Genomic DNA, 72,089 nt, shown 5'->3' with positions numbered 1-72,089 from the left:
ATATAGGAGGTGGGGAAAAGGGCACACCGGGTCTATCCCACTCCTTACTAATAATTTCTGTAAGCCTTTTAGGTATTGGAAAAACATCAGTACTCACCGGCACTGCATAGTATTTATCCAGCCTACACAATTTCTCTGTCACTGCAATTGTGTCACAGTCATTCAGAGCAGCTAATACGTCCCCAAGTAACACACGGAGGTTCTCAAGCTTAAATTTAAAATTAGAAATCTCTGAATCAGGTCTCCCCGATTCAGAGACGTCACCCACAGACTGAAGCTCTCCGTCCTCAGGTTCTGCATATTGTGACACAGTATCAGACATGGCTCTTACAGCATCTACGCGCTCTGTATCTCGTCTAACCCCAGAGCTATCGCGCTTGCCTCTCAATTCAGGCAATCTGGCTAATACCTGTGACAGGGTATTATTCATGATTGCAGCCATGTCCTGCAAAGTAATCGCTATGGGCATCCCTGATGTACTTTGCGCCATATTAGCGTGCGTCCCTCGAGCGGGAGGCGAAGGGTCCGACACGTGGGGAGAGTTAGTCGGCATAACTTCCCCCTCGACAGACCCCTCTGGTGACAATTCTTTTATAGATAAAGACTGATTTTTACTGTTTAAGGTGAAATCAATACATTTAGTACACATTCTCCTATGGGGCTCCACAATGGCTTTTAAACATAATGAACAAGTAGTTTCCTCTGTGTCAGACATGTTTGTACAGACTAGCAATGAGACTAGCAAGCTTGGAAAACACTTTAAACAAAGTTAACAAGCAATATAAAAAACGTTACTGTGCCTTTAAGAGAAACAAATTTTGGCAAAATTTGAAATAACAGTGAAAAAAGGCAGTTACACTAACAAAGTTTTTACAGTGTATGTAACAAGTTAGCAGAGCATTGCACCCACTTGCAAATGGATGATTAACCCCTTAATACAAAAAACAGATTAACAAAATGAAAAATATGTTTTTTAAACAGTCATAACAACTGCCACAGCTCCTACTTTGAAGCCTTTTGAGCCCATCAGAGATGTCCTATAGCATGCAGGGGACTGCTGAGGGAAGCTGAATGTCACAGTTTGTAATTTTAACTGCACCAACTGTAACTTTTATACTATAACAGTGGAAAGCCTCTTTTTCTAGGCAAAAATAAAGCCAGCCATGTGGAAAAAAACTAGGCCCCAATAAGTTTTATCACCAAAGCATATATAAAAACGATTAAACATGCCAGCAAACGTTTTATATTACACTTTTATAAGAGTATGTATCTCTGTTAATAAGCTTGATACCAGTCGCTATTAAATCACTGCATTTAGGCTTAACTTACATTAATCCGGTATCAGCAGCATTTTTCTAGCAAGTTCCATCCCTAGAAATATGTTTACTGCACATACCTTATTGCAGGAAAACCTGCACACCATTCCCTCTCTGAAGTTACCTCACTCCTCAGAATATGTGAGAACGGCAATGGATCTTAGTTACTTCTGCTAAGATCATAGAAATCACTGGCAGATTCTTCTTCTAATGCTGCCTTTGATAAAACAGTACACTCCGGTACCATTTAAAAATAACAAACTTTTGATTGAAGTTAAGAAACTAACTATAATACACCACTCTCCTCTTACTACGTCCATCTTTGTTGAGACTTGCAAGAGAATGACTGGATATGGCAGTTAGGGGAGGAGCTATATAGCAGCTCTGCTGTGGGTGATCCTCTTGCAACTTCCTGTTGGGAAGGAGAATATCCCACAAGTAATGGATGATCCGTGGACTGGACTTGGGAATTATTATTTCAGATTATTTAAAATGTAGTAATGCAGCGAATAAGGCTAGCAGAATGCTTGGATGTATTGGTAGAGTTATTTGCAGCAGAAATAGTAAGGTTCTTATGCCACTTTATAGATCATTAGTTAGGCCTCATCTTGAGTATTGTGTGCAGTTCTGGAGGCCATATCTTCAGAAGGATATTAACAAACTTGAATCTGTGCAAAGGAGGGCTACAAAAATGGTACATTGTCTAAAAAATAAAACTTACCAGGATAGGCTCAATGACCTAAATATGTATAGCTTAGAGGAGAGAAGGGAAATAGGTGTTATGATAGCAACTTTCAAGTACGTTTAAAGGGCTTAGTAAAACTGAGGCTGTGGGTATTTTACATTAAATGGAAAATTCAAGAACAAGGGGTCATGATCTCAAGCTGAAGGGTAGTAGATTCAGGAGTAATTTGAGGAAGCACTACTTTACAGAAAGAGTGATTGATTTATGGAATAAACTTCCTCAAGAGGTAGTAGCGACAAACACATTTAAAAATGCATGGGACAAGCATAAAGCTATCCTACAAACTAGATAAGTTTATACTGTTAGGTAATATTGGGCAGACTTGCTGGGCCTATGGCTCTTATCTGCCGTCAATATCTATGTTTCTATGTTTCTAAACCTATTAACCCCAAAATCGCCCTTCCCAAACATCGCCGACACAAACTAAACCTATTAACCCCTAAACTGCAGTTCCCAAACATCACCGACACAAACTAAACCTATTAACCCCTAATCCGCAGTTCCCAAACATCACCGACACTAACTAAACCTATTAACCCCTAAACCGCCATACACCCACATCCCCAACACTAACTAAACCTATTAACCCCTAAACCACCGGCGCCCACATTGCAACAACCTAAACTAAACTATATTAACCCCTAAACCTAACACCCCCTAACTTTAACATAATTGAAATAGACCTAAAGTAAAGTTACAATTATTAACTAACTACCTATTTAAAAATAAATACAAACTTACCTGTGAAATAAAAAATAAAACCTAAGCTAGCTACAATATAATTATTTACTAACTACCTAGTTAAAATAAATACAAATTTACCTGTGAAATAAAAATAAAACCTAAGCTTACACTAATAAACCTAACAATACTAAAAATAAAAAAAAATAACATTACTAAAAATAAAAAAACCTAAGATTACTAAAAAATGTAAACTACAATTACAAAAAATAAAAAAACTACCATTAAAAAAAATAACAAACTAAGGCCTAGATTTGGAGTTTTGTCGGTAACGACCCGCGTAGCTAACGCTGGCTTTTTTCTGGCCGCACCATAAAAAACATAATTTATGCTTACCTGATAAATTTATTTCTCTTGTAGTGTATCCAGTCCACGGATCATCCATTACTTATGGGATATATTCTCCTTCCCAACAGGAAGCTGCAAGAGTCCACCCACAGCAAAGCTGCTATATAGCTCCTCCCCTAACTGCCATTACCAGTCATTCGACCGAAAACATGCAGAGAAAGGAAAACCATAGGGTGCAGTGGTGACTGTAGTTTAATGGAAAAATTACCTGCCTTAAAGTGACAGGGCGGGCCGTGGACTGGATACACTACAAGAGAAATAAATTTATCAGGTAAGCATAAATTATGTTTTCTCTTGTTAAGTGTATCCAGTCCACGGATCATCCATTACTTATGGGATACCAATACCAAAGCTAAAGTACACGGATGATGGGAGGGACAAGGCAGGTACTTAAACGGAAGTTACCACTGCCTGTAAAAAACCCTTTCTCCCAAAAATAGCCTCCGAAGAAGCAAGGTATCAAATTTGTTAAATTTGAAAAAGTATGAAACGCAGACCAAGACTCCGTCTTGTAATCTGTTCAACAGAAGCCACATTTAAAAAAGGCCTAAGTGAAAACCACAGCTCTAGTAGAATGAGCTGTAATCCCTTCAGGAGGCTGCTGTCCAGCAGTCTCATAAGCTAAATGAATTATGCTTTTTAACCAAAAAGACAGAGAGGTTGCTGAAGTCCTTTGACCTCTCCTCTGTCCAGAATAGACAACAAACAAGGTGAATGTTTGATGAAAATCTGTAGTAGCTTGTAAGTAAAACTTTAAAACACGAACCACGTCCAAATTGTGTAATAGACGTTCCTTCTTTGAAGAAGGATTAGGATACAAGAATGGAACAACAATCTCTTGAGTGATATTCTTGTTAGATACCACCTTAGGTAAAAACCCAGGTTGGTACACAGGACTACCTTATCCGTACGGAGAACCAGATAAGGAGAATCACATTGCAACGCAGATAACTCGGAGACTCTATGAGCCGAGGAAATATCTACCAAAAAGGAACTTTCCAAGATAGAAGTTTGATATCTATGGAATGAAAAGGTTCAAATTGAACTCCTTGAAGAACCTTAAGAACCAGCTTTAAGCTCCATTGCGGAGCAACATTTTTAACCACAGGCTTGGTTCTAACCAAAGCCTGACCAAATGCCTGAACGTCTAGAATACCTGCCAGACGCTTGTGCAAAAGAATAGACAGAGTAGAAATCTGTCCTTTTAAAGAACTAGCTGACAACCCTTTTCTCAAAATCATCTTGGAGAAAAGATAATATCCTGGGAATCCAGACTTTACTCCATGAGTAACCCTTGGATTCATAACAATAAGATATTTACACCATATCTTATGTTAAATTTTCCTAGAGACAGGCTTTTATGCCTGTATTAAGGTATCAATTACTGACTCGGAGAAGCCATGCTTTGATAACATCAAGCGTTCTGTTTCCAGGCAGTCCATCTCAGATTAGTTATATTTAGATGGTTGAAAAGACCCTGAGGTAGAGGGTCCTGTCTCAGAAGCAGAGACCGTGGTGGAAAGGATGACATGTCCACCAGATCTGCATACCAGGTCCTACGTGGCCACGCAGGCGCTGTCAAAAGCACCAAAGCACTCTCCTGCTTGATCTTGTGCAAACCCCTCCGGAGGGAATTCCCACTCCCCCGGATGAAAAGTCTGACGACTTAGAAAATCTGCCTCCCAGTTCTCAACACCTGGGATAGGGATAGCTTTTAGACAAGAGTGAGTCTCTGTCCAGTGAATTATTTTAAGACTTCTAACATTGCTAGGGAACTTCTGTTCCCCCTTGATGGTTGATGTAAGCCACAGTCGTGATATTGTTCGACTGAAATATGATGTACCTCAGAGTTGCTAACTGAGGCCAAGTCTGAAAAGCATGGAATATCGCTCCCAGTTCCAGAATATTCATTAGAAGGAGGGTCTCCTCCTGAGTCCACTATCCCTGAGCCTTCAGGGAGTTCCAGACTGTATCCCAACCTAAAAGGCTGGCATCTGTTGTAACAATTGTCCCATCTGACCTGCGGAAGGTCATACCCTTGGACAGATGGACCCGAGATAGTCACCAGAGAAGAGAATCTCTGGTTTCTTGGTCCGGATTTAACAGGAGAACAAATCTGTGTAATCCCCGTTCCTCTGGCTGAGCATGCATAGTTGCAGTGGTCTGAAATGTAGGCGTGCAAACGGTACTATGTCCCTTGCCGCTACCATTAAGCCGATTACATTCATGTACTGAGCCACCAAAGGGCGCGGATGGAATGAAGAACACGGCAGAAATTTAGAAACTTTGACAACCTGGACTCCGTCAGGTAAATTTTAATTTCTACAAAATCTATCAGAATCCCTAGGAGGGAAACCCTTGATATTGGGGATAGAGAACTCTTTCCTTGTTCACTTTCCACCCATGCGATCTCAGAAATGCCAGTACTACGTCCGTATGAGACTTGGCAACTTGGATGTTTGACGCCTGTATCAGGATGTCGTCTAAATAAGGGGCCACTTCTATGCCTAAGGACCGCCAAAGTGACCCCAGAACCTCCATAAAGATTCTAGGGGCTGTAGTTAACCCAAAGGAAAGAGCTACAAACTGGTAATGCCTGTCTAGAAAGGCAAACCTGAAAAACTGATGGTGATCTTTATGCATCGTAATGTGAGGATAAGCATCCTCCAAATCCATTGTAGTCCTCTATTGACTCTCCTGGATCATAGTTAAGATGGTACGAATAGTTTCCATCTTAAATGATAGAATTCTAAAGAATTTGTTTAAGATCTTTTAGATCCAAAATAGGTCTGAAGGTTTCCTTTCCTTGGGAACCACAAACCGATTTGAGGAAAACTGTGTCCCTGTTCCTCTATTGGAACTGAATGGGTCACGTACACAATGCAAGAATGTCTCTTTCTTTATCTGGTTTGCAGATAAATGTGAAAGGCAAAAACTCCCCTTTTTTGGGGGGGAAAGCTTTGAAATCCAGAAGATATCTCTGGGGTATAATTTCCAATGCCCAGGGATCCTGGGCATTTCTTGCCCACGCCTGGGCGAAGAATGAAGTCTGCCCCCTATAGGATCCGTTACCAGATAGGGGTCCGTTCCTCATGCTGTTTTAGAGGCAGCAGCAGGCTCCTTGACCTGCTTATCTTTGTTCCAGGTCCGGTTGTCTGCCTTAGAGGAAGTTGATGCCACACCTGCCTTGAATTTTCGAAAGGCACGAAAATTAGGCCTTTTTTGTCCCTTGATTTGGACCTGTCCTGAGGAAGGGCATGATCTTTTCCTCCAGTGATATAAGTAATAATCTCCTTCAAACTAGGCCTGAATAGGGTCTGCCCCTTGAAGGGAAGTTAAGTAGCTTATTTATTAAAGTCACGACAGCTGACCATGATATAAGCCATAGCGCTCTGCGCGCCAGTATAGTAAAAAACAGAATTCTTAGCCGTTAGTCTAGTCAAAGGAACAAAGGCATCAGAAAACAAAGGAATTGGCTAGCTTAAGTGCTCTAAGCTTGTCAAATATATTCATCCAATGGAGCCTGTAAAGCCTCATCAAGAGACTCAAACCAGAACGCCGCAGCAGCAGTGACAGGAGCAATGCGTGCAAGGGGCTGCAGGATAAAACCTTGTTGAATAAACATTTTTTATCCATTGGATCTAAAAAAGCACAACAGTCCTCGCCAGAGGTAGTGGTACGCTTAGCTAGAGTAGAAACTCTTCTCTCCACCTTAGGAACTGTCTGCCATAAGTCCCGTGTGGTGGCAACTATTAGAAAACATTCTTCTAAAAAATAGGAGGGGAAGAGAACGGCACACCTGGTCTATCCCATTCCTTATGAAAAATTTTAGTAAACCTCTTTAGGTATTGGAAAAACATAAGTACACACCGGCACTGCATATTATTTATCCAGTCTACACAATTTCTCTGGCACTGCGATTGTACACATTCATTCAGAGCAGCTAAAGCCTCCCTGAGCAACAAGTGGAGGTTCTCAAGCATAAATTTTAAATGTAGAAATATCAGAATCAGGTTAAATCATCTTCCCTGAGTCACAAATATCACCCACAGACTAAGCATATTGTGAGGTAGTATCAGACATGGTTCTTAAAGCGTCTGTATGCTCTGTATCTACCCCCAGAGCTGTTTTGCTTTCCTTTAATTTCAGGTAGTCTGACTAATACTGCTGCCAGTGTATTATACACAACCTTTGCCATGTCTTGTAAAATAAACGCTATGGGCGCCATTGATATACTTGGCGCCATTTGAGCGTGAGTCCCTGGAGCGGGAGTCAAAGGGTCTGACACGTGGGGAGAGTTAGTCGGCATAACTTCCCCCTCGACAGAATCCTCTGGTAAAAACATAATTTATGCTTACCTGTTAAATTTATTTCTCTTGTAGTGTATCCAGTCCACGGATCATCCATTACTTATGGAATATATTCTCCTTCCCAACAGGAAGCTGCAAGAGTCCACCCACAGCAAAGCTGCTATATAGCTCCTCCCCTAACTGCCATATTCAGTCATTCGACCGAAAACATGCAGAGAAAGGAAAAAACCATAGGGTGCAGTGGTGACTGTAGTTCAAATGAAAAAATTACCTGCCTTAAAGTGACAGGGCGGGCCGTGGACTGGATACACTACAAGAGAAATAAATTTATCAGGTAAGCATAAATTATGTTTTCTCTTGTTAAGTGTATCCAGTCCACGGATCATCCATTACTTATGGAATACCAATACCAAAGCTAAAGTACACGGATGATAGGAGGGACAAGGCAGGTACTTAAACGGAAGTTACCACTGCCTGTAAAAAACCCTTTCTCCCAAAAATAGCCTCCGAAGAAGCAAGGTATCAAATTTGTTAAATTTGAAAAGTATGAAGCGCAGACCAAGACTCCGTCTTGTAAATCTGTTCAACAGAAGCCACATTTAAAAAAGGCCCAAGTGAAAACCACAGCTCTAGTAGAATGAGCTGTAATCCCTTCAGGAGGCTGCTGTCCAGCAGTCTCATAAGCTAAATGAATTATGCTTTTTAACCAAAAAGACAGAGAGGCTGCTGAAGTCTTTTGACCTCTCCTCTGTCCAGAATAGACAACAAACAAGGTGAACGTTTGATGAAAACTGTAGTAGCTTGTAAGTAAAACTTTAAAGCACAAACCACGTCCAATATTGTGTAATAGACGTTCCTTCTTTGAGGAAGGATTAGGATACAAGAATGGAACAACTATCTCTTGAGTGATGTACTTGTTAGATACCACCTTAGGAAAAAACCCAGGTTGGTACGCAGGACTACCTTATCAGTACGAAGGACCAGATAAGGAGAATCACATTGTAACACAGATAACTTGGAGACTCTACGAGTCGAGGAATTAGCTACCCAAAAGGAACTTTCCAAGATAAAGATTGATATCTATGGAACAAAAAAGGTTCAAACGGAACTTCTTGAAGAACCTTAAGAATCAGGTTTAAGCTCTATGGCGGAGCAACAGTTTTAAACACAGGCTTGGATCTAACCAAAGCCTGACCAAATGCCTGAACGTCTAGAATACCTGCCAGACGCTTGTGCAAAAAAATAGACAGAGTAAAAATCTGTCCCCTTTTAAGGAATTAGCTGACAACCCTTTTCTCAAAAACATCTTGGAGAAAAGATAATATCCTGGGAATCCAGACTTTACTCCATGAGTAACCCTTGGATTCATAACAATCAGATATTTACACCATATCTATGTTCAATTTTCCTAGAGACAGGCTTTCATGTCTGTATTAAGGTATCAATGACTGACTCGGAGAAGCCATGCTTTGATAACATCAAGCGTTCAGTCTCCAGGCAGTCCATCTCAGATTGATTCTATTTAGATGGTTGAAAGGACCCTGAGGTAGAGGGACCTGTCTCAGAAGCAGAGACCGTGATGGAAAGGATGACATGTCCACCAGATCTGCATACCAGGTCCTGCGTGGCTACGCAGGCGCTGTCAAAAACACCAAAGCCCTCTCCTGCTTGGTCTTGACCTCCGGAGGAAATCCCACTCCCCCGGAAGAAAAGTCTGACGACTTAGAAAATCCACCTCCCAGTTCTCAACACCTGGGATATGGATAGCTGATAGACAAGAGTGAGTCTCTGTCCAGTGAATTATTGTAAGACTTCTAACATCGCTAGGGAACTTCTGTTCCCCCTTGATGGCTGATGTAAGCCACAGTCGTGTATATTGTCCGACTGAGTATGATGTACCTCAGAGTTGCTAACTGAGGCCAAGTCTGAAGAGCATGGAATATCACTCCCAGTTCCAGAATATTTATTAGAAGGAGGGTCTCCTCCTAAGTCCACTGTCCCTGAGCCTTCAGGGAGTTCCAGACTGCATCCCAACCTAAAAGGCTGGCATCTATTGTAACAATTGTCCCATCTGACCTGCGGAAGGTCATACCCTTGGACAGATGGACCCGACATAGTCACCAGAGAAGAGAATCTCTGGTCTCTTGGTCCAGGTTTAACAGGGGGACAAATCTGTGTAATCCCCGTTCCTCTGACTGAGCATGCATAGTTGCAGCGGTCTGAAATGTAGACGAGCAAACGGTACTATGTCCCTTGCCGCTACCATTAAGCCGATTTCATTCATGTACTGAGCCACCGAAGGGCGTGGATGGGATGAAAAAACACGGTAGAAATTTAGAAACTTTGACAACCTGGACTCCGTCAGGTAAATTTTCATTTCTACAGAATCTATCAGAGTCCCTAGGAGGGAAACCCTTGAGATTGGGGATAGAGAACTCTTTCCTTGTTCACTTTGCACCCATGTGATCTCAGAAATGCCAGTACTACGTCCGTATGAGACTGGGCAATTTGGATGTTTGACGCCTGTATCAGGATGTCGTCTAAATAAGGGGCCACTTCTATGCCCCGCGGTCTAAGGACCGCCAAAGCGACCCCAGAACCTCCATAAAGATTCTTGGGGCTGTAGATATCCCAAAGGAAAGAGCTACAAACTGGTAATGCCTGTCTAGAAAGGCAAACCTGAAAAACGATGGTGATCTTTATGCATCACAATGTGAAGATAAGCATCCTTCAAATCCATTGTAGTCCTCTATTGACTCTCCTGGATCATAGTTAAGATGGTACGAATAGTTTCCATCTTAAATGACGGAATTCTGAGGAATTTGTTTAAGATCTTTAGATCCAAAATAGGTCTGAAGGTTCCCTCTCCTTGGGAACCACAAACAGATTTGAGTAAAAACTCTGTCCCTGTTCCTCTCTTGGAACTGGATGGATCTCGTACACAATGTAAGAATGCCTCCTTCTTTATCTGGTTTGCAGATAATTGTGAAAGGCGAAATCTCCCCTTTTTTTGGGGGGGAATCTTTGAAATCCAGAAGATATCTCTGGGATATAAATTCCAATGCCTAGGGATCCTGGGCATCTCTTGCCCACGCCTGGGCGAAGAATGAAAGACTGCCCCCTATAGGATCCGTTACCGGATAGGGGTCCGTTCCTTCATGCTGCCTTAGAGGCAGCAGCAGGCTCCTTGGCCTGCTTATCTTTGTTCCAGGTCCGATTGTCTCCAGACCGCCTTGGACTGAGCAAAAATTCCCTCTTGTTTTGCCTTAGAGGAAGAGGATGCCACACCTGCCCTGAAGTTTTTAAAAGGCACGAAAATTAGACCTTTTTTTTTTTTTTTTTGGCCCTTGATTTGGACCTATCCTGAGGAAGGGCATGACCTTTTCCTCCAGTGATATAAGCAATAATCTCCTTCAAACCAGGCCCGAATAGGGTCTGCCCCTTGAAGGGAAGTTAAGTAGCTTATTTATTAAAGTCACGACAGCTGACCATGATATAAGCCATAGCGCTCTGCGCACCAGTATAGTAAAAAACAGAATTCTTAGCCGTTAGTCTAGTCAAATGAACAAGGCATCAGAAAAAAAAGGAATTGGCTAGCATAAGCTTGTCAAATATATTCATCCAATGGAGTCACTTAACTGTAAAGCCTCATCAAGAGACTCAACCCAGAACGCCGCAGCAGCAGTGACAGAAGCAATGTATGCAAGGGGCTGCAGGATAAAACCCTGTTGAATAAACATTTTTTATCCATTGGATCTAAAAAGCACAACTGTCCTCGTCAGAGGTAGTGGTACGCTTAGCTAGAGTAGAAACTCTTCTCTCCACCTTAGGAACTGTCTGCCAGAAGTCCCGTGTGGTGGTAACTATTAGAAAACATTCTTCTAAAAAATAGGAGGGGAAGAGAACGGCACACCTGCTCTATCCCATTCCTTATTAAAAAAAAAAAAAATTTAGTAAACCTCTTTAGGTATTGGAAAAACATCAGTACACACCGGCACTGCATATTATTTATCCAGTATACACAATTTCTCTGGCCCTGCGATTGTACACATTCATTCAGAGCAGCCAAAGCCTCCCTGAGCAACAAGTGGAGGTTCTCAAGCATAAATTTTAAATGTAGAAATATCAGAATCAGGTTAAATCATCTTCCCTGAGTCAAAAAAAATCACCCACAGACTAAGCATATTGTGAGGTAGTATCATACATGGTTCTTAAAGCGTCTGTATGCTCTGTATCTACCCCCAGAGCTAACTGCTTTCCTTTAATTTCAGGTAGTCTGACTAATACTGCTGCCAGAATATTATTCACCACCTTTGCCATGTCTTGTAAAATAAACGCTATGGGCGCCCTTGATGTACTTGGCGCCATTTGAGCGTGAGTCCCTGAAGCGGGAGTCGAAGGGTCTGACACGTGGCGAGAGTTAGTCGGCATAACTTTCCCCTCGACAGAATCCCCTGGTAAAAGAAACGCTATGGGTGCCCTTGATGTACTTGGCGCCATTTGAGCGTGAGTCCCTAAAGCGGGAGTCAAAAGGTCTGACACGTGGGGAGAGTTAGTCGGCATAACTACCCCCACAACAGAATCCTCTGGTGATAATGTTTTTAAAGACAAAAAATGATCTTTATTGTTTAACATGAAATCAGTACATCTGGTACACATTCTAAGATGGGGTTCCACCATGGCTTTAAAACATAATGAACACAGAGCTTCCTCTATGTTAGACATGTTAGAACAGACTAATAATGAGACTAGTAAGCTTGGAAAACACTTTAAATCAAGTTAACAAGCAAATATATAAAACGTTACTGTGCCCTTAAGAGAAACAAATTTTGTCAAAATTTGAAAAACAGTGAAAAAAAGGCATTAAAACAAACGAAATTTTTACAGTACATGTAATAAGGTAACAGAGCATTGCACCCACTTGCAAATGGATGATTAACCCCTTAATGCAAAAAACAGATAAAAAACAAACAAAAAAAAAACGACATAGACGTTTTTAAAAACAGACACAACAAACTGCCACAGCCAACAGTGGGAAGCTTCAGTTAACTGTTTCTATGCAAAATTTAAGCCAGACATGTGGAAAAAACTTAGGCCCCAATAAGTTTTATCACCAAACATATGTTAAAAAACGATTAAACATGCCAGCAAACGTTTTAAAACACATTTTTATAAGAGTATGTATCTCTATTAATAAGCCTGATACCAGTCGCTATCGCTGCATTTAAGGCTTTACTTACATTACTTCGGTATCAGCAGTATTTTCTTAGTCAATTCCATTCCTAGAAAAATATTTTACTGCACATACCTTATCTGCAGGAAAACCTGCACGCCATTCCCCCTCTGAAGTACCTCACTCCTCAGAATGTGTGAGAACAGCAAATGGATCTTAGTTACGTCTGCTAAGATCATAGAAAAACGCAGGCAGATTCTTCTTCCAAATACTGCCTGAGATAAACAGCACACTCCGGTGCCATTTAAAAATAACAAACTTTTGATTGAAGAATAAACTAAGTAGAAAGCACCACAGACTCTCACGACCTCCTATCTATGTTGAGGCTTGCAAGAGAATGACTGAATATGGCAGTTAGGGGAGGAGCTATATAGCAGCTTTGCTGTGGGTGGACTCTTGCAGCTTCCTGTTGGGAAGGAGAATATATTCCATAAGTAATGGATGATCCGTGGACTGGATACACTTAACAAGAGAAATAAACGCTATGGGTGCTCTTGATGTACTTGGCGCCATTTGAGCGTGAGTCCCTAAAGCGGGAGTCAAAGGGTCTGACACGTGGGGAGAGTTAGTCGGCATAACTTCCCCCTCGACAGAATCCTCTGGTGATAATGTTTTTAAATACAAAAAATGATCTTTATTGTTTAACATGAAATCAGTACATCTGGTACACATTCTAAAATGGGGTTCCACCATGGCTTTAAACATAATAAACACAGAGCCTCCTCTATGTTAGACATGTTAGAACTAATAAAGAGACTAGTAAGCTTGGAAAACACTTTAAATCAAGTTAACAAGCAAATATAACAAACGTTACTGTGCCTTTAAGAGAAACAAATTTTGTCAAAATTTGAAAAACAGTGAAAAAAGGCAGTAAATCAAACGAAATTTTTACAGTACATGTAATAAGTTAACAGAGCATTGCACCCACTTGCAAATGGATGATTAACCCCTTAATGCAAAAAACAGATAAAAAAAAAAAAAAAAAAAAACGACATTTTTTTAAACAGACACAACAAAACTGCCACAGCTGAGCTGTGGATTACATTCCCTATAACTGTTTCTATGCAAAATTTAAGCCAGCCATGTGGAAAAATTAGGCCCCAATAAGTTTTATCACCAAACATATGTTAAAAAAACGATTAAACATGCCAGCAAACGTTTTAAAACACATTCTTATAAGAGTATGTATGTCTATTAATAAGCCTGATCCAGTCGCTATCACTGCATTTAAGGCTTTACTTACATTACTTCGGTATCAGCAGTATTTTCTTAGTCAATTCCATTCCTTAGAAACATATATTACTGCACATACCTTAGCATATATCTCTATCAATCAGCCTGGTACCAGTCGCTTTCACTGCATTTAAAGGCTGTACTTACATTACTTCGGTATCAGCAGTATTTTCTTAGTCAATTCCATTCCTTAGAAAAATATTTTACTGCACATACCTTATTTGCAGGAAAACCTGCACGCCATTCCCCCTCTGAAGTACCTTACTCCTCAGAATGTGTGAGAACAGCAACTGGATCTTAGTTACGTCTGCTAAGATCATAGAAAAAACGCAGGCAGATTCTTCTTCCAAATACTGCCTGAGATAAACAGCACACTCCGGTGCCATTTAAAAATAACAAACTTTTGATTGAAGAAATAAACTAAGTATAAAAAAACCACAGACTCTCACGACCTCCTATCTATGTTGAGACTTGCAAGAGAATGACTGGTAATGGCAGTTAGGGGAGGAGCTATATAGCAGCTTTGCTGTGGGTGGACTCTTGCAGCTTCCTGTTGGGAAGGAGAATATATCCCATAAGTAATGGATGATCCGTGGACTGGATACACTTAACAAGAGAAATAACTCTGGTATTGAGAGTCCACATAAAGGCTGCGTTAGGCTCCAAAAAAGGAGCGTAGAGCATTTTTAACGCAGCTTCAACTCTCAATACCAGAGTTGCTTACGCAAGCGGCCAGCCTCAAAAACGTGCTCGTGCACGATTCCCCCATAGGAAACAATGGGGCTGTTTGAGCTGAAAAAAAAACTAACACCTGCAAAAAAGCCGCGTTCAGCTCTTAATGCAGCCCCATTGTTTGCTATGCGGAAACACCTCCTAAGTCTGCACCTAACACCCTAACATGTACCCCGAGTCTAAACACCCCTAGCCTTACACTTATTAACCCCTAATCTGCCGTCCCCGCTATCGCTGACACCTGCATTTTATTTTTAACCCCTAATCTGCCGCTCCGTAAACCGCCGCTACTTACATTATCCTTATGTACCCCTAATCTGCTGCCCCTAACACCGCCGACCCCTATATTATATTTATTAAACCCCTAATCTGCCCCCCACAACGTCGCCTCCACCTGCCTACACTTATTAACCCCTAATCTGCCGACCGGACCGCACTGCTATTATTATAAAGTTATTAACCCCTAATCCGCCTCACTAACCCTATAATAAATAGTATTAACCCCTAATCTGCCCTCCCTAACATCGCCGACACCTAACTTCAAACATTAACCCCTAATCTGCCGACCGGAGCTCACCGCTATTCTAATAAATGTATTAACCCCTAAAGCTAAGTCTAACCCTAACACTAACACCCCCCTAACTTAAATATAATTTTATTCTAACGAAATAAATTAACTCTTATTAAATAAATTATTCCTATTTAAAGCTAAATACTTACCTGTAAAATAAATCCTAATATAGCTACAATATAAATTATAATTACATTGTAGCTATTTTAGGATTAATATTTATTTTACAGGCAACTTTGTAATTATTTTAACCAGGTACAATAGCTATTAAATAGTTAAGAACTATTTAATAGTTACCTAGTTAAAATAATTACAAAATTACCTGTAAAATAAATCCTAACCTAAGTTACAATTAAACCTAACACTATACTATCATTAAATTAATTAAATAAAATACCTACAATTACCTACAATTAAACCTAACACTACACTATCAATACATTAATTAAATACAATACCTACAAATAAATACATTTAAATAAACTAACTAAAGTACAAAAAATAAAAATGAACTAAGTTACAAAAAATAAAAAAATATTTACAAACATAAGAAAAATATTACAACAATTTTAAACTAATTACACCTACTCTAAGCCCCCTAATAAAATAACAAAGCCCCCCAAAATAAAAAAAAATGCCCTACCCTATTCTAAATTACTAAAGTTCAAAGCTCTTTTACCTTACCAGCCCTGAACAGGGCCCTTTGCGGGGCATGCCCCAAGAATTTCAGCTCTTTTGCCTGTAAAAAAAAACATACAATACCCCCCCCCAACATTACAACCCACCACCCACATACCCCTAATCTAACCCAAACCCCCCTTAAATAAACCTAACACTAAGCCCCTGAAGATCTTCCTACCTTGTCTTCACCCTGCCAGGTTCACCGATCGGTCCAGAAGAGCTCCTCCGATGTCCTGATCCAAGCCCTAGCAGGGGGCTGAAGAGGTCCATGATCCGGCTGAAGTCATCATCCAAGTGGGAGCTGAAGAGGTCCATGATCCGGCTGAAGTCTTCATCCAAGTGGGGCAGAAGAGGTCTTCCATCCGATTGAAGTCTTCATCCAAGCGGGATCTTCTATGGTCATCCATCCGGAGCGGAGCGGCAGGATCCTGAAGACCTCCGACGCGGAACATCCATCCTGGCCGACGACTGAACGACGAATGACGGTTCCTTTAAATGACGTCATCCAAGATGGCGTCCCTCGAATTCCGATTGGCTGATAGGATTCTATCAGCCAATCGGAATTAAGGTAGGAATATTCTGATTGGCTGATGGAATCAGCCAATCAGAATCAAGTTCAATCCGATTGGCTGATCCAATCAGCCAATCAGATTGAGCTCGCATTCTATTGGCTGTTCCGATCAGCCAATAGAATGTGAGCTAATTCTGATTGGCTGATTCCACTTCCGGAATTCGAGTGACGCCATCTTGGATGACGTCATTTAAAGGAACCGTCATTCGTCGTTCAGTCGTCGGCCAGGATGGATGTTCCGCGTCGGAGGTCTTCAGGATCCTGCCGCTCCGCTCCGGATGGATGACCATAGAAGATCCCGCTTGGATGAAGACTTCAATCGGATGGAAGACCTCTTCTGCCCCGCTTGGATGAAGACTTTAGCCGGATCATGGACCTCTTCAGACCCCCGCTTGGGCTTGGATCAGGACATCGGAGGAGCTCTTCTGGACCGATCGGTGAACCTGGCAGGGTGAAGACAAGGTAGGAAGATCTTCAGGGGCTTAGTGTTAGGTTTATTTAAGGGGGGTTTGGGTTAGATTAGGGGTATGTGGGTGGTGGGTTGTAATGTTGGGGGGGTATTGTATGTTTTTTTTTACAGGCAAAAGAGCTGAACTTCTTGGGGCATGCCCCGCAAAGGGCCCTGTTCAGGGCTGGTAAGGTAAAAGAGCTTTGAACTTTAGTAATTTAGAATAGGGTAGGGCATTTTTTTATTTTGGGGGGCTTTGTTATTTTATTAGGGGGCTTAGAGTAGGTGTAATTAGTTTAAAATTGTTGTAATATTTTTCTTATGTTTGTAAATATTTTTTTATTTTTTGTAACTTAGTTCTTTTTTATTTTTTGTACTTTAGATAGTTTATTTCATTGTAGTTATTTGTAGGTATTTATTTAATTTATTTATTGATAGTGTAGTGTTAGGTTTAATTGTAGATAATTATAGGTATTTTATTTAATTAATTTATTGATAGTGTAGTGGTAGGTTTAATTGTAACTTAGGTTAGGATTTATTTTACAGGTAAATTTGTAATTATTTTAACTATTTTAGCTATTAAATAGTTCTTAACTATTTAATAGCTATTGCACCTGGTTAAAATAAATACAAAGTTACCTGTAAAATAAATATTAATCCTAAAATAGCTACAATGTAATTATAATTTATATTGTAGCTATATTAGGATTTATTTTACAGGTAAGTATTTAGCTTTAAATAGGAATAATTTATTTAATAAGAGTTAATTAATTTCGTTAGATTAAAATTATATTTAATTTAGGGGGGTGTTAGTGTTAGGGTTAGAATTAGCTTTAGGGGTTAATACATTTATTAGAATAGCGGTGAGCTCCGGTCGGCAGATTAGGGGTTAATAATTGAAGTTAGGTGTCGGCGATGTTAGGGAGGGCAGATTAGGGGTTAATACTATTTATTATAGGGTTAGTGAGGCGGATTAGGGGTTAATAACTTTATTATAGTAGCCGTGCGGTCCGCTCGGCAGATTAGGGGTTAATAAGTGTAGGCAGGTGGAGACGACATTGAGGGGGGCAGATTAGGGGTTAATATATATAATATAGGGGTCAGCTGTGTTAGGGGCAGCAGATTAGGGGTACATAAGTATAACGTAGGTGGCGGCGCTTTGCGGTCGGCAGATTAGGGGTTAATTATTGTAGGTAGCTGGCGGCGACGTTGTGGGGGGCAGATTAGGGGTTAATAAATATAATATAGGGGTCGGCGGTGTTGGGGCAGCAGATTAGGGGTACATAAGTATAACGTAGGTGGCGGTCGGCAGATTAGGGGTTAAAAAATTTTAATCGAGTGGCGGCGATGTGGGGGGACCTCAGTTTAGGGGTACATAGGTAGTTTATGGGTGTTAGTGTACTTTAGAGTACAGTAGTTAAGAGCTTTATGAACCGGCGTTAGCCCAGAAAGCTCTTAACTACTGACTTTTTTCCTGCGGCTGGAGTTTTGTCGTTAGATGTCTAACGCTCACTTCAGACACAACTCTAAATACCGGAGTTAGAAAAATCCCATTGAAAAGATAGGATACGCAATTGACGTAAGGGGATCTGCGGTATGGAAAAGTTGTGGCTGAAAAGTGAGCGTTAGACCCTATTTTGAGTGACTCCAAATACCAGAGGTAGCCTAAAACCAGCGTTAGGAGCCTCCTAACGCTGGTTTTCACGGCTAACGCCAAACTCCAAATCTAGGCCTAAATGATCCAAAATAATAGAAATTATTCCTATTCTAATACCCCGTTAAAAAATAAAACACCCCAAAATAAAAAAATCCCTAATCTATAATAAACTACCAATAGCCATTAAAAAGGCCTTTTGAAGGGCATTGCCCTAAAGTTAACAGCTCTTTTTCTAAAAAATAAAAACAAACCCCCCCCCAACATAACAAACATAATAAGGGCATTCAGCTCTTTTACTGCCCTTAAAAGGTCATTCAGCTCTTTTTCGGCCCATTAAATACCAAATCTAAAAAAAAAAACACCCCCAAAAAAACAAAAAAAAACCCCTAACACTAACCCCAAAACCGGTACTCACAGCTGCGAACGATCTTCATCCCAGTGGCGAAGCATCTTAATCCAGGCGGTTCCATTTTCATCCATTGCGAGACCGGCATCTTCTTCATTCCTGCAGAGGTGGAGCGGTCGATGCATGGACGCGGAGGTCCATCGGTCCGACGTGGAGGTCCTCTTCATGCGATCATCCGCCGCACACTGAGAATTCAATGCAAGGTACCCCTTATAAATTGAATCCTCAGTGTGCGGTGGACGATCACATGAAGAGGACCTCCACATCGGACCGATGAACCTCCCCCTGGACATCCGCCTCCACGCATCGACCGCTCTGCAGGGATGAAGAAGATTCTGGTCCCGCAATAGATGAAGATGGAGCTGTCTGGATGAAGATGCTTTGCCACTGAGATGAAGATCTTTTGCAGGACTTCAGCACCAGTGAGTAGCGATTTTGGGGTTAGTCTTAGTTTTTTTTGGGGTGTTTTTTTTTTTAGATTAGGTATTTAATTGATCAAAAAAAGAGCTGAATGCCCTTTTAAGGGCAATGCCCATACAAATGCCCTTTTCAGGGCAATGGGTAGATTAGTTTTTTTTAGTTAGGTTTTTTTATTTTGTGGATTTGGGGGGGTGGGGGTTTGTAATGTTAGGGGGGATTTGTTTTTATTTTTTAGCAAAAGAGCTGTTAACTTTATGGCAATGCCCTACAAAAGGCCCTTCAAAGAGCTATTGGTAGTTTATTATAGATTAGGGTTTTTTTTTATTTTGGGGTGGTTTTTTTAATGGGGTATTAGAATAGGAATACTTTTTATTTTAGGCATTTTTTATTTTTAATGGGCCGAAAAAGAGCTGAATGCCCTACAAATGCCCTTTTCGGTGCAATAGGTAGATTAGGTTTATTTTTATTTTATGGGTTTGGGGGGGGTGGGGGTTTGTAATGTTAGGGGGTGTTTGTTTTTCTTTTTTGCAAAAGAGCTGTTAACTTTAAGGGAATGCCCTACAAAAGGCCCTTTTAAGGGCCCTTGGTAGTTTATTATAGATTAAGGTTTTTTTACTTTGAGGTTTTTTTTTTTTTTTTTTTTTTAAAAACAGGGTTTTAGAATAGGAATAATTTTTATTGCTTTGGATAATATGCGGCTAGATTACGAGTTTTGCGTTAGAGGCTATGCGGTGCTAAGGAGCAGTTTATGCTTACCGTTCACTTACAGACAGCGCTGGTATTACGGGTTTTTACAAACCTGGCGTTAACTGCAAAAAAGTGAGCGTAGAGCAAAATTTTGCTCCACATCTCACCTCAATACCAGCGCTGCTTACGTTAGTGGTGAGCTGGCTAAACGTGCTCGTGCACGATTTCCTCATAGGAATCAATGGGGGAGAGCCGGCTGAAAAAAAACTAACACCTGCAAAAAAGCAGCGTTTAGCTCCTAACGCAGCCCCATTGATTCCTATGGGGAAAATACATTTATGTCTACACCTAACACCCTAACATGAACCCCGAGTCTAAATACCCCTAATCTTACACTTATTAACCCCTAATCTGCCTCCCCCGACATTGCCGACACCTGCATTATATTATTAACCCCTAATCTGCTGTTCTAGACACCGCCGCCACCTACATTATAGTTATTAACCCCTAATCTGCCGCCCCCAACGTCGCCGCTACTATATTAAAGTTATTAACCCCTAAACCTAAGTCTAACCCTAACCCTAACACCCCCTAACTTAAATAAAATTTAAATAAATCTAAATAAATATTCCTATCATTTAATAAATTATTCCTATTTAAAACTAAATACTTACCTATAAAATAAACCCTAAGCTAGCTACAATATAACTAATAGTTACATTGTATCTAGCTTAGGGTTTATTTTTATTTTACAGGCAAGTTTGTATTTATTTTAACTAGGTAGAATAGTTACTAAATAGTTATTAACTATTTAATAACTACCTAGTTAAAATAAATACACAAGTACCTGTAAAATAAAACCTAACCTAAGTTACACTAACACCTAACACTACTCTATAATTAAATAAATCAACTAAATTAAATACAATTAAATACAATTAAATTAAATTATCTAAAGTACAAAAACCCCCCACTAAATTACAGAAAATAATAAACAAATTACAAGGATTTTAAACTAATTACACCTAATCTAATCCCCCCCAAAAAATAAAAAAGCCCCCCAAAATAAAAAAAGCTCTACCCTACACTAAATTACAAATAGCCCTTAAAAGGGCCTTTTGCGTGGCATTGCCCCAAAGTAATCAGCTCTTTTAACTGTAAAAAAAAAAAAAAATCGCCCCCCAACATTAAAACCCACCACCCACACAACCAACCCTACTCTAAAACCCACCCAATACCCCCTTAAAAAAACCTAACACTAACACCTTGAATATCACCTTACCAGGAGACGTCTCCACCCAACTGGGCCAAAGTCCTCAACGAAGCCAGGAGAAGTCTTCATCCAAGCCGGGCGAAGTGGTCCTCCAGACGGGCAGAAGTCTTCATTCAGACGGCATCTTCTATCTTCATCCATCCGGCGCGAAGAGGGTCCATCTTCAAGGCATCTGATGCGGAGCATCCTTTTCATCCGACAGCTCTTCTGGAATGAAGGTTCCTTTAAATGACGTCATCCAAAATGGCGTCCCTTCAATTCCGTTTGGCTGATAGAATCCTATCTGCCAATCGGAATTAAGGTAGAAAAAATCCTATTGGCTGATGCAATCAGCCAATAGGATTGAGCTGGCATTCTATTGGCTGGTTGGAACAGCCAATAGAATGCAATCTCAATCCTATTGGCTGATTGGATCAGCCAATAGGATTGAACTTCAATCCTATTGGCTGATTGCATCAGCCAATAGGATTTTTTATACCTTAATTCCGATTGGCTGATAGAATTCTATCAGCCAATCGGAATTGAAGGTATGCCATCTTGGATGATATCATTTTAAGGAACCTTCATTCGAGAAGAGCCGTCGGATGAAGAGGATGCTCCGCGTCGGATGTCTTGAAGATGGACCCGCTCCACGCCGGATGGATGAAGATAGAAGATGCCGTCTGGATGAAGACTTCTGCCCATCTAGAGGACCACTTCGCCCGGCTTGGATGAAGACTTCTCCCGGCTTCGTTGAGGACTTCGGCCAGGTTGGGTAAAGACATCTCCGGTAAGGTGATCTTCAAGGGGTTAGTGTTAGTTTTTTTTTAAGGGGGGATTGGGTGGGTTTTAGAGTATAGTTGGTTGTGTGGGTGGTGGGTTTTAATGTTGGGGGGGTGATTTGTACTTTTTTTTACAGGTAAAAGAGCTGATTACTTTGGGGCAATTGTAATTTAGTGTAGGGTAGGGCTTTTTTTATTTTGGGGGGCTTTTATATTTTTTTAGGGGGATTAGATTAGGTGTAATTAGTTTAAAATTCTTGTAATTTGTTTATTATTTTCTGTAATTTAGTGTTTGTTTGTTTTTTGTACTTTTTTATTTTTTTTAATTTTATTTAATTTATGGAATTAATTTAATTATAGTGTAGTGTTAGGTGTAATTGTAACTTAGGTTAGGTTTTATTTTTCAGGTACTTTTGTATTTATTTTAGCTAGGTAGTTATTAAATAGTTAATAACTATTTAATAACTATTCTACCTAATTAAAATAAATACAAACTTGCCTGTAAAATAAAAGTAAACCCTAAGCTAGCTACAATGTAATTATTACTTATATTGTAGCTATCTTAGGGTTTATTTTATAGGTAAGTATTAAGTTTTAAATAGGAATAATGTAGTTAATAATAGTTATTTTATTTAGATTTATTTAAAATATATTTAAGTTAGGGGGGGTTAGGGTTAGTGTTAGACTTAGATTTAGAGGTTAATAACTTTAATATAGTGGTGGCGACATTGGGGGCGGCAGATTAGGGGTTAATAAATGTAGGTAGGTGTCGGCGATGTTAGGAATGGCAGATTAGGGGTTAATAATATTTAACTAATGTTTGCGAGGCGGGAGTGCAGCAGTTTAGGGGTTAATATATTTATTATAGTGGCAGCGATGTCTGGTTCGGCAGATTAGGAGTTAAAAATTTTATTTTAGTGTTTGCGATGTGGGGGGGGGGCCTCGGTTTAGGGGTTAATAGGTAGTTTATGGGTGTTAGTGTACTTTTTAGCACTTTAGTTAAGAGTTTTATGCTACGGCATTGTAGTGTAAAACTCTTAACTACTGACTTTTAATTCTGCGGTACCAGGCTTGATAGGAGAGGGCCTACCGCTCACTTTTGGTCAGACTCGTAATACCGGCGCTATGCAAGTCCCATTGAAAATATAGGATACGCAATTGACGTAAGTGGATTTGCGGTATTTCCGAGTCTGGCCAAAAAAGTGAGCGGTACACCTGTACCTGCAAGACTCGGAATACCAGCGGGCGTTAAAAAGCAGCGCTGGGACCGGCCAACACTGCTTTTTAAGCCTAACGCAAGACTCGTAATCTCGCCGTTCGTTTGTTATTTTTTGTAATGGTAGTTTTTTTATTTTCTTTTATTTTAGTGTTTATTATTTTTTGTAATTGTAGTTTTAATTTTTTAGTAATGTTAGGTTTTTTATTTTTAGTAATGTTAGGTTTTTTAATTTTAGTAAGTTAGGTTTTATTATTGTAAGCTTAGGTTTTATTTTTATTTCACAGGTAAGTTTGTATTTATTTTAACTAGGTAGTTAGTAAATAGTTATATTGTAGCTAGCTTAGGTTTTATTTTTATTTCACAGGTAAGTTTGAATTTATTTTTAAATAGGAAGTTAGTTAATAATTGTAACTTTAATTTAGGTCTAATTTAATTATGTTAAAGTTAGGAGGTGTTAGGTTTAGGGGTTAATATAGTTTAATTTAGGTTGTTGCGATGTGGGGGCCGGAGGTTTAGGGGTTAATAGGTTTAATTAGTGTTGGCAATGTTTGGGAACGGTGGTTTAGGGGTTAATAGGTTTAGTTTGTGTCAGCGAAGTTTGGGACGGTGGTTTAGGGGTTAATAGGTTTAGTTAATGTTGGTGATGTTTGGGAACGGCAGTTTAGGGGTTAATAGGTTTAGTTTGTGTCAGCGAAGTTTGGGACGGTGGTTTAGGGGTTAATAGGTTTAGTTAGTGTTTGCAATTGTTTGGGAACTGCGGTTTAAGGGTAATAGGTTTAGTTAGTGTTGGCAATGTGGGGGGTGCCGTTTAGGGGTTAATAGGTTTAGGTAGTGTTGGTGATGTGGGGGTGTGTGGTTTAGGGGTTAATAGGTTTAGTTAGTGTCGGCGATGTCGGGGAATGGCGGTTTAGGGGTTAATAGCTTTATTAGTGATTTAGTTAGTGTCAGCGATGTGGGGGGTGCGGTTTAGGGGTTAATAGGTTTAGGTAGTATTGGCAATGTGGGGGGTGCGGTTTAGTGGTTAATAGGTTTAGTTAGTGTCGGCGATGTTGGGGAGCGGCGGTATAGGGGTTAATAGCTTTATTAGTGATTTAGTTAGTGTCGGCGATGTGGGGTGGCGGCGGCTTTAGATAATTTTGTCTCGGCAATCACCAGCAAATTAGTTTAGTTAAATTAAATCGTTTTTTCGGATCCTTTCATTTTTTCGGATCCATTCTTTTTCATATGCATGATTCTATTCTAAACTTCATATAAATAAAGAATGAATCTGAAAAAACAAACGGATCCGAAAAAAAGATTAACTTAACGTAACTAATTTGCCGAAAACAATTTTTTTTAAAAACTTAACTAAACTAATTTGCCAAAACGAAATTATTTATTTAACTAATCAAAACGAAACAAAACTAAACTAATTTTTTAGCGACCCACATGTTTACTTTAGTCATGTATTCTCAATTCCTGTTATGTGTTACTGCCAAAAAACACCTCAATATGTGTTCAACAACATCTCCTGAGTACAGTGATGTCACCCATTAACAGGTTTGTTGGGATGTTTTGTGGGGCTAAAATGCCTTATTTTTAGGGGGCACATTCCAGTTTTCCAACTTGGAATTTTCACTTCTGTTATCATGCACCCATGTCCTATTTGACGCCGGCCAATGTAATTTACCCCAATCAAACCATATATTTTTGAAAAGTAGACACCCTAGGTTATTTGAAAAGCTGGTATTTTTAACACTTTCCATGCACTAATTCAACCAACAATCTTTGTCAAAGCTTTGGGTAGTCATTTTTGTGTGTTATTTTTCATACATATTGTATGGATTCTCATTTTCTGTTATGTGTTACTGCCAAAGAACAACCCAATTTTTGTTCAGCAAGATCTCCTGAGTACAGTGATACCACCTATGGTTTGTTAGGTTGTTTGGGGTTTGCAATGCCAAACTTCTGACATGTGTTTGTGATTTTTTTTTTTTCAAACTTAACATATCTTCTTTGCCTATCTTCTTTTCGTGGGCCTTTTGACATACCCCAATTTATTTGCTCACCATGAACGTGCATATATTTCAGAAGTTGAGACCCCAAGGTATTGTATATAGGGTGTTTTGATACCTTCAATGCAACTGTTTTAGCCAAAAAAATTGAGAAAGTGTGTGGTGGTATTTTTTTACTTTTACACACACATTTGTTTTTGGCTGTGATTTAGGAGAACCTGTTGTAAGTTATTGCAAGAAAACACTCCAGGTTGTTTTCTGCAAGACCTCCTGAGTACACCTATGCCCCTCATGCATAGGTTTGCTAGGATTTTGGGAAGGTTCTGTTACAACATTATGACTTGTCATTTGAGTTAAAAGTGAGAGTATTTCTTCTGATAGGCCTATCTTTAGTTTGGGGCCTATCGCATACCACGGTTTTATTTATTGCCATGAAAGTGTACATATTTGAAATGTTGACACCCCAAGGTATTGTATATGGTGTGCTTTGATGCAACCATTTTAACCAAAAAATTTGAGAAAGTGTATGGTGGTAATTTTTCAATTTTTCATTTTTACAGACACATTGCTTTTTGACTATGATTTAGGAGAGTCTGTTGTAAGTTATTGCAAAAAAACACTCCAGGTTGTTTTCTGCAAGACCTTCTGAGTACACCTATGTCCCCCATACATAGGTTTGCCAGGATTTTGGGAAGGTTCTATTACAATTTTATGACTTGTAATTTGAGTTAAAAGTGAGAGTATTTCTTCTGATAGGCATAGCTTTAGTTTGGGGCCTATCGCATACCCCAGTTTTATTTATTGCCATGAAAGTGTAAATATTTGAAATGTTAACACCCCAAGGTATTGTATATGACATGTTTTGATGCCTTTGATGCAACCGTTTTAGCCCAAAAAATTGGAGAAAGCGTATGGTGGTAATTTTTCAATTTTTATTTTTACACACACATTGCTTTTGGACTATGATTTAGGAGAGCCTGTTGTAAGTTATTTAAAAAAAAAACACTCAAGGTTGCTTTCTGCAAGACCTTGTGAGTACACCTATGCCCCCCATGCATAGGTTTGCCAGGAATTTGGGAAGGTTCTGTTACAATTTTATGACTTGTAATTTGAGTTAAAAGTAATTTTCTTCAGATAGGCCTATCTTTAGTTTGGGGCCTATCATATACCCCAGTTTTATTTATTGCCATAAAAGTGTATATATTTGAAATGTTGACACCCCGAGGTATTGTATATGGTGTGCTTTGATGCAACAGTTTTAGCCAAAAACAATGGAGAAAGTGTATGGTGGTAATTTTTCAATTTAAATTTTTACACACACATTGCTTTTTTACTATGATTTAGGAGAGTCTGCTGTAAGTTATTGCAAAAAAGCACTCAAGGTTGTTTTCTGCAAGACCTCCTGAGTACACCTATGTCCCCCATGCATAGGTTTGCCAGGATTTTGGGAAGGTTCTGTAACAATTTTATGACTTGTGAGAGTATTTCTTCTGATAGGCCTATGTTTAGTTTGGGGCCTATCGCATACCCCAGTTTTATTTATTGCCATGAAAGTGTATATATTTGAAATGTTGACACCCCAAGGTATTTTATATGGTGTGCTTTGCCTTTGATGCAACCGTTTTAGCAAAAAAAAATTGGAGATAGTGTATGGTGGTAATTTTTCAATTTTCATTTTTACACACACATTGCTTTTTTACTATGATTTAGGAGATCCTTTTGTAAGTTATTGCAAAAAAAAAAAAACACTCCAGGTTGTTTTCTGCAAGGCCCCCTGAGTACACCAATGCCCCCCATGAATAGGTTTGACAGGGGTTTTGGTAAAATACAGAACCAATTTCAGAACTTATAAAATGTAGTGAAATGTAAAAATCTGGCACAGTAAAAGTAAAAAAAACAAACAAAAAAACCTCTAATAGTGAACATAACCAAAAAAAAAAAAAACCTGAACGGAAAATTTTAAAAAATAAAATAAAATTGGACCATTGTATGATACCGCTTGAAGCAGTCCCCAATGCAGGGTCCAGGCTGTCCAGTGCAATCAGGACAGTAATATATGGTGTCCTTTCTCTGCCCCCTCTTGGTACAGACTGCATTTTGTTTTAGGTTTCTGCTTTGCTGTAGTAGGTGGGATTTTAAAAATAAAATTTGTAGGCCCAACTCTTCTCTCTGCCATCACCGCCTGGGGAGCAGGTGCATCTTGGTACAAAATCCCCGAAATTATCTGGAGTTGAAACTGTAAAAAAGTCAGTTTGCTTTTTTTAACCAACAAAAAAAAGAGTTGTGGGTTGCAATCTGCTTTAAGTAAATTGCAACCTTTTTGTACCAGGCCCTTGTCTTCCTCATAATTAGGTAGGGATGCAGCAGCTGATCTGTCAGATCAACCCCACCCATATGCCGGTTATAAGCCTTGATGCACACTGGCTTCATTGTGCTCTCAGCTCTGCCACGTACAAAGACCTCCACAGTCCTCTCTGTGTGGATGGTGGTAAGAAGTTACACATCCTTCTTGTCTCTGTACTTAACTGCCAAAAGCTCCTCTTGGCACAGAGATGAGGTTTCCCCCCTTCGTAGCCGGGTGCGTAAAAGTTGTCCTGGGAAACCTGTGCGGTTCTTTTTAATTGTACCGCAAGCTTCTGTATCAAAGCAATACAGTAGCTTGAACAAAATGACACTTGTATAGAAATGATCTAAAAACAAGTGGTACCCTTTGTTCATCAGGGGTAATATCAGGTCCCAGACAATCTTGCCACTGGTTCCAATATATTCTGGGCAACCTGGAGGGTCTAGGTGGATATCCTTTCCCTCGTACACCCGGAAGGCCTGAGTATACCCAGTCTCGCTCTCATAGAGCTTATACACCTTTACCCCATACCTGGAGCAATTGGAAGGAATATACTGCATCAATCCCAGCCTTTCCTTATACTTCATCAGGGATTCATCCATGCATATATTTTTTCCAGGTGTATAAGCCTCTGCAAACCTGACAGCAAAGTGGGCAATCAGGGGGCGGATTTAATACAGTCTGTCAAATTGGGGATGCTCCTTAGGGGGGCTCAGGCTGTTGTCGCTAAAGTGCATGAAATGTAGAATCATTTCATTCATCTTTCTCAACATACTCTGGGAGAAAATGGGGGTAGAGCAGATGAGGCTACTGCTCCAGTAGGAGCGAAGGGAGGGTTTCTTTATGATGCCCATCAGCATAGTCAATGCCCAGAATTTTTTAAATTCTGGCACATTGATGGGGGGCCATTGTTGCTTTGCTAAATATGAGTCAGGCTTTGCAGCACAGAACCAATACATCAACGCCAAGAAACACCTCCATAAACTGTTGGAGGCTAAATCCTGCAACATCCATATTGATAAATCCAAATCCCAGATGGTAGAAATCAAAGAAAACAAAAGATAAGTGTGCATAAAAATTAGCAACCTATCTAAACAGTAAGGATATGCAATTAAATTATCTCATATATGAAAGATTAACTCTTATAAAAAAGGGGCATGAGTCAAAAGAAAGTATATAATTAAAGTTTTACTTAAAAGAAGAATAAAAAAAACCAGGCAAATACTTAATAAAATCACCGATGGTAAAACAATTAAAACAAATCAGCATATAAAAGCTTATGTGTTCATATACAAATAATAATCTCCAGGTAGAATAGGAATCAAGAAGTAGATCCACAGTTCATTTCAGCTTATTTGAACTCTGGTGGCAGTACTTCTGTAAAAGCGATATTGCAAACTTGACAACACTTGTCCATGCTGTAGGGCAATATGTAAGGCAGCTGAATTACCACAACTACACTTCTATTGGATAAGAGGAGACTTACAGAAGGCTTGATGGATTACCCCTATTAAGCGCTCACCCGGTACATCGGAACTTTGAGGGACAGGATGAGTAATTTTACTGCTTCAGACCCAGCAGTTGTCCTTAGGTGAAAACTGGATGCTGCCGCTTTGGCGTCCACACTCCGTGTGTGCGCTCGGGATTCCTGTGTCTGTATCAGACCTCACGTGACTTCCTTGAGCCGATCGCCAGCCTCAGAAAACATAGCTTTTCCCCAAAAACACTATCCTCGCCACTGCAGATCCAGTATGAGGTTATGACTTAACGGTGGAGCGGAGGTAGGACTGATCCACTGTGACCCAGCTGGGGGGGGGGGATGCAGGCTGTTAAATGGCCTAAGCAGCCAAAAAAGCAAATGTAAAAATCAAAAAGGAAAACGGAGCCAGATGTAAAACTTTAAGAACAAGGTTAAGGCTCCAAGGAGGAGCAACAGACTTAAAGACAGGCCTGATTTTGACCAAGGCCTTACAAAAATATTGCACATCTGGCACATCCGCCAAATGTTTATGTAATAAAACTGATAAAGCAGAAATCTGACTGACTGACAATCCCTTCTCCAGGCCTTCCTGAAGAAAAGATAAAATTCTAGGAATTCTAATTCTACTCCAAGAGTAGCCCTTGGATTCACACCAATAAAGATATTTACGCCATATCTTATGGTAAATCTTTCTAGTAATAGGCTTGCAAACATGAATAATGATCTCAATTACTGACTCAGAAAAACCACGCTTAGACAGAATTAAGTGTTCAATCTCCAAGCAGTTAGCTTCAGAGAAAGGAGATTTGGATGAAGGAAGGGACCCTGAATCAAGAGGTCCTTCCTCAGAGGTAGTCTCCAAGGTGGGCGAAATGACATCTCCACTAGGTCTGCAAACCAGATCCTGCGAGGCCACGCAGGGGTTATTAGAATCTCCAACGCCCTCTCCTGTTTGATACGAGCAATGACTCGTGGAAGGAGAGCAAACGGAGGAAACAGGTATGCCAACCTGAAAACCCAAGGAAGCGCCAGAGCATCTACCAGAATGGCCTACGAGAGATCTTGACCTTGAACCATACCATGGTAGCTTGGCTTTCTGACAGGATGCCATCAGATCTAACTCCAGCACCCCCCATTTCAGGAATAAGCTGGAAAACACCTCCGGATAAAGTTTCCACTCCCCAGGATGAAAAGTCTGTCTGCTCAGAAAATCCACTTCCAAGTTGTCTACTCCTGGAATGTGGATGGCAGATCGACAGTAATTATGCCCAATGAAGAATCCGAGTAACCTCCTTCATGACTAAGGAACTCTGAGATCCTTCCTGGTGATTGATGTAAGCCACAGAGGTTATGTTGTCTGACTGTAACCTGATAAACTGGACTGAGGACAACTGAGGCCATGCCAATATAGCATTGTAAATCACCCTCAACTCCAAGATTTTGATGGGAAGATCAGACTCCTCCTGATTCCAAAGGCCCTGAGTTTTTAAGGAGTTCCAGACTGCTCCCCAGGCTGGCGTCCATAGTCATGATCACCCAGGAAGGTCTCCGAAAGCATGTGCCCTGAGACAGATGTTCCTAAGAGATTCACCATGGGAGAGAGTCCATTGACGACTGATCTAACTCTATTCCCTGAGATAGATCCACATGGTCGCCTATCCATTGTCTGAGTATGCACAACTGGAGAGCTCTCAAATGGAATCGAGCAAAAGGAATGATGTCCATGGAAGCCACCATCAGACCGATTACCTCCATACATTGAGCCACTGAAGGATGAGCAGTATCCTGAAAAGAGAGGCAAGAGGAAATGATTTTGTTTTTCCTGACCTCTGTCAGAAAAATCTTCATAAATATTTATTATGGTCCCTAAGAACCCAACTCTTGTAGCAGGGGAAAGGGAGCTTTTTTCCAGATTCACATTCCATCCGTGGGAACGAAGAAAGGACAACTCTCTGTGTGAGATTTTGCTTGTTGAAAATATGGTGTCTGAACCAATATGTCGTCCAGGTAGGGTACCAAAGCAATTCCACAAGAACAGATCACTGCCAAAAGAGCCCCCAGAACCTTTGAAAAAATTCTGGGAGTCGTGGCTAGACCAAATGGAAGGGTCACAAACTGGAAATGTTTGTCCAGAAAGGCAAATCTCAGGAATCTGTGATGGTCCCTGTGAATTACGTATCCTTTAGGTCTATGGTTGTCATGAACTGACCCTCTTGTACTAAAGGAAGAATGGAGCGTATAGTCTAAATCTTGCAGGATGGAATTTTGAGAAACTTGTTTAGACGCTTGAATTCTAGAATGGGATGGAAAGTTCCCTCATTTTTGCTAACCACAAATAGGTTGGAGTAGAACCCGAGACCCAGTTCCTGCACTGGAACTGGAACTATCACTCCAAGGGAGGAAAGATGGTGTATACATTTCAAGAACACCTCTCTCTTTATCTGGTCTGCAGATAATCTTGAGAGAAGGAATCTGCCTCTGGGAGGAAAAGTCTTGAATTCCACTTTGTAACCCTGGGATACTATGTCCACAATCCAGGGATCTGGGACATCTCGTATCCAGGCTTGAGAGAACTGAGAAAGTCTGCCCCCACCTGATCCGATCCTGGATCGGGGGCAAACCCTTCATGTTGATTTGGAATCAGCTGCGGGTTTCTTTGATTGTTTCGCCTTGTTCAAAGACTGATTGGGCTTCCAAGAAGACTTGGATTGTTCCTGCTTGGATGAAGAAGGGGAAGGCTTTCCTCTGAAGTTACGAAAGGAATGAAAATACTCTGATGTCTTTTAGGCCTATTTTTCTTATTTTGAGGTAGAAAAGACCCTTTTCATACCCATAATATCAGAGATCATTTCTGCCAAACCAGGTCCAAACAAGGTTTTGCCCTTGTAAGGAATCGCCAGAAGCTTAACTTTAGAGAAAAAGTCTGCAGACCAGGATTTCAACCATAACGCCCTGCGGGCTAGAGGAAGTCCTGATGTATCTTTCTCATTAGACTTATGAGATAGGGCAACTTGGGAAGCAGAACTGTGGACAGGCACCTTACTTTCTGAATTTCTAGATTTCCTCTTGCGTTTTCCCTGTAATCTGGGAATGGCAGCTAATACCGCAGATACCGCTGAAGATACCTGGGCAGCAATTTCTGCTTTTAAATAAACTCCACTAGGAGTTATAAAGGAACCACAGGGCACTGCATGTGACACCATTGAGGCTTTGGACGTAGCAGGAGAAAGCTGAGGTATTATTTTAACAGCATCATCCTGAGAGGCATTAGGTTAAAAAAATAAGCATGAATTCATGAGAGCAGGCTCTTGCTCCATATCAGACATGTTGTGAAACAGTAAATATACTTGTACAGATATGTTTCAAAGATTTTAATATTCAATTAAAATAAGCCAAGGAAAAAATACACTTTAAATTTTATCCCAAATTAGGATCAATCCCCAGCTAAAATTATGTGAGAAAAGTTAAGAAAAAACATTTAATAAACATCAAATAAACTTCTAAAATACCCCTCAGGCAACCCCACACCTCAATTACTGACCGGATCACCCAGAAATGGAGAAAAAAATACTTTTTCCTCAGAAACATTATGAAGTAAAGCCGGCAACTGCTGTGCTCAAATTACTGCTGCGACACAGAGAAGCACTTCTTCCTGGTACACTGACTACCAGAAATATCCGTTTTTTCAAACCTGACAGTTTAAAATGTTGCATCGTTTTATTTTAAAGCAAAGGGGAAATGAATAAACTGCTGAAATAGAAAATTCAGCCTTACTTTCAGTTTTAACTTGTATTGTTTTATCAAGTAAATATATGTCAGAAAATAAAGCCTAATAAAAACATTTTACCCTTTCTTTTTAAAAGAGTTTAAATGTTAGTCTCAAACATGCTACAGTGCCTGCTTCATGTCCCAGTGTAACCCATACAACAGGATTATCTATGTCCCAATAAAAAAGCAGTGTCTTTTAATTTGCTAAGTGCATGGTCTCCCCGACTGGAAGAAAAAACACTTACCTGCTCTGATGTCCGGCATGTAGACAGTTACAATGTATGAGAAGACACAGTTCTTCACAGAGACCTTTGAAAAAGAAAGATCAGAGTAGTCAACTCTGGCCTTCTAAACTAGGGCAGCAATTGTTAGGAAAACACAGTAAGTATCTCTTTACAAGTTCCTAACTGCTTTAAAGCCACCACCACTACCCGGCTGCAAGGAATGACAGGGAATACGGCTATATCACAAAACATGCTTGTAGATGAAATCAATATTTTTCTTCAGACACCTAAACTTCACCTCCTCCATGCACGAAGGCAAAGAGAATGTCTGGGGGTTGTGGGTAAGGGAGTGATACTTAGCAGTTTAACTGTGGTGCTCTTTGCCTCTTCCTGCTGGCCAGGAGAGATATTCCCAACAGTAATTACTCAAGCCGTGGGCTCACCAAATGTTAGGAAAGAAAATGCAGTTTCATTGGAAACCTAAAAATTTGTATTATTATTGTTGTTTAAAATTAAAAAAAATGTGTTCAAATAAAGAGTGTTTTTATTCTCAGCCCTTCTGTGTGGCTTTTCCCCTAGACAAACAAAGCACTCTGTATCACCAAGTGGGGATTTTTGTAGACAGATTCATCAGATTCAGCAGTGCTCTACGCGTTTCAGCCTGGAAGTGGCCTTTATCATATTGCCCTACAGAACGGACAAGTGTTGTCAAGTTTGCCATATAGCTTTTACAGAAGTACTGCCACAAGAGTTCAAATAAACTGAAATGAACTGTGGATCTGTTTCTTGATTCTTATTCTACCTGGAGAGTATTATATGTATATGAGCACATAAGCTTTTATGTGCTGATTTGTTTTAATTGTTTTACTCACTCCTCAACAGCAATGCCAGCTGGAGCAACACATCTCCTTCTGGCAGGGGGGCTAGCAGAGGGGCTAGCAGCCACAGATGCATCACTATCAGTTGAGACTGTATCTAATGATGTATCTGAGCATATGGCAGGGTCAAAATTGGGGTCTGAATCAGACATAGAGGTGTCTAAGTCTGACGCAAGGATGGCATACGCCTCCTCAGCACTATATATTCTCTGTGACATTATTTGTTTTTATCTGTCAAAGAAAAAAAAATTACTAAAAAAAAAAAAAGGTAGATTACGAGTTATGCGCGCTATAGGGAATTTAATGAACGCAACAAAATCGTTATTTCACCCCCTATAGCGCTGCCATTACAGGTTTTGAAACAGCCACCTTGGTTGTGTTGAGCTCTATACCGCACACAATACAAGCGCTGTTTTGACGTGCTCAGGCACGCTTTACCCATAGACATCAATGGGGAGAGCGAGTCAGAAAAAAACCTAACACCTGCGATCGCAGAATAACAAGCACCGTAACGCAGCCCTATTGATGTCTATGTGGAAAAAAAAAAGTTATGTTTGAACCCAACACCCTTACATAAACTCCACATCTGAACACCCCTTATCTGCCACCCCCGACATCGCCGCCACCTAAATAAAGCTATTAACCCCTAATCTTCCACTCCCGATATCGCCGCCACTATACTAAAGTTATTAACCTGTCAAGGTATTTGAAATATTATTAGATGATATACACAGGTATACTTATTATTATTTAATAGATCTGTGGCTGTGTACATCAAATAATTCATTTAATTTCTAAAAACTTCAAATGGCACTGTGTGAAATTTAGCCCCACTGTTTTTGGTTACACAGGATGAATCATAAAGGTAATTTCAAAGAAGGATAGATTGTCAGATAGATGACCCCATACAGTGAGTGGGGACGGGGTGTCTGGGATCTGTCTTTGAGGCTTAATGAGATGCTCACAATTTCAAGGAAATGGAAATTAGCATGATGGAGCCTCAAAAGTACATGCTCATATATGGGTTTCCTGCCCAAGGTGTAGCCGATCCGTCTTTGAGTATGTTTGAAGCTACAAACATGTTCAAGAAATTATAACTTTTTACAACTACTTGTAAAATGATCCCTGCTGTGTAATTGAAGCAATGAAAGTTGACCAGCAAAGACACATGTTATAGTGTAACTACTTGAATTAAAAAAAAAATTATACAGCCTGAAAATTTAAATAACTATATAACAATCTATAATCTGCTGGATTTTTGTATAATTTTAAACACTGCATAGAAATGAATGTATGCATGTATGTATACATATATTTTGGAAGCGTAGAATGTTTTAGGATTTAAAATGAGCATTCTTACAATTATCTCTTTCATTCCAGGCATCTAAGAAATACATATCTAATTGATATTTTAAATGATGATATTTTATCCTCTCAAAGAGAGATATACAGATATGAAATATTAATCTGTATGGAATAATAACCTCTGTATCTCTATATTTTTCAGACATATAATAACAAGATGTCCTATGAATATGGACCATAGACAACATTGATGCATTCAGGATTTATTAGAAATATAAAATATATTATATTCTTGTTGGGATGCAGTGCAGTACTGAATATGAAATATGCTGTGGTTTTTATATGAATATATATCAGAATTTTAAATGCTATTAATTTTGGAATAGTTGGCAGTATAAATTACTTTCATGTAATATGATATTAAAAAGAACACTGATGTTTCAGATTAAAATAATCAAAAGGAAAAAAGTGAAATAATACAATACATTTGAACATGTAAATTATTAATGTAAAGAAATTATGGCATTTATTACACATTGTAAAGAAATATTTTTAAATGTTAGAAAATATTAAATGTATTGTGTTGTTTGTCATGCTGCCCCCCAAGGCCAAAACCCAGTGTTGCAATGCAAGAATTACAACCAAAAGACAATTGGTTGCTAACAAAGATGCATTTTTCCCTAACAACCATATATCCCAGGTTGTCCAATCAGAAGGGGCAAGGATCCGTAAGGGCTATCCAATTCGTCAGTGATGGTACAAAACAAAAAGGGGTGGGGTAATATCACATGATAAAAACCCCAAGCATAGAAAAGGCTGGAGGCTGTCTGTGTGCAAAAACTGTGACTGATAAAAACTTGGCTGCATTACCTACAGTGACAAAAGGCATAATAGCTACCTTCTTTTCCACATGCAAAAACTCAATTTTGGTATTCTGAGACAAATTGGATAAACAAAGAAGTTTTTGGGAGATTGAACTACAATTTGGTTCAAACTGGTGATGTATGGTTGTTATAATTTTTTAAAAATATTTTAAACAAAGGTAATTGGTAAGAACATAGTCAAATTGTATTTAATATATTTAAAGGGGCACTCAGTATTTTAACTGTGTTCATAGTCCTGTATAGTGTTAAGTTTGTCTCTTGTATGCTAGGTTGTTTATCTTTGCAAATATATATATATATATATATATATATATATATATATATATATATATATATATATATATATATATATATATATATATATTAGAATTGGTTTTAATTATAAGTAACTAAGAATTTGTTCCAGTTTAAATAAATGGACATTTAAAGTAACTGTTTACATTAAGAATATATGTACTTTTAGTATCCTAATTAGAATTGTATTAGAATCAATTGTAGCTAAATAGCTGAGTACATTGCTTGAATGTTAGTAGCTGAATATATTGGAGTCTCATTGTGATATTTTAAATGCAATTCTGATTTGGGAGGCTATTGTGAATAAGGCAACTTTTATGAACTTTGCATAGCATATTTTAATAGTTTTAAACGTGTATAGTATTGACTCATACTCTGGTTCCTACAAATATATTTCAATGTGTTTATAGATATCAACTAATAAAAAGAATTCAGGAATTTATATTTATTTTATGGTTTCTAGTATATGCATATTTTATTTGGGTTCAGATTAAAGGATAATTATTAAATATATTGTGTCATGACCCTGTCATATACTGACAAACCTCTATTCCCCCACTCCCCGACATCGCCACCACTAAATAAAGCTATTAACCCCTAAACCGCCAGCCCCCCACATCGCAACAACCTAAATTAAACTATATTAACCCCTAAACCTAACCCTAACCGTAACCCTAACCCTAACACCCCATAACTTTAACATAATTAAAGAAGTGCTAAGTTAAAGTTACAATTATTAACTAAATAATACCTAAAACTAAATACATACTTGCCTGTAAAATAAAACCTAAGCTAGCTACAATATAACTAATAGTTATATTGTAGCTAGCTTAGGTTTTATTTTTATTTCACAGGTAAGTTTGTATTTAATTTAACTAGGTAGACTAGTTAGTAAATAGTTATTAACTATTTAATAACTACCTAGTTAAAATAAATACAAACTTACCTGTGAAATAAAACCTAAGCTGCCTTACACTAAAACCTAACATTACAAAAAATAAAAAAAACTACCATTACAAAAAATAACAAATGAAATTATCCAAAATAATAAAAATGATTCCTATTCTAACACTCTTTTAAAAAAATAAAAAACCCACCCCAAAATAAAAAACCCTAATCTATAATAAACTACCAAGGACCCTTAAAAGGGCCTTTTGTGGGCCGTTAAAAGGGCCTTTTGTAGGGCATTGCCCTAAAGATAACAGCTCTTGTCCTAACCCCCTAACAGTATACAAACCCCCACAACCCAAAACACACAAAATAAAAATAAAGAAAAACCTAATCTACTCATTGCCCTGAAAAGGGCATTTGTATGGGCATTGCCCTTAAAAGGGCATTCAGCTCTTTTTCCTGCCCTTAAAAGGGCATTCAGCTCTTTTATGAAATGCCCAACCCCTAGTCTAAAAATAAAAACCCACCCCAAAACGAAAAATAAACATTACAGAAAATAACAAACAAATTATCAAAAATAATAAAAATGATTTCTATTCTAATAACCATTTAAAAAAAAAAAAAACACCCCAAAATAAAAAACCTAATCTATAATAAACTACCAAAAGAACTTAAAAAGGCCTTTTGTAGGGCATTGACCTAAGTTAAAAAGCTCTTTTACCTGAAAAAAAATACAAAGTCCCACTAACATTACAAACCCCCATCCCCCCAAACCCACAAAATAAAAAAAAACTATCTAAAAAACCTAATCTGCCCATTGACCTGAAAAGGGCATTTGTATGGGCATTGCCATTAAAAGGACATTTAGCTTTTTTTGAATTGCCCTGAAAAAGGCATTTAGCTCTTTTACGAAAAGCCCAAGCCCTAAACTAAAAAAAAATCCACCCAAAAAACCTTGAACAAAACCTATCACTAACCCCTCTTTAGGTACTCACAGTTGTTGAAGTCCCGCTTGAACGATCTTCATCCCAGCGGCTCCATCTTCATCCCGGCGGCTCCATCTTCATCCAGGCGGCTGCATCTTGATTCATCGCGGAATTGGCATCTTCTTCATCCCTGTAGAGTGGTCGATGTGCGGAGGTCCAGGCGAAGGTCCAAGGCGGAGGTCCAGGCGGAGGTCCAAGGTGGAGGTCCATCGATCCGACATGGAGGTCCTCTTCATGCGATCGTCCGCCACACACTAAGGATTGAAATGCAAGGTACCGGTTTTATACTGGGGGTACCATTGCATTCCTATTGGCTGAAAATTTTGAATCAGCCAATAGGAATTAGGGCTGCTAAAATCCTATTGGCTGTTCAAATCAGCAATAGGATATAAGCACCTCTCATTCTATTGGCTGATTCGAATAGGTTTATTATAGTGGCTGTGGTGTACGGCTTAATAACTTTAGTATAGTGGGGGCCATGTGGGCGGACGGCAGATTAGGGGTTAATTACATTTAAATAGTGTTTGCGATGCGGGAGGTTGGCGGTTTAGGGGTTAATAACTTTATTATAGTGGCGATGATGTCAGGGAGCAGTGGAATAGGGGTTAATAAGTTTTATTAGTGGCGGCGGTGTAGGCCATAATAACTTTAGTATAGTGGTGGCGATGTGGGCGGACGGCAGATTAGGGGTTAATTATATTTAAATAGTGCAGGAGGTTGGCATTTTAGGGGTTAATAACTTTATTATAGTGGCGACGATGTCGGGAGCTGCAGATTAGGGGTTAATAACTTTAATATAGTATTTGCGATGTGGGAGGGCCTCAGTTTAGGGGTTAATAGGTCGTTTATGGGTGTTTAGTGTACTTTGTAACAGTTTAGTTATGAGCTTTATGTAACAGTTGTGTAGCGTAAAACTCATAACTACTGCTTTCAGATGGCGTTACGGATCTTGTCGTTATAGGGTGTAACACAAGTTTTTAATGGCTGCGCTATGGAAGTCCCATGAAAAAACGTAATTTTTACGTGTGTGGGACTGATGTTGCGTTACAGGCTAAAAGGCTTGTGGTACAGCTATATAAAGCTGCGGTGCTGTTTTAACACTAAAATTACCATTTTTTCAGCGTTAAAAGACGAACGCACAACTCGTAATCTACCTGTAAATTAACTAAATGGCTTTGAAAAGAGCCTTTGCGTCTCACAAAAAAAGACAAAAAAAATTAACCCCTAAAAAAAAAATGGCACAGACAGCAAAAAAGTGCTGCTGTGCTATTGTCAGTGATTTATAGTGATCACTGGCAAGCTAGGGGTTAATGACTCTGAAAAGAACCTTTGGGTCTCACAATTTTTAACAAAATTAATTAAAACTAGCTAAATGGCTCTGAAAAGAGCGTTTGGGTCTCACAACAAATTACTAAAAAAAATGAACCCCTAAAAAAATGCACAGAGAGCAAAAAAGTGCTGCTGTGCTACTGCCAGTGATTTATAGTGATCACTGACAAGCTAGGGGTTAATGGCTCGGAAAAGAACCTTTCGGTCTCGCAATTTTTAACAAATATATTAAATAAATCTCTTTCTCCTAAACACAGATCTCTCTCTCCCACAAAAATGCAAGTATGGAGAGGGAGGGAGATCCACACTGATCAGAGTTAATATTTACAAATATTGATATGATCAGACAAATGGGATATTTTATTATTAAAAAATAAATTATAGAGCAAACTCAGATTGGATTACCTCATAATAGGGGCAGGCTAGGGGCACCCCCAGAATCCCCATGATGCACTGATCATCGCCATCTTTGAAGCCACATGGGGGTGGGGGGCTATATGGGGCTTTTTTATTAAAAAAAAAAAAATAAATATTTTTAAATTATTTTTACTACTTACTGAGTGCCTCAACTCATCGAGGCACTCAGCACACAAGCAGAGCATCGGAAGCCTGTCCGATCGCTTCCGATGCTCTGCTAGACTGCCGGGCTCCACGTGGAGCGAAACCGGAAGTGATTACTCGTGGGGAGTGATCAATCTGGGGCCCGGCAGTCAGGAACAGTATTGCAGGATGCCTCGACATCGAGGCATAGCTGCAATACTGTTAGAGCATCTGGAAGCGATCTTGATCACTTCCAGCATTCAGATTACCTGAGGACATACAGGGTACGCCCTTGGTCATTAACGACCGTTTTTTGTTGGACGTACCTTGTACGTCCTCGGTCGTTAAGGGGTAAAACTGAATAGGGAAATAACATGAGCGTGCATGAGGCTTGCTCCCTGGCATTTTCCGGGACAGGCATACTGATTTGCTGCTTTTATGTCCTATACAATGGGGTGTGAATACTTAGGACATTTTGAGGTAAAATAACTTTCTTTTTTACATAGAGATGTTCAGGTGGTATTTTCTAGTCAGCTTTTTACAGCTATGCTGCATCACTTTCAAGTTTTTCAACATTTGGGTATCATAGCCCTTTAATTAAAGTTTACAATTATGCTTATTTTTTAAAATACTTACCTTTGCATTATGGTAAATATAACGCTTATCCTCCGCCCGTATCTGCTGCTTTCTTTAGCATATCGATGATGAAACCGGCTTCCTCCGATCATTGTGTGTCCTCTTTGGTGCCCAGTTTGTGGGGCAACTCAATGATTGTAGAAAGCCGTTTTCATCATCGATATGCTAATAAAGCTGCAGAAAATAAGCATCACTGTAAACTTTAATGAATGAAAGTGCCCCTGTTTTTAAAGAGTATTATTTAATACTGGCCTTTAATTCAGTAAAGTTTACAATCACTTTAATTATATTAAGGTATCCATCTTCACACCTGAGACTTGCTAAGTTAGGTCCTTAAACCTAAGTAAGGCAAGTAGCGTTTTCTGGATATCTTTTTTTTATTTTTTTTATTTTTTTTACAAAGCCATTTTAAATTGACTTAGACTGTGAAAGTCAGATGTAACGGATGAGTTTAAAACCAACTGGCCCTTTGAGAATATTTTACTCAAAGATTTTTTTTCCAAGTGAGCTATTTATTAAGTCAATTTACAGTCAGTCCAATATCACACTTCTGTGAATAAACACCACAGTATAAAAGGGTTTAACAAAATCTAGGAGCCTGCTCAAAAATCTAGCACCAAGAAAACAGTAATTTAACTCATTAGCTACCAGTAATTAAAAAAAACACTAATTGTAGCAAACAAACACAAAAACCTTGATTCCCCAAACTACTGTGATTTATCCACTTAATTGACTGAAATACATACATACTGAAAAGTTCACCTGTAGCTACAATACTTACCTTAATGTGCTCTCCAGATAGGTACTTCCTGCTAATGTTCACTGATATATACTACTCTTTCTTATAGATGACAGAACATTTTTTGGAGCATAGTGTCCAGTTTATTAATACAATGATATTGATCTACAAAACAGAGAACATCTATTATTTTATTTTATTTTGCTTCATTTAATATTTCAACAGAGCAAAAGACTGAGAATATAAATGTGTAATGTTTTGTTATATGAATTGGTATTTAATAGGGTTGAATTATTTTGTTTGAAATATCAGTATGAAAAGAGTGGATAATATCAATGGTTTTCATTAGCAATATTAACCTAAAGCAAAGTGCAGCATCATTCTCTGGTATCTAAATTCTCAAACAATTATGCTGTGGATAAAAAAGTAGCCAGCAACAGATTATAAATATACTACTTAAAATTCAGAACTGTAACCTGATTCCATATACTGTTTATTAGTTTCTTGCTATTTCTCAGCTAAACTGACTAACACAATTCATGGCTATGTGCATTTTAGTAAACATGTTGTTGTTTTTTTAACTGTAGTACGGACTGTTTTATAAATAATCTGTGCAGGTACAGACCCCATACCAGGATCTTGCTAAAAAACAAACAAGCAACAAAATTTAAGCAATTAATTTTATCCAGTAGGCTTTTTAAATAAATCTTGAAAAAAACAATGCTGAACATGTTAGCATCAATCGGTCCTTTTCCATCCATTCTGTTAAGACAATAAATTACATATACTGTATGTAAAAAAAAAAAATTAACAATTGTAAGATACTTTTAAATGTAGATTTTATATATATACATAACAGCATATTAAGATATTAAAGATCATAATGAATGGGAAAGTTATGAATGTCCTCTTATTGGTTAGATAAATACTTCAGATAGATAAATAGATTAGATAGTTGATAGATAGATAGATAGATAGATAGATAGATAGATAGATAGATAGATAGATGATAGATAGATAGATAGATATGTAATAGAGATAGATGAATAGATATAAGATAGATAGATAGATAGATAGATAAATAGATTATTGATAGATAGATGACAGACAGATGGAGATAGATAGATAGATAGATAGATAGATAGATAGATAGATAGATAGATAGATAGATAGATAGATAGATAGATAGATAGATAGATAGATGATAGATAGATGATAGATAATAGAGATAGATAGACAGATAGATAGATAGACACAGATAGATAGATAGATAGATAGATAGATAGATAGATAGATAGATAGATAGATAGATAGATAGATAGATAGATAGATAGATAGATGATAGATAGAGATAGATAGATAGAAAATAGACAGATAGGCAGATAGACAGACAGACAGACAGATAGCTAGTTACGATAAATAGATTAGATACATAGATTAGATACATAGATTAGATAGACAGACAGATATATGATAGATAGATAGAAAGTAGACAGGCAGATAGATAGATAGATAGATAGATAGATAGATAGACAGACAGATAAATAGCTAGTTACGATAAATAGATTAGATAGATTAGATAGATTAGATAGACAGATATATGATAGATAGATAGATAGATAGATAGATAGATAGATAGATAGATAGATAGATAGATAGATAGATAGATAGATAGATGATAGATAGAAAATAGACAGACAGGCAGATAGATAGATAGATAGATAGATAGATAGATAGATAGATAGATAGATAGATAGATAGATAGATAGACAGACAGACAGACAGGCAGGTAGATAGTTACGATAAATAGATTAGATACATAGATTAGATAGATTAGATAGACAGACAGATATATGATAGATAGATAGAAAATAGACAGGCAGATAGATAGATAGATAGATAGATAGATAGACAGATAGATAGACAGACAAATAGCTAGTTACGATAAATAGATTAGATAGATTAGATAGATTAGATAGACAGACAGGTAGGTACTGCAGCACATATTAAAGAACATGAATACATTAGCTATAGCATTAAATTACAAATGTAACACAACTGTCTTACAAATCTAAATTACTTGTGGTGAACATTTTTTTTTTTTACTGAGTTGGGGAAATCTGAATATTATTTTGAGATACAGCTGCCTAAATAGCTTGGTGGATTAGTTGGCTTTGTTTCTCTGTGTGAGCCGAGCAGCAGTCACCTGTGGTTATCTGCTGGTGAGTAATGGGGTGATGCTGTGTCCTGAGCTGCAGAGAGAGCCTGCTGCAGGCGCCCGGTAAGACAGAGCAAGAACCCGAGCATAACAGTGGCAGGATGACGTCAACACAGCGCAGGCTGCCAATAGGCTGCTGGGCACTAGAGCCGAGCTGCTCCCGAGCTGCCCATCCGCTCATTCAGTACCTTCTGCAGCCAGGAGCAAAGCAGCCGCTGGGGCTCAAACTGAAGCAGCTGCAGCAAGGACCCAGCCCACAGGTAAAGCATGGAAAGCAGGGGTGTGCATTTATCAGGGTTCATTACCAGCTCAGGAAACAATGTGTCCCCCAGCAAAGATTAGAAAATGACATTCTTTCGCTTTAACCCCTCACATCCCTGTCTAGATACCAAGGGCTTAACTCCCTTTGGGTAGTTGAAGCAGAAGAAGTGATCATTAGCAGCTGTATTTAGTAAAGTTAGCCTTTTACTTTAGTTAAAGTGATTGCAAATTTATTCTGCATGCTCCTGGCGTTCTGCAGCTAATATCTGGAGTGATAGAGTCCGAAATAAAAAGAATTGGCTCTGACAGATATTGTCTTAGTCTATTTCCAAGTTGGCATCTGCAAGGCTGTCTCTGATGAGCTTTGTAATTGGATCAAAGAATCCTCCTGCACACTGATGCTTTTGCTCCTAACTTCCTTATATGAGTAGCAATTATTAAACCTACCGGCAGCATACTGTGTACCTTATTATCAGGGATTCCCCATATTTTATGTAAGGCTAGTGGCAGAACCTTTTCTTGTGTATATGAAGAGTAATGACATTCTACAGCACTTTGCCTTCTTTGACTATGTATTTTCTTTGATCCTTTGACAGGCTGTTCACTTTGATTGCCCACTCTGTACTTCATATTTAGTGGTCTCATCGCAGATATCTTCATAAGGAGATAAAGGGGTTCAGACCTTTGCTTTACCAGCCTTCTAAATGAGTACCGAGATTTCTAAGCATTTGAGGCTTTTATTGCCACCTTGCATATTAAACAGGACCTCGACATCCAATAGCACCAGCTGTTTTACTGAAGTGGAACCTTTGTTTCAGTCTTTTTCTTCTACTATGGTTTTAATAGTCCTGGCCACTGTCATCTTTTGTTTAGTTGTCCTCTCACTTAGTACTTTCCATATGCACAAGAGCAAGATGAAGAAACGTAAAATAGAAAAAGCCCAGGAGGAATATGAGAAAGACCACTGCAGTCCTAAAGCAGAAAGAGGTAGTTTATATGGAAGGGAGATGAATCAGGCGAGTGGGGCTCAAGACAGTGCCTGCTGCACCTCTCCTACCATACAAAGGAAAGAACAAATCACTCTAAATCTGGATACCAGGATTAGTGAGGAATCACTACAGGCAGATTCCCCTTTGGACAGGGCTACAGGGGAACTGGTGCATTCTATGGTCTTGTCATGATTTCAGGTGACCCAAACAAGGCACTGTATTGTACATATTTGGTGACACTGTCTCGGAAAAAAATAAATAATAGTAAGGATCCATTCAAGCGCATGACAAAATCATATTGCGTTACCATTAAATATGTTTTCTCGACGAATCCGCACAATGCTGCCAAATATTATGTCACCTGCCTGTGGAATCTCATCTGCTGTATATAGATATACAGGATAACTGCATTTCTTCTGATGTATATGAAACTGCAAAGATAATCCACCAAATAAAAAACAAACACACATATCTTGTAATAGGAACACTGGAGATGCATAGTGGGATCCTGTGCTACTGCAACAATAAGACTATAAACATCAGGGGTTAAGGTTACCTTTGTGGAGAGAAGATGGTTTTTAAATCTTTCTGTTCAAACTGTTTGAAAGAAGCAAATAGGAAGCAAATAACATAGTATTGCATTTCAAAAATACAGTATATCTTTTTTTCTTCTTTCTAATAGAGTCCATTTGCCTTGTGGAGCTAAGTTGCTGTACCTAAGCGATGCACCTTGCTTTTTTTCTCTGCAGTTACCTCCTGGATGTTGTAAGGAGCTGTCCACTCTGTACAGTGCTGAAGCCCAACCGCACAGTCTGTAAACTGCTCAAAACAAGCTGTGTCCGTTTATTGCTGTTTATTTTAAGATGCAGTGCTTGCTTTTTTTCCAATATATGAACTGTTAATATACAAGCTTTTGTAAACATTTTGGGTGGTGTGCTGTCCTGAAGTGCAGTTATGCAGTTACTAATCCAAATGTTTCATTTAGATTTAAGGAACATGTGCCCTTATTTACCTCCTATGGATTCTGAGGCAAAACATAGCTATGTACTATGCACTATCAAATATAAATATAAGTTCTGCTTTTAATGATGAACAATGTTTCACAGAGACATGATTTAAGTATATAGGATTTAGCTTCTATTGTTATAGGAATAAATTTTATATATTAATCTGATGTTAAGATTTTCACATTTTTTACACTCTAACTGAACTGGCCAAGCCAGGATCTCTTTCATTGAACTGATTTAAAAGTAACACAATTAACTAATGGAGCATATTTACTGTATGAATGTATTTGAGTGAATAGTGTGATCATTTCAAATTAGAGTCTAATTTAAGTACTGATCAGTTTCAAAGTGGAAAAACCAGTAAAGTGTGAATGGATATGGAAGTGGCATTGAATAAAAAACAAATTAAAATAAAATAAAGAATGCCTAAATAAGAGAATGGCATTTATTAAAAAAAATCTCTTGAATATTGCACATGTGAACTGCAATTTAATTTTTTTTTTCTTAAATAGCATATTTTTTTTGTCATTTTCATGTTACCAATATAGTAATCCTATCCTTAACTCTATTACCTTTTCTTGTGTTACTATACAATTATCTTATCAATACTGCAGATGTAAATGCATGCTATACATTTGCCAAACGGTAAATACTGTTCAAATTGATATACCTCAACTCATCAGTTCCCTAGGGTTATGTGTCTAAAATGTAATCAGTTATAGAAAGTCAAATAGGGAGGGGGTGGGTTTAAAAGATCAGAAACCTCACAAAGATTATGCTAATACCTTACTACATAAAAACTGTAGCTTGGTAACAAATCTTGCAAGGCGTTGTGTTAGATCTATATTAATTGATTGCTGTATACCAATAGTTTCAGAATGCTTCTTAAGCAAGGGTTATGGGATTGGCAATTGATATTTTGATCACGTCTTGTTCAGAGACTGCTGTGTGGTACTGTGATGTTACCTGCATTACTATTATAAATATTTCCTGACAAATTTAAATTGTATTGTCCACAGTTGCTTTAGTTTAAAAATGATAAAAAAAAAAAATATGGAGCATTACCTGCTAGTGTCAAACACAGTATAATTTTTAACTAAGAGAATACATTTCACTGACCCTGAGAAATTCATGTCAAATATCTTCTTGGGATTATACAGGGAAAGATAAATTGCTTTCTTAATAGAGGCAGTGCCCTTTTGAATGTCTACCCTTTTAGTTGTCCTGTTTTAGCATTCAAGTGCAATAGTTGTGTTATGCTGTATTTCAGTAGTTATGAAAAAGCATATATAATATGTTACAATTATCTATTCAAAGAAGCCTGGAAAAGGTGCCTTGGAAAGATGAACAATTATACAACTGTAATAGCAAATAGTGCAACATATAATTTGGAATGTAACAGATATGCATCATGATTATTTTGTTATTGCTTTAAAAATATGTACTATACAGCAATATCATATTTCTAATAAATATATATTACCAGATGTGTATCATAAAGATGTAAGCAAAATACAGAAATACTATGTAAGTTTATCGTTTTGTTTTTTTAATTTGATGTTTGATTTGAATTATTGATTTTCATGAGTATATTTAATCACTACTATGGGTTTTAGCTGTATATCCATGCATACTGTCCATGCATCAATTATGCCAAATAATATGAGTCAGTTTTATGATTTTGTAAGTTAATATAGTTAACATAATTTGTTAGATTTTGTATATTTCTAGTTTAGGACAAAAATAAAAATGGCTATACCAATATAAGCAGTTTAGCTACTGGAAAATATCTACCAATATTTTCAGAGAATTATCTGTGTTGTGCATATAGTTACAATTGTACACTAAGAGGGAGATATTTTACTTAGGAAGTTAGCATGACTGGTGCAATGTAATACAATTCTCTTTTACTGCATACCCTGGTTCATAATGCAAATTAGATGCATAGTGCATTATATGATATTTTGTTTCATAGAGCATACATAAAAGCAAGTTTTAGCCAACTGTAGATTAGTTATCCTCCTTTTTGGCATCATAAAATGCTTCATACAATTATCATGAACATTATCCCATTTCAATCAATGAAAATTTACCATTTGAAAACTTCAAACTGATTAGGGTATTCCATGGATCCCTTTACTATGACATTACAATCCATTAGAAGAGCCTCAATTGGATTTAAAAAAAATAATATAGATATTCAATACTGGAAATCATGTTTTTTTTTTACAAATGGATTTGATATACCATGTGATAAAAAAACAAGTACATTCCCCTTAGGGTGAACGCTACAATGAATGATTTTTCGCTGTTTTATCTACATTTCTCACAAATAAGAGAAACAAGCAGTCCATTGAATGAGTCAATGAACAACTCAATGCATGCAACACATTTTCCTTGATTTCTTCATGAAGTTGAATTCTTTACTCTAAAGAGTGTAAAGACTGTTTTGCAAGAGGGAAAGACTTCAAAAGTTCAAATGTTCACTATTCAACAATGATCCAGCAATGTCCTTGTCAGCTGATTAAATTGTGTGTAAGGCAATAAGCCAATCCCATGTTAAAAAAATATATATTTTGAAAAAAAAATGTTTTGTGCTGCTGGCTTATAGCAGTAGAAGTATCTACTTATTTAACTTTATTTATTAAGCCGCATTCAAGCTGCTGTTCTACTGCTCTGAAGATGTTTCACATAAGAAATAGTGAGTCCATTTTTTTCTTTAAAAATTAATTCTGAGCAAACCATGAGTGAATAGAAAAAGAACAATTATTTTATTGCTCAATATTTTTTCTAAATATATATATTTTTTTGCCTATGCATATAACTAATAAATAAAGCAAACTTTGTCACAATAAAAATAACAATTGCAGTTTAATTAGCAACTTCGTATAATTTTGTGACATTTTATTACATTTTTACATAGCCAAGCAATTGCTTGCAATATTAAATAAACATTTAAGTATTTACTATATATATATTTTTTTAAAATTAAAATGTCAAATAATCATGTTTGTTAGAATATAAACTGAGCATTTGTTAAAACGTAAATGATAAAAAAGCTATGCAAGCTGCCAAGCTATGTAGTTCCAAACAAGCCAAAATTGATTCTCTAGTAGTCAAGGCTACTGGATTAGATAAATCCAACAATTATATAAAACCTAATTTTCTGATTAGTATACTGGTAGTGAGACTTCACAAAGAAAAAAAAGTCTAGAAACCATTTTGATGAAGGACAGAGATGGGTGTGGATCTGAAAACCATAGCCAACCACGTTGTACAGCTCTTCTAATGGACTGGTAGTAAAGCCAAACATTAGAATAGCAGTAAATGATGATGTTGGTGGATGAGATTTTTTATTTTAGTGTTCATGTAACAATGTATGCACCAATATTCTAGAGAAGAAGTGTCTAAGGTTACTCTACATTCCTTATACATGGCAGGATTTTAGATTGATTCTCCCTGAGCCAATCAGATTCAGCCACTTTGAATATTGGTGATCTCACAGAGAGATCCCTACATCATTAGCTCTTTGTGGCTCTTAAAGACAGAAGACTAAAAAACAATTATATAGAGAGCATTATGATAAATGTAATGGGATGAACTTTAAAATGTGAAGGCAGTGAATCTGATGGAATATCAGTTCAATTAATGGGGCATGGATGTGACTGATTGTTTTGTAATTAATTAAATAAGGGACAGTGTACTGTAACATTGTTTTCCCCTTAATTTGTTTAAAATGACTTGTTATACCAGTGGCAGAGTTTAAAATGTTTGGGATGTTGATCCTTTATATATATCCGTGTATATCAAATAGCAGTTTCTGCTAACAAACCACAACCCAATTAAATAGGATGAGCTTCTTAGAAGAGGAGATCTCATTAGCTTATGTCTATTTATATTTACAGATTTACAGCTTCCTCCTTATCTTATCTCTTACTGTATACACAGTGAGAGAAGTACTTAGAGAGAACAATGTAAAATGTACGTTTTAATATCTCTATATGTCCCATCCCCCACTGGGAGTGTAATTTATTCTTCAAAATCTTGTTTGCTTAGCTTTTCTTTAAACAGGTCTTAAGTCCTGACAGTTTCAGTATAGGTAAGAATATAACAGACAGCGGAAATTATTTTACTATATAGAGGTAAAGGAGCTATTTTTAAACAGTAACACTTTGAAATTGTCATGCGAAATTGTCGAAGGGATAGTCAAAAGTAAACTTTCATGATTCAGATAGAGCATGCATGTCTAAATGTAGCCACCAATTAGCAAGCGCTACCCAGGTCTAAACCAAAAATGGGCTTGCTCCTATGCTTACATTTTTGCTTTTTCAAATAAAGATACAAAGAGAATGAAGAAACATTGATAATAGGAGTAAATTAGAATGTTCTATCTGAATCATCAAAGTTTAATTTTGACTAGACTATCCCTTTAATTATATGCCAAAGAAAATGTTTGAAGTACTGTATACATTCATTATTTTGTTTTGCATCTCTTTTCCTGTAATATAAGTCTGACAATTCTGGGTTCTCCAGTTCTGAGAATTGGAAGTGCATATTGCAGATTTCATAAGCCTAATTCTACTGGATATCTGTCCCTAATTGGCTTCACTAGGCAGATATGAAAGTATAAGGAATCACAAATTAATGGATATTTTGTTAAAATGTTCAGAGTCACCTGTTAATTTATTTCATAATTGCAGACAAATATATTACTTACAAATGTTTATCTTTAAAAAAAATCTGCATATTACACATCTTGTTTAATTACATAACAATGCTCACAGTTATTATCTACTGACCACATCTTTTGTGGTTTTATCAGTCACAAACCTACATTTCAAGAGATAGTTTAAGCAATTTCTCCCATTCACTTGCTTTATGAAACCAGCAACCAGGAGCCATTATTATTTAATAGCTTACACATAGCTGTCACTAAAAATAGCAAGGGGATTTTAACATCTAGCTCTAAATAAATACTCTGTAAGGAAAAAGGCTTGGCCAATCCTTTTAAGAACTTTCCTATCCATTGCTTACTAAAATGTGAACAGTTAAAAATATTCTAGGTCACGTTTATACACATTTGCACAATAATAACTAAAATATGCTTTCTGAGCTTGAGGAAATGTTGGTTGAAATATTTTTGATGGTAAAGCACATTTTGTTTTAATAAACAATAAAATTAAATATTGTACAAGCCTATTGAGATAGCAAATCATTTTTTCTACTGCCAAAGCCTAAGGAATATCTCAAGGTTAACAGTAATCATAAACAATCTAAAGTTGAATTTAAGTTTTTATTTGGATGGCAAAGCGTAATGGATTGAAATGTTTGCAGAACCTGGCTCTTCAGCACTTTAAGGGACACTAAATACAAATTTTTCTTTCATGATTCAGATAGAGAATGCAATTTTAAGCAACTTTCTAATTTACTCCTATTATCAATTTTTCTTCATTTTCTTTATTTAAAAAGCAGGAACGTAAAGCTTAGGATCTGGCATGTTTTTGTTTCAGTACCTGGGTTACGCTTGCTCATTGGTGTCTAAATGTAGCCATAAATAAGCAAGCGCTATCCATAGTGCTGAACCTAATATGCTTTTCATCACTGCTTTTTAAATGAAGATATCAAGAGAATGAAGAACAATTTTTAATAAGAGTAAATTAGAACGTTGCTTAAAATTGCATGCTCTATTTGAATCATGAAAGAAAGAAAAAATAATTGGGCTTAGGATCCCTTTAAGGTGCCATGTTAATTTAAACACAAAATATGTATACAAATATCTACAAAGTTAAAAATACTATATATTATTAAAAAAAAACCTGTAAGGTTATATCCAACATACAAACATATATATATATATATATATATATATATATATATATATATATATATATATATATATATATATATATATATATATATATATATATATATATATATAATGTTGTATCAGGTTTTAAATCCATATGACTATAGGATTAAATCTTTTTGGCATGAGGGTACGTCTGGTGATGCAAATTCGTCATTTCCGGCGTCTTAGTTGACGCCGAGTTCCTTGCACAAGGTTGCATCTACAATGACACAAGTGTGTCATTTCCGGATGTTGTTAGCGCCAAAAAAAAATCATTTTGCGTTGTGTGTCATACTTAGTGCCAAATAATTCCATTATTTAAAGCCCAATTCCTATATGCCTCTTGCCTTTTTCTATTTCAGAGGGCTATGCTGTTTGAATTTTTTCCCATTCCTGAAACTGCCATATAAGGAAATTGATATTTTTGCTTTATATGTTGTTTTTTCTCTTACATTTGCAAGATGTCTCAATCTGATCCTTTCTCAGAAACCCCTGTTGGATTCCTGCTGCCTGATAACAGTTTTACCAAAGATAAGTGTATCTGTTGTAAATTAGTTGAGATTATATCTCCAGCAGCAGTATGTAACAGTTGTCATGATAAACTTTTACATGCAGAGAATGTATCCATCAGTACTAGTACAATGCCTGTTGTTCCTTCAACCTCTAATGTACATTATATCCCCGTGAATATAAAAGATTTTATTGCTGATGTGATTCAGAAGGCTTTGTCTGCTATCCCACCTTCTATTAAATGTAAAAGGTCTTTTAAAACTTCTCATAAAGTTGATGAAATTTCAAATGACCGACAACATTCTGAATTATCCTCCTCTGATGAGGATCTATCTGATTCAGAAGATCCTTCCTCAGATATTGACACTGACAAATCTACTTATTTATTTAAAATGGAGTATATTCGTTCCTTGTTAAAAGAGGTGTTGATTACATTGGATATTGAGGAAACTAGTCCTCTTGATACTAAAACTAGTAAACGTTTAAATTCTGTTTATAAACCTCCTGTGGTTACTCCAGAGATTTTTCCAGTTCCTGATGCTATTTCTGATATTATTTCTAAGGAATGGAATAGGTCTGGTACTTCTTTTATCCCTTCTTCAAGTTTTAAAAAATTGTATCCTTTGCCAGCAGTTAGTTTGGTGTTTTGGGAAAAGATCACCAAAGTTGATGGGGCTATTTCTATTCTTGCCAAATGTACTACTATTCCTATGGAAGATAGTACTTCCTTTAAGGACCATTTAGATAGGAAACTTGAATCTTATCTAAGGAAAGCTTATTTATATTCTGTCTATCTTCTCAGGCCTGCCATTTCTATGGCTGATGTTGCAGCTGCATCAACTTTTTGGTTGGAAAGTTTAGCACAAAAGGAAATGGATCCTGATTTGTCTAGAATTGTTCACTTGCTTCAACATGCTAATCATTTTATCTGTGATGCCATTTTTTATATCATCAAAATTGATGTTAAATCTATGTTGATGTTTAGCTATTTTAGAAGAGCTTTGTGGCTCAAATATTGGAATGCTGACATGGTATCTACGTCTAGATTACTATCTCTTTCTTTCCAAGGTAAAAATGTATTTGGTTCTTAGTTGGATTGGATTATTTCAACTGTCTCTGGGGGAAGGGAGTTTTTTTGCCTCAGGATAAAAGACCTAAGAGTAAATCTAAAGCTTCTATCCGTTTTCGTTCCTTTCGACAAAATAAGGAACAGAAACTTAATCCTTCCCCCAAAGAATCTGGTTCCAATTGGAAACCTTCTTCAAGTTGGAGTAAATACAAACCATTTAAGAAACCAAAGCCAGCCCCCAAGTCTGCATGAAGGTGCGGCCCTCATTCCAGTCCAGCTGGTAGGGGGCAGATTAAGATTCTTCCAAGACATTTGGGCAGATTCTGTCCAAAATCAATGGATTCAGAGTATTGTCTCTCAAGGGTACCGAATAGGATTCAGAGTAAGACCTCCTGTGAGAAGATTTTTTCTCTCACGCATCCCAGCAAATCCAGTAAAGGCTCAGGCTTTTCTGAAGTGTGTTTCAGACCTGGAGCTTTCAGGGGTAATCATACCAGTTCCATTTCAGGAACAGGGTCTGGGGTTTTATTCAAATCCCAAAGAAAGAAAATTCATTCAGGCCAGTTCTGGATCTGAAAATTTTGAATCGTTTTGTAAGAGTGCCAACTTTCGAAATGGTGACTATAAGGACTATTCTTCCTTTTGTTCAGCAAGGGCATTATAGGTCCACGATAGACTTACAGGATGCATATCTTCATATTCCGATTCATCCAGACCACTTTCAGTTTCTGAGATTCTCTTTTCTAGACAAGCATTACCAATTTGTCGCTCTTCCATTTGGCCTAGCGACAGCTCCAAGAATCTTTTCAAATGTTTTCGGTGCCCTACTCTCTGTAATCAGAGAACTGTAAAAAACCAATTTCCACAGCACCAATAAATTTGTGCTGCTGTGTGCCAGTGCTTTGTATAAGCTGAAATGGATTAATAAAAGACAAGTTTGTTAAACTTTTTTCCTGATTTATTGGTGCTGTGGAAATTGTTTTTTTACAGTCTACAGAGAGGTGTTCGCAGTGGCCCTCTACCACGAGCATCAGGTGTGTGCTGTCTATCATTTGGGAACTGTAATCAGAGAACAGGGTATTGCAGTGTTTCCTTATTTGGACGATATCTTAGTACTAGCTCAGTCTTTACATTCTGCAGAATCTCACACAAATCAACTAGTGTTTTTTCTTCAAAGACATGGTTGGAGGATCAATTTGCCAATTCTAACAACATTAATAGAGAAATTGTTGATCCTTCTTTGTGTCCTAATCCTAAGAATTCTTTGGAGAGATCCTTACATTCTTTGGATGTTGTAAGAGCTTTGAAATATTATGTTGAAGCTACTAAAGATTTCAGGAAGACTTCTAGTCTATTTGTTTTCTTTTCTGGTTCTAGGAAAGGTCAGAAGGCTTCTGCCATTTCCTTTGCATTTCCCCACCTCAGAGAATTACAGCTCATTCTACTAGATCAGTCTCCACTTTGTGGGCTTTTAAGAATGAAGCTTCAGTTGATCAGATTTGCAAAGCAGCAACTTGGTCTTCTTTGCATACATTTACAAAATTGTACCGTTTTGATGTATTTGCTTCTTCGGAAGCAGTTTTTGGTAGAAATGTTTTTCAGGCAGCTGTTTCAGTTTGATTCCTCTGCTTATGTTTAAGTTTTTTCTTTTAATTTATGAGAATAAACTTATATTTTGGGTTGTAGATTATTTTTTTTCAGCGGAAAATGGCTGTTATTATTTTATCCCTCCCTCTCTAGTGACTCTTCTGTGGAGTTCCACATCTTGGGTATTACTATCCCATACATCACAAGCTCATGGACTCTTGACAATAACATGAAAGAAAACATAATTTATGTAAGAACTTACCTGATAAATTAATTTCTTTCATATTGGTAAGAGTCCATGAGACCCACCCTTTTTATGGTGGTTATGATTTTTTGTATAAAGCACAATTATTTCCAAATGTATTTTTTGATACTTTTTACTCCTTTCTTTATCACCCCACTACTTGACTATTCATTAAACTGAATTGTGGGTGTGGTGAGGGGTGTATTTATAGGCATTTTGAGGTTTGGGAAACTTTGCCCCTCCTGGTAGGATTGTATATACCAGGGGTCAGCAACCTTCGGCTCCCAGATGTTTTGTAACTACATTTCCCATGATGCTCAGATAGCCTAAAGAGTGTCTCAGCATCGTGGGAAATGTAGTTCCAAAACATCTGGGAGCCGAAGGTTGCTGACCCCTGGTATATACCATACGTCACTAACTCATGGACTCTTGCCAATATGAAATAAATACATTTATCAGGTAAGTTCTTACATAAATTATGTTTTCCTTAAATTCTGTTTATCTGTTCATCGTGTGACTGAGCTGAACTTTTTTTTTTTTGAGTTTTAAATATTTTATTAAAGATAACAAAATCACAATACAGGGTTTAAATGAGCGTTTCAGTAACAAGACAATGTTACATACAAGTAAACAATATTGGGTTACTCAAAATCCACTAGGCATACTAAAAATAACATAAATACTTGGGGACTCGTGGTAAATTTTGCTCATCATAGACTGGTGTCCCTATTATATCTCGAGCTGATAAGGTGGGGATGGAAGGAACATTGCTCTGGTTGTTAGGGCCTTCTACAAGACTTCTGAGCTGGACTTTTTATTGACACCCATGTTTAGCAAATAATCTGTAACTATGCTGATCATTTTCAATGTACTGGAACTCAATTCACTGATTCTATTTCATTACACTGTGTTCTTCTTCCCTCCATATTGAGTTAACTTAATAGTGTAATCTGTTGCTCCCTTAGCCAAAGGTTAGGAATATTTACAACAATATAAATTTTGAGTAAGCCAGCAGGATGCAACTTTCAGTCATGGCCCATTACTCTCAAGATAATAGTTTACATTTCTTAGATTTATTTAAGGTTCAAGTATTTCCATACAGGTGCAAAATCAGCTAAATCATCTCATTTGGCAATGCATGTCACCTTCCATCTTAATGTCAGTGAATTTAATGCACAACTGCTAGAACCTGGTGCAAATCTGACTTAAAATTATTAAAGGGATAGTAAAGTCCAACTTAAAGGGCCACTAAACCCAAATTCTTTCTTTAATGATTCAGATAGATAATAGAAATTTAAACAACATTACAATTTACTTCCATTATTTATTTTGCTTCATTTTTTAAATATCCTTAGTTGAAGAAAAAGCAATGCACTTGGTGAGCCAATCACACGAGGCTTCTATGTGCAGCAACCAATCAGCAGCTAGTGAGCATATCTAGATATGCTTTTCATCAAAGAATATCAAGAGAATAAAACAAATTAGATAATATAAGTAAATTAGAAAGATGTTTAAAATTGCATTCTCTTTCTAAATCATAAAAGAAAAAATGTGGGTGGAATGTCCCTTTAAACTTTCATGATTCAGATAGGGCTTGTAATTTTAAACAACTTTCTAATTTACTTTTATCATAAAATTTGCTTTGTTTCTTGATATTCTTAGTTGAAAGCCAAATCTAAGTAGGCTCATATACTAATTTCTAAGGCCGCCTTTTATGTGATTGCATTTGACAGTTTTTCATAGCTAGAGGGCGTTAGTTCATCTATTTCATATAGATAACATTGTGTTCATGCACATGCAGTTATTTAAGAGTCAGTACTAAATGCCTGAAATGCAAGTCAAACGCTCTGAGATAAGGAGGCAGTCTGCAGAAGCTTAGATACAAGGTAATTACAGAGGTAAAAAGTATATTTCTATAACAGTGTTGGCAATGCAGATCTGAGGAATGGTAAATAAAGGGATTATCTATCTTTTTTAACAATAACATTTTTGGTGTTTACTATCCCTTTTTAGCATTTGTCTGGTGGAGACACCCAAAGAGGTCAATTTTTATACTCCAAGTATATTCCAAGTGTGATATATGTACCTTTAATAAAAGGTGTCAATTCCACTATTTCCTTTTTTGTTTGACAGATGTTGTTTTCATTCTGTTTTTCTGTGTCAAACACTGCTGATATTTGATCTCCTTTTTCCCTACAACTGCACTTGGAACTGCCAATAATGGATGACAATCACTGAAAAAGAAGGCTTAGCGTGGCAGATCCTAGAGTCTGCGCTTCTTCTTTAGTATGGCAGGGAACCTCAAATATTTTTATAATGACAAATTTTAGCTTGAGAGCTGTTTATCTAGTAGCTATGCAGGCTTTTTTATACATTGCAATATAATGCTAAAAAAAAGCCCTCCAAAGATTTTGTGTGATTTTTCTCCATGCTGGTGAGTTTTTTTTATCATCAGGTCCTCTACTAGAGGACCTCTAGGAGCTGACAGTTGAACAGCAGGTACACATCTTTATTAATTTCTCAATTTTAGATTGCAGAACGTTTTTTTGTCTGCAAGAAGATAAAGGTTTAATTGAATCTAGAATAATAAATACAAAAACCACAATAATGTGGTTAAAACAGAAACTAGTGTTAAATAAAAATAAAATGTGCAACAAAAAACACACACAAATAGTAATAATAATACAAACCAGTATGCAAGAATATATCCAAAGTGAAAAGAGTCTTTAATGGAAACAGTCCCACAAATACAATAGTTCAAATAATGTTTTTCAAAAGGAAGAGAATGAAACACATCGTAGCATATTACTGTGTAAATCTTCACTCCCTAGATGGAAGGCAGACCCAGAATACTCACATTAGTTAGAGCTTCAACAGCTCAAGATAATAAACTCTATAGACCCCAGGCAGACTGGATACAGACAATGACAGATGCTTAAAGCAAATGTACAATTTATTAGAAACAAATGCCAAACTTCTTGCAGATCTGTAAGGGTAACAGGTACAAACATATAAGGATACTATGAGGGATATTTACAAAGCCGTCAACTGCAAATACGCTGGAATTCCGCAACATAATTGTGGCGAGCCTGATTCCCCTTATTTATCAAAGCCTACAGACCGGCAAAAGTTGAAATCTGTGACGTAACATACGATCCGCTGGTCTCAGTCCGACACAGATCGATGCTTACGTCACTACAGATGTTCCTGAATGCAAATTCAGCACTATCTGACTACTTTTACGATTTATCAAATACCTACCAGGTACACTCACCCCTATTCCGGCCCAGCGTACCTGGTTTTCAATCTGCCACCCTGGAGGCCACGGATTCCATAGGAATCAATGGGAGTCTGAAAGCAGCAAAAGCTTATGTTCGCTGCTGCCCGATATCCCACTGATTCCTATGGGAGAATAAAAGTAACATTTACACCTAACACCCTAACATGTACCCGAGTCTAAACACCCCTAATCTTACATTTATTAACTTTTAATTTGCTGCCCTGACATCACCGCCACCTACATTATACTTATTAACCCCTAATCTGCTGCCCCGACACCGCCAACACCTACATTATACTTATTAACCCCTAATCTGCCGCCCAGGGGCATAACAACCAGTGGTGCAGAAGTCGCAACTGTGACTGGGCCCCCGCCCTCAGAAGGGCCCTGCTGCCTTCAGCACAATCTTTTTTTTTGTTTGTTTATTTATTTATTTATTTTTCTTGTTATCGCCTCAGCCTGCAGTGCTACTTATTACAGAGTTTATTACAGAGTCTCAGTCACGTCTCAGCGCTCAGCCCGCTGCCGCAGCTCACCAAAACATAGATTCATTGGTGCAGCTCAGCCAGAAGCTTTTCCTATTGGCTGATGGCTTTTGGCGCGCACATTTGCTCTCTGAGTGTGAGCCCTGACTGCACGCAGCCGTGCTGGAGCCGAGGAATTTCAGGAAACAGGCATAGATCTGGCTGGCAGCACGTCTCAGATGCAGATGATAAGGTAAGACAGAGCTATTATTAGCCTCCCTCCCCAAGTCCTCTAATACGCTCTCTCCTGCTCATGCCTGTCAGTGTCATTCCTGATTTAGTGCGGGTCACACAGCCGGTCACAACATCACACCCCTCCCTTCCTGCACTTACTAGCAGATCGCTGCTCTCCCGACTCCAGTCCTCTCTCTAATCACTGGCCCCTGGGGTGTGCTGGGCATTATTTACCTCTGCTGGCCATTAATGTCCCCTATTGTTGTGCTAGGTATTGCTGAGGGTGTGCCCTGAGCGAGATGCTGTCTAGAATAATGTGTATTGAGCTCAGCAGGTCTAAGCTTTGGTATGTGGAGCCTGTTTTTTTCCTGTGTATAGCTGATATTCTCTCCCAATACTATCAGGGCATAGTTCTCTCTCTATCTGTGACCATCTGATGTCAGGTAATTGTGTTGCCTTTTACAAGCAGCCCCTGCCTCTGTATAATGTAAATCCACTTATTAGTTTCAGTACTAATTGTCTTAGTAGTTACTTTCACTTCCCTACAGTCTCTTTTTAATAAGAAATCACTATATGTTATTATGGAGATTTCACATTGCTTTGTCTATGTGCTGTCTGTGCTCAGGACAGTCTCTTGTTATCACACTATGTGCTGTCTGTGCTCAGGACAGTCTCTTGTTATCACACTATGTGCTGTCTGTGCTCAGGACAGTCTCTTGTTATCACACTATGTGCTGTCAGTGTGATAACAAGAGACTGTCCTGAGCACAGACAGCACATAGTGTGATAACAAGAGACTGCCCTGAGCACAGAGACAGCACATAGTGTGATAACAAGGGACTGCCCTGAGCACAGACAGCACATAGTGTGATAACAAGAGACTGTCCTGAGCACAGACAGCACATAGTGTGATAACAAGAGACTGCCCTGAGCACAGAGACAGCACATAGTGTGATAACAATAGACTGCCCTGAGTAGAGACAGCACATAGTGTGATAACAAGAGACTGTCCTGAGCACAGACAGCACATAGTGTGATAACAAGAGACTGCCCTGAGCACAGACAGCACATAGTGTGATAACAAGAGACTGTCCTGAGCACAATGTGCTGTCTGTGCTCAGGGCAGTCTCTTGTTATCACACTATGTGCTGTCTCTGAGCTCAGGGCAGTCTCTTGTTATCACACTATGTGCTGTCTCTGTGCTCAGGGCAGTCTCTTGTTATCACACTATGTGCTGTCTGTGCTCTCCCTCTCCTCTGTTGCAAACTTTCCTCCCACATGCAAGGGCTTAGGGCTGATTTAAAAAACCAAAATAAAACATTGCAGGCTGACTTCATCCCATATCCCATTTATATGAATTTAATTTGAATGTCTTGCCCTGGTATTTATTGGTTACAAAGTTGGTTCCTAAATAATCATAAAAAAGCCGATGCATTGCTATAGTATATTGTGATCTAATAGGGATGTTACGTGCCAGCTCTAAGGTTTGTTAAAGGTATGATGGATTTGATGCCATTTCATTATTATTATTGATGAGAGCTGTTTATTTAAAAAGTCTGAATTGCTTGACATGTTTTGTTAGTGACACTCGGAAATGCTTTTAATGCAGCTGAATAAACACATCCTAACAATTTGTCTTGCAAAGCCATAAACTGTCTATTCTTTTTATTTTTTTATTTTTTTTTTATAAAAAGAAGCTAATTACATATTCTAAAATTGGGTCAAATTATTTATTTTGTTAAGACAAATCAGCCTGATACATGAAAATACATCATACTTAGCCACATATGGTTATGGATTTTTGTATGTATGTATGTATATATATATATATATATGTGTGTGTATACAGCAACCATATTTTTTTTTCTGTTTTAAATGTTGGGAAATTTTTTTATTAAATTCACAGTTTTTTTGGGGGGTGGGGGCCCTGCTTGGATTCTCGCACCTGGGCCCTATGGTTACGCCCCTGCTGCCACCCCTACACCTCTGCCACCTACATTATACTTATTAACCCCTAATCTGCCGCCCCAACACCACCACCACCTACATAAAAGTATTAACCCCTAACCCGCCGCTTCCGGAGCCCACCGCAACTAAATATTAACCCTTAAACCCCTGGCCTCCCACATTAGTACCACTTACTAAACCTATTAACCCCTAAACCTAACAGCCCGCTAACTTTATATTAAATATTAAATCATCCCTAACTTATAATAAATTTAAACTTACCTTTAGATTAAAATTAAAATTAAAATATATTAAACTAATAATTAACCTACCCTAACTATTATCCTACAATTACATTAAACTATATTAAACTAATAATTAATCTACCCTAACTTATACTAAAATTACATTAAACTACAAATTAAATCAACTATATTATATATTAAAAAACCTAACCCTACTCAAATAATTTAAATCTACTATTACAAATTACAAAGTTACCAAAAACTAACAACTAAGTTACAAAAAATAACAAACACTAACGGCTAAATTACGAGTCTTGCATTAGCCTTAAAAAGCAGCGTTAAGGGGTCCTAACGCTGCTTTTTAACGCCCACTGGTATTACGAGTCAGGCAGGAAAGGGTCTACCGCTCACTTTTTTACCGCAATTTTAGCATACCGCAAATCCCCTTACGTCAATTGCGTATCCTATCTTTTTAATGGGATTTGCCTAACGCCGGTATTATGATCCCTTTAAAAAGTGAGCGGTACACCCTCTACCTCCAAGACTCCTACTGCATTTAAAAGTCAGTAGTTAAGAGTTTTATGGGCTAACGCCGTAACATAAAGCTCTTAACTAAAGTGGTACAAAGTAAACTAACACCCATAAACTACCTATTAACCCATAAACCGAGGTCCCCCCACATCACAAACACTATAATAAAATTATTTAACCCCCTAATCTGCAGACTGGACATCGCCGCCACTTTAATAAATTTATTAACCCCTAAATCGCCGCACTCCCACCTCGCAAACACTAGTTACATTTTATTAACCCCTAATCTGCCGTCCCTAACATCGCCAACACCTACCTACATTTATTAACCCCTAATCTGCCAACCCCAACGTCGCCGCTATTATATTAAATTTATTAAATTAAACAAAATAAATTTTACATAATTAAATAAATGAATCCTATTTAAAACTAAATACTTACCGATAAAATAAACCCTAAGCTAGCTACAATATAACTAATAGTTACATTGTAGCTATCTTAGGATTTATATTTATTTTACAGGCAACTTTGTCTTTATTTTAACTATGTACAATAGTTATTACATAGAAACATAGAAACATAGAATTTGACGGTAGATAAGAACCAAAAAGGCCCATCAAGTCTACCCATATTACATGTTACTTTTTCCTTAGGATAGCCTTATGCATGTCCCAGGCATTTTTAAATTCCTTTACAGTCTTTGTGTTTACCACCTCAAATGGAAGTTTATTCCATGAATCCACCACCCTTTCTGTAAAAAAATGCTTCCTCAAATTTCTCCTGAATCTACTACCCTCTAACTTTAGATTGTGACCCCTTGTTTTGGCATTTATTTTTTTGTGAAAAATGCTTTCAGCTTCTATTTTATTAAGTCCCTTCATATATTTGAAGGTTTCTATCATGTCACCTCTTTCCCTTCTATCCTCTAAACTATACATATTTAGATCATAGAGTCTTTCTTTGTATGTTTTATATTTTAGACCATGTACCATTTTAGTAGCCCTCCTTTGGACAGCTTCTAGTTTATTTATATCTGTCTTAAGATATGGTCTCCAGAACTGTACACAGTATTCCATATTTGGTCTAACTAATGATCTGTAAAGTGGCATAAGAACCTTGCTATTTCTGCTAATAAAACCTCTTCCAATGCAACCAAGCATTTGACTGGCCTTGCTGGCTGCACTGCGGCATTGTGTACCAAATTTTAAATCATCTGAAATAATAATTCCCAAATCCCTTTCTTCTTTAATTACAGTCAGTAATGTACCATTGAGACTATAATTGGCCTTTGGGTTTTTGGATCCTGTATGCATAATTTTGCTCTTGGTAATATTAAATTTCAGATCCCATTTATTTGACCAGTCCTCTAGTTTATTAATATCACAGTTCATTTGATCAACTCCTCCTGGAACATCTACCCTGTTACAAATTTTTGTATCATCAGCAAACAAGCAAACCTTCCCCTTAAGCCCACTTCCAATATCACTTATGAACATGTTAAACAAAACAGGCCCAAGAACTGACCCTTGGGGAACACCACTAGTAACTGATGCCTCATTTGAATGTACTCCATTAATTGAAACTCTCTGTCGTCTATCTTTAAGCCAGCATTCTACCCACTTAACAATCTTAGCATCTATTCCAAGGCAATACATTTTGTGAATAAGTTTGTTGTGTGGGACGGTGTCAAATGCTTTGCTAAAGTCTAGATATGCAACATCTACGGCTCCTCCCTGGTCTATTATTTTAGTTACATGGTCAAAGAAATCAATTAGATTAGTCAGGCATGATCTTCCAGCAGTGAAACCATGCTGTAACTATTTAATAACTACCTAGCTAAAATAAGTACAAAATTACCTGTAAAATAAACCCTAACCTAAGTTACAATTACACCTAACACTACACTATAATTAAACTAATTACCTAAACTACCTACAATTAATTACAATTAAATTAAATAAACTAAATTATGAAAAACACTAAATTACAGGAAAAAAAAAGAATTACAAGAATTTTAAACTAATTACACCTAATCTAATCCCCCTAATAAAATAAAAAGCCCCCCAAAATAATACAATTCCCTACCCTATACTAAATTACAAATAGCCCTTAAAAGGGCTTTTTGCGGGGCATTGCCCCAAAGTAATCAGCTCTTTTACCTGAAAAAAATACAATACCCCCCCCAACATTAAAGCCCACCACCCACACACCCAACCCTACTCTAAAACCCACCCAATCCCCCCTTAAAAAAACCTAACACTACCCCCTTGAAGATCACTCTACCTTGAGCCGTCTTCACCCAGCTGGGCACAAGTGGACCTCCAGAGGGGCAGAAGTCTTCATCCGATCTGGGCAGAAGAGGACATCCAGACCGGCAGAACTCTTCATCCAGGCGGCATCTTCTATCTTTTTCCATCCGGAGCGGAGTGGGTCCATCTTGAAGACATCCGACACAGAGCATCCTCTTCCTTCTTGATCCGACGACTGAATGAAGGTTCCTTTAAGTGACATCATCCAAGATGGCATCCCTTGAATTCCGATTGGCTGATAGAATCCTATCAGCCAATCGGAATTAAGGTAGGAAAAATCCTATTGGCTGATGCAATCAGCCAATAGGATTGAAGTTCAATCCGATTCGCTGATCCAATCAGCCAATAGGATTGAGCTTGCATTCTGTTGGCTGTTCCAATCAGCCAATAGAATGGAAGGTCAATCCTATTGGCTGATTCGGATCAAGAAGGAAGAGGATGCTCCGCGTCCGATGTCTTCAAGATGGACCCACTCCGCTCCTGTAATGACCCAAATAACACTTATGATTGAATGAACAAAAGTTATAGTAAAGTCTCCTTATTTCTTGAATTTCTGTAAATAAAGTTTGAACATTTAGCATTGCTGATATATATATATATATATATCTATATATATATATATATATATATATATATATATATATGTGTGTGTTCCTTACGTATTACCCCTTATATTATGACTTAACATAAGGGGATGTGAGTAAGGGTTTAATATTGATACAAAGCTTATATATTGCCATTCCTTTAAGCAACAAAGTAAACTTTAGTACTCAGTACAAGTATGACAAGATATATATAAACTAGTTAACATAGATTTATATGACATTGGTGATTCGTTTGTTAATTGCGCAGTAAATGTATATACAAGTAAGACTCTGCAGATTATAGCAAAAATATATCACAATGCAGTCTCAACACAAACGCTGTACTCACGAGGAGAATGGAGGATGCAGTCTGAGATCGGTTGAGACCGGAAGCAGCTGAAGGTGACGTCACCCGGTGTTCTGTGAGGCTGTCAGGTCTGGAGATAGAGCGTAGTAGCAGAGGTAACTGCACAGGAAGCAGGGAGAGTGTTGTCAGAAAACACTGAGCAACCAGGTAGGCAGATACTGCAGGAGATATCCAGCTGAAGTTAATCCCTTAGTAGAAGGGGGAAGGAAACAGCTGAGTTCAGTAGCAGTGTAAGACAGGCTGATACAAGGGTGTGACCAGAATACCAAGCAATGTATTCTGGGAGCACCTAGACTTTATAGGATTATGGGATAAATGTCTTAAAGGCACAGTACACATTACAGATCACCCCTCCAAAGATGAACACCACTGGGGTTCATGGATGAGGACGTTCAGGATTCCGCCGATGAAATAAGGAAACCAAACGTGGAGCAGATAAATTCGAAGCCGGCTCCCAAGAATCGTCGTCAGAGGTGTATCCCTTCCAACGAATTAGATATTGTAATCTCCCAGACACCTTTCGGGAATCCAGGATACTCTGTACTTCAAATTCACGTTCTGGCTCAATAGGAGGTACCACAGGCAACTGATCCACCACTGTTCGTAATGATTTGTACGGTTTCAAGAGGGACACATGAAAAGTGGGGTGTATTTTATAGTGACTAGGCAGCTCCAAAGTTACAGCATTTTGATTGATCACTTTTTGCACAGGGAAAGGTCCTATGAAGAACCTATTACATTTTTTCGAGGGAGCAGTCAAACGTAGGTGCTTTGTGGACAACCATACCAGATCTCCTGGTTTGTACTCGGGTGACGGTTGGCGCCGCAAATCATAAAACTTTTTCTGTCTGTCTTTTGATGCCTGTATGTGATTTGCAGTTATAGTGAAGGTTTCAGCAATAGTATTAACCAAGTCATTAACGACTGGGGAACTATTTTCTCTTTGCTCAAGATAATTGAAAGTGGGATGAAACCCAAAGTTGGTAAAAAAAGGGGTACTTTTGGTTGAAGAGTTCAAGGAATTATTGTGAGAAAATTCTGACAATGGCAGTAGATCTGCCCAATTATCTTGTTGTTGAGTGGAAAAACATCTTAGATACTCTTCTAACCATTGATTTGTGCGCTCAGATTGGCCATTTGTCTGTGGATGGAAGGAGGTACTCAAGCGTCTAGTAATGTTTAATGTTCTACAAAGATCCTTCCATAAGTTTGAGGTAAATTGGGTTCCTCTGTCAGTTGTTATAGACAGAGGTAACCCATGTAATTTGAAAACATTCTGAATGAATAAAGATGCAGTTTCCAAAGAAGTTGGTAACTTGTGGTACGGAATAAAATGGCACATCTTGGAGAAAAGATCTACCACTACTAAGATGGTATTGAAAGATTTAGATGGTGGTAGATCCACAATAAAATCAGCTGCTATATGCGTCCATGGCCTTTCTGGGATGGGCAAAGAAAGTAGCTGTCCATAAGGTTTTTGCCTATTAATTTTACATGTGGAACACGTTTCACAAAGAGAGACATATTCTTGTACATCATTCCTCATTTTAGGCCACCAATAATTGCGTTTAATCAAATCATAAGTATGTTGTATACCCGGGTGACCTGATAACTGTGAGTCATGAAAGGTTTGTAGGATAGTTTGTCTTTTCTGTGGAGGAACGTATATGTTATCTCCGTTGTAGTATAACCCATCGGTTTTTCTAATTAAATTTTCCTTTGGATAGGTTACATCAAGAAGCTGTTCGCTTTTGAGTTGTAATTCTGCTGGAATGGTTATTCCAAGGCAAGGGGTAAAACATTCTCTTGGTATCACGGAACCGAATGAAGGTTTGATCTGAGGTTTTTCCATAAGTCTCGATAGAATGTCAGCTTTTCTATTTTTACTCGCAGGTCTATACGTGAGTATATATGAAAAGCGAGAGAAAAATAAACTCCAACGCACCTGCCGTGCTGTCTTTAAGTATTGGAGGTTTCTGTGGTCTGTAAAGATTTGTATAGGATGTTCTGTACCCTCCAAAAGATGTCTCCATTGTTCTAGAGCTGACTTCATGGCTAACAATTCTTTTTCTCCTATAAGGTAGTTAAGTTCTGATGAAGTTAACACCCTAGAATAATATGCCACAGGGTGTATAGGAGCTGAGCTAGTTTCTTGTTGAGATAAAATTGCACCAATTGCATATTCAGAAGCATCTATTTCTAGAATATAGTGATATTTTGGATTAGGGTATTGCAGTATAGGTGCTGTGGTGAAACTGTTTTTTAATGTTTGGAAAGCTTGATCAGCTTTTTGTGTCCAAAGGAAAGGTATAGTACTCTTAGTTAACGATGTTAAAGGTTTGGATATTGAAGCAAAGTTTTTAATAAATTTCCTATAGAAATTTGAGAAACCGAGAAATTTTTGAACATCTTTCTTGGTTTTAGGTGTTGGCCAGTCTTGGATAACCTGTACTTTTCCATTATCCATGGATATACCATCTGGTGTTATATGGTAACCTAGGAAGGTTATATCCTGGCTATGGAAGATACATTTTTCAAGTTTGACATAGAGATGGTGAGCTTGTAATCTGGAAAGAACTTTCCTTACATGCATTACATGTTCCTGTAGGTTTGATGAATAAATTAAAATATCATCTAAATAGATCACAATGCAGATATCCAAAAGATCTCTAAAAATATCATTGATAAATCTCTGAAAGGTTGCGGGAGCATTACATAGCCCAAAGGGCATCACAGTATATTCATACAACCCGTATCGCGTTCTAAAAGCAGTGAGCCACTCATCTCCTGGTCTCATGCGAATAAGGTTGTACGCCCCTCTTAGATCTAACTTAGTATAGATAGTTGCTCCCTTCAACCTTTCAATCAGTTCAGGTATCAGGGGCAAGGGGTATCTATTTTTGACTGCTCTTTTATTAAGTTCCCTATAGTCTATTATAGGTCTTAAACTTTGATCTTTATTACGTACAAAGAACATCCCTGCTCCTGCAGGTGAAGTCGAGGGACGTATAAACCCTTTTACGCAAATTATCTGTCAGACATGTTTTTAATTCCAATAATTCAGGTTCTGAGAGGGGGAAAATATGACCATAAGGTATGTCAGAACCTGGTATCAAATCTATTGGACAGTCATAAGATCGATTGGGAGGTAAATTTTCTGCCTCCTTTTTACTAAAAACAAGCTCAAAATCAGTGTATTCAGGTGTTATAGGATGTTCCGCCACCGTCATGATTGTAAAATTCTGGTTACAAGTGTTTTCACAGTATTCAGAATTAAATGTGACACTACTTGTTTGCCAGTTAATGGTAGGTTGATGCAATCTCAACCATTGTAATCCCAAAACCACTGGGAAAATAGGAGATGTTAAAACATCAAAAGAAATATATTCTTTATGGTCATTAGATATCATAAGTAAAGGTATTGTCTCATGTGTTATGGGACCTGATTCTAGTTGATTGCCATCAATTAAACGTACTGACACAGGTATGGTTTTTTTAATTAAGGGTATTTTATTAATCTTAACTATATCAGAATCAATATATGACATGAAATAACAGCGTCAAGCGGATGCTGATGGTGTTCCCACTGTAGAAAAATAGGAAATTTTGTATAAGTCAATTTTTCATTAGGAAAAGAGAAAATCAATGTTGTGTCATGTCCCTTACCTTTCTTAGGTTTTTTAAGGATAGGACAACTTGAGACTTCATGCTCCTTGGAAGCGCAGTACAGGCATAGATGGTTTTCTTTTCTTCTTTGCTTTTTTTCAAATGATAGAGGGCCCCTTATTACCCCTATATCCATAGGCTCGTCACCTAGCCTTCCTGGAGTGGGGTTTGTGTGTGCATCTCTATGTCTGGTTGGATTATCTACAGTGTACCTTTCTCTTTTCCTTTCTCTTATCCTATGGTCTATTTTAATAGCTAAGTGCATCAGCTGCTCCAAATCTTCTGGGATATCAATTCTGGCTAGTTCATCTTTAATGAGCTCAGAAAGTCCCAGTCTGAACTGATTTCTTAATGATATAAGATTCCATTCTGAATCTTTTTGCCAAATCTTAAATTCAGATATATAGTCTTCTACAGCTCTCTTGTTTTGTTTTAATGCTCTCAATTTTGTGTCTGCAGTGAGCTGTCTGTGTGGATCCTCATACAGAGTAGATAAGGCTTTAAAGAATTCATTTGAAGAATTTAGTATAATATCATTCTGTTCATATAAACTGTCTGCCCATGCTCTGGGCTCTCCTCTTAAGTAAGAAATAATTGTTAAAACCTTAGTTCTTTCATTTTGAAATGTTTTAGGTTTCAAGGAAAATAAAAGTGTGCAAGAGTTAAAAAACTGTCTGTATTGCTGTCTATTCCCTGAGAATATATCAGGAGGACTGATAGGAGGCTCTGGAATTGTTTCAGAGTGAGGTTGCATTTTATTCAAACCTTCATTAATTATTCCCTTAAGTGTTTGATTCTCAATTTGCAATTCTCTCAGCCCTTGACTAAGCTTATCTACTCTTTGTCCTAAAGTTAGTACTTGATTATATAACTCCTGGGGATCCATCATTCTTTTTTAGGGGCTTGGTATTTCCTGTAATGACCCAAATAACACTTATGATTGAATGAACAAAAGTTATAGTAAAGTCTCCTTATTTCTTGAATTTCTGTAAATAAAGTTTGAACATTTAGCATTGCTGATATATATATATATATATATATATATATATATATATATATATATATATATATATATATATATATATATATATATATATATATAAAAATATATATATATGTGTGTGTTCCTTACGTATTACCCCTTATATTATGACTTAACATAAGGGGATGTGAGTAAGGGTTTAATATTGATACAAAGCTTATATATTGCCATTCCTTTAAGCAACAAAGTAAACTTTAGTACTCAGTACAAGTATGACAAGATATATATAAACTAGTTAACATAGATTTATATGACATTGGTGATTCGTGTGTTAATTGCGCAGTAAATGTATATACAATTAAGACTCTGCAGATTATAGCAAAAATATATCACAATGCAGTCTCAGCACAAACGCTGTACTCACGAGGAGAATGGAGGATGCAGTCTGAGATCGGTTGAGACCGGAAGCAGCTGAAGGTGACGTCACCCGGTATTCTGTGAGGCTGTCAGGTCTGGAGATAGAGCGTAGTAGCAGAGGTAACTGCACAGGAAGCAGGGAGAGTGTTGTCAGAAAACACTGAGCAACCAGGTAGGCAGATACTGCAGGAGATATCCAGCTGAAGTTAATCCCTTAGTAGAAGGGGGAAGGAAACAGCTGAGTTCAGTAGCAGTGTAAGACAGGCTGATACAAGGGTGTGACCAGAATACCAAGCAATGTATTCTGGGAGCACCTAGACTTTATAGGATTATGGGATAAATGTCTTAAAGGCACAGTACACATTACAGCTCCGGATGGAAGAAGATAGAAGATGCCGCCTGCATGAAGAGTTCTGCCAGTCTGGATGTCTTCTTCTGCCCGGATTGAATGAACACTTCTGCCCCTCTGGAGGTCCACTTGTGCCCGGCTGGGTGAAGACGGCTCAAGGTAGGGTGATCTTCAAGGGGGTAGTGTTAGTTTTTTTAAGGGGGGATTGGGTGGGTCTTAGAGTAGGGTTGGGTGTGTGGGTGGTGGGTTTTAATGTTGGGGGGTATTGTATTTTTTTTTACAGGTAAAAAAGCTGATTACTTTGGGGCAATGCCCCGCAAAAAGCCCTTTTAAGGGCTATTTGTAATTTATTATAGGGTAGGGAATTTTATTATTTTGGGGGGCTTTTTTATTTTATTAGGGGGATTAGATTAGGTGTAATTAGTTTAAAATTCTTGTAATTCTTTTTTTTTTCCTGTAATTTAGTGTTATTTTCCCCCGTAATTTAGTTTATTTAATTTAATTGTAATTAATTGTAGGTAGTTTAGGTAATTAGTTTAATTATAGTGTAGTGTTAGGTGTAATTGTAACTTAGGTTAGGGTTTATTTTACAGGTAATTTTGTACTTATTTTAGCTAGGTAGTTATTAAATAGTTAATAACTATTTAAGAACTATTGTACATAGTTAAAATAAATACAAAGTTGCCTGTAAAATAAATATAAATCCTAAAATAGATACAATGTAACTATTAGTTATATTGTAGCTAGCTTAGGGTTTATTTTATCGGTAAGTATTTAGTTTTAAATAGAATGAATTTATTTAATTATGTAAAATTTATTTTGTTTAATTTAAATTATATTTAAGTTAGAGGGGTTAGACAGGGTTAGACTTCGGTTTAGGGGGTTAATAAATTTAATATAGTAGCGGCGACATTGGGGTCGGAAGATTAGGGGTTAATAAATTTAATATAGTTGTGGCGACGCTGGGGGGGGCAGATTAGGGGTTAATAAATATAATGTAGGTGTCGGCGATGTTAGGGGCAGCAGATTAGGGGTTCATAAGTATAATGTAGGTGGCGGCAGTGTCCAGAGCGGCAGATTAGCGGTTAATAATATAATGTAGCTGTCAGCGATAGCGGGGGAGGCAGATTAGGGGTTAATAAGTGTAAGGTTAGGGGTGTTTAGACTCGGGGTTCATGTTAGGGTGTTAGGTGCAGACGTAAATTTTATTTCCGCATAGGAAACAATGGGTCTGCGTTAGGAGCTGAACGCTGCTTTTTTGCAGGTACTAGGTTTTTTTTCAGCCAGCTCAGCCCCATTGTTTCCTATGGGGAAATCGTGCACAAGCACTTTTTGCC

General features: G+C 37.8%; 1 protein-coding gene across 1 annotated transcript; it reads left to right on the top strand.

The window, feature by feature from the left end:
• The first annotated feature begins 44,827 nt into the window (after positions 1-44,827).
• Positions 44,828-45,649, top strand: C3H11orf87 (chromosome 3 C11orf87 homolog). Its single transcript, XM_053705058.1, has one exon. The coding sequence runs from the start codon at positions 44,828-44,830 to the stop codon at positions 45,302-45,304; it is 477 nt and encodes a 158-aa protein (XP_053561033.1). The 3' UTR covers positions 45,305-45,649.
• Positions 45,650-72,089: the final 26,440 nt, after the last annotated feature.

Source organism: Bombina bombina, chromosome 3 (assembly GCF_027579735.1).
Source record: "Bombina bombina isolate aBomBom1 chromosome 3, aBomBom1.pri, whole genome shotgun sequence".
NCBI classification, from domain to species: Eukaryota; Metazoa; Chordata; class Amphibia; order Anura; family Bombinatoridae; genus Bombina; species Bombina bombina.
The sequence above is the reverse complement of the archived record's forward strand: the minus strand, read 5'-3'. Positions and strand labels throughout refer to the sequence as shown.

Bases quoted from the DNA above. Each gene is read 5' to 3' on its own strand.
- C3H11orf87 (XM_053705058.1), top strand. From the start codon at position 44,828: ATGAGTACCGAGATTTCTAAGCATTTGAGGCTTTTATTGCCACCTTGC.